This window comes from Equus caballus, chromosome 15, assembly GCF_041296265.1.
Source record: "Equus caballus isolate H_3958 breed thoroughbred chromosome 15, TB-T2T, whole genome shotgun sequence".
In the NCBI taxonomy this organism is placed as follows: Eukaryota; Metazoa; Chordata; class Mammalia; order Perissodactyla; family Equidae; genus Equus; species Equus caballus.
The window spans coordinates 28,930,726-29,002,247 of record NC_091698.1 but is presented as its reverse complement, the minus strand read 5'-3'; the positions used below and the strand labels follow the sequence as shown (position 1 = coordinate 29,002,247).

At 47.6% G+C, this 71,522-nt stretch overlaps 1 protein-coding gene across 3 annotated transcripts; it reads left to right on the top strand.

Annotated features, from left to right (window-relative positions):
• The first annotated feature begins 14,154 nt into the window (after positions 1–14,154).
• On the top strand, positions 14,155–38,719 carry LOC111768038 (myelin and lymphocyte protein). 3 transcript variants are annotated; one of them, XM_023618696.2, is made up of 4 exons: positions 14,155–14,443; positions 32,252–32,419; positions 33,592–33,723; positions 38,156–38,719. In XM_023618696.2, exons 1-4 carry the CDS (start codon positions 14,369–14,371, stop codon positions 38,225–38,227), a joined length of 447 nt encoding a protein of 148 aa, XP_023474464.2. In that variant the 5' UTR covers positions 14,155–14,368; the 3' UTR covers positions 38,228–38,719. The 3 variants fall into 3 exon arrangements, with proteins under 3 accessions (XP_023474464.2, XP_023474465.2, XP_070092257.1); XM_023618697.2 differs by having other exon boundaries at positions 14,248–14,443; positions 38,215–38,719; XM_070236156.1 differs by lacking the exon at positions 14,155–14,443 and adding an exon at positions 26,668–26,933.
• The last annotated feature ends 32,803 nt before the right edge of the window (positions 38,720–71,522 follow it).

Sequence of the window (71,522 nt, the reverse complement as noted above, 5' to 3'; positions counted from 1 at the left end):
ATGGTGAAAAATCATTTTTCTTTCCATTTGTCCCCTCCAACCACCCACTTTACCTCCCAGGAGGCAGCTCCTACCACTAAGTTCTCGTGCGTGTGTCCAAAATGTCCCAGGCACCTAAAAGCAGGTTCCAGAGCAGTGAGGGAGTCTGGACAGTTCAGGGAATGCTGCTGGGAAAATGACCCATCATATGAAAACATGGAATTGGATCTCTACTTTCACCACACACATGTCAATCCTATGTTGAGTGAAGTCCTAAATGAGGAAAGAAAAACCCTGATCTCGGGATAAGGAAGAATTTTTTAAGACGCAGAAAACACAAACCATAAGAGAGAAGCCCGATAAAACCTACTTCATTAAAAGAAAGAAACTTCTGTCCCAGAAGTCACAGACGGGAAAAAACATTTGGAAGGAGTAGAACTGTTGTAGGACTAATACTGGAAAATATAAAGAACACCCCAAACCATCTGAGACCCCTCCAACCAGCAAAATTTAAAGAACTTGGCAATGCTAGGTGTTGGAGATGTGGAGTGACAGGAGCCCTACCCTGGGGGAGGGAGAGCCAATTCTGCCTACTCCACAGGGAGCTGCAGATGAGGCTGTACCCTGAGGGACAGGAGGTGTCATCCTTCTCATGCTGTCATGGGGGCCACATCACCACACTTTTTCAGGCTCCAATGGAGGCCCTGGTTTGGCCACAGAATCTTCTGTAATATAATCCTGCTGTTTTGTTTTCATGCCATCTATTTTCAGAACTTGTTTCTATATATGGTAAATGATGCTGTTTTCCATTTACAAAGGTGACAAGTTTCGACTTAAAAGGTACAACTGGTGGTCAGAGGATTCTGGGAAAATGGAGGAGTAGGAAGCACTTGGAATCTGTCTCCTCACCTGCACAACAAGCGCACTGGCAGAATCTGTCTGGTGTAACTATTCTAGAACTCTGGAATCATGGAGGCCTGCAACTTGCAAAAGAAGACTTGGGGAGGACTTCAATACTCCACTCACAATAATGGGTAAGACAACCAGACAGAAGATAAGCAAAGAAATAGAGAACTTAAATGACACAAGAAACCAACCAGATCTAACAGACCTATACAGAACATTCTACCCAACAACAACAGAATACACATTCTTCTCACCTGCACATGGGACGTTGTCCAGGACAGACCATATGCTAGGCCACAAACTCAGTCTCAATAGATTTAAAGAGATTCATGTTATAGGATGTGTCTTCTCTGATCACAATAGGATGAAGTTAGAAATCAGTAATAAAAGGAAAACTGGAAAATTTATAAAATAGTAGAATTTAAACAATATGGTTTTAAAGAATCAGATCAAAGAGGAAATCACAAAGGAAATTAGAAAATACTTAGCGATGAATGAAAACTAAAACACAACCTATGGAATATTATGGGGTCTGGCAAAAGCAGTGTGAAGGGGGGAAATAGCTATAAACACTTACATTGTGAAACAAGAAAGATCTCAAATCAACAATCTAACTTTAAAACCAAAGGAACTAGAAAAAGAAGACCAAAGAAAACTGAAAGTTAGCAGAAAGTAAGAAGTAATAAAGATTAAAGCAGAAATAAATGAAATAAAAAAATAGAGAAAATCAACGAAACCAAAAGTAGTTCTTCAAAAAAAGAATCAACAAAATTGACAAAGCTTTTGCTAGATGGACTAAGGAAGACAGAGAGAAGAGTCAAATTCTTAAAATCAGAAATGAAAGTGGGGACATTACTACCAACTCTACAGAAATAAAAAGGATTATAAGAGAGTATCATGAATAATTATACACCAGCAAATTGGATAACCTAGATGAAATGGAAAAATTTCTAGAAGCACAGAACCTACCAAGGCAGAATTATGAAGAAATAGAAAATCTGAACAGAGCTATGACTAGTAAGGAGGTTGAATTAGTGATCAAAAATATCCCAACAAAGAAAAGCCCTGGACCTGATGGCTTCACTGGTGAATTCTATCAAACATTTAAAGAACTAATACCAATCCTTCTCAAATTTTCCAAAAAATCGAAGAGGAGGGAACACAATCTATGAGGTCAGCATTACCCTGATTATCAAAACCAGACAAAGACACCACAAGAAAACTGTAGAGGGATATCCCTTATGAACATGAATGCAAAAATCCTCAACAAAACACTAGCAAACAGAATTCAACAGCATGTTAAAAGGATTATACACCATGACCAAGTGTGATTTATTCCTGGAATGCAAGCATGGTTCAATATCTGAAAATCAATCCATGTAATACACTACATTAACAGAAGGAAGGGAAAAAAGCACATGATGATCTCAATTGGTGTAGAAAAAGCATTTGACAAAATTCTGCACCCTTTCAATGTAAAAACTCTCAACAATCTAGGAACAGAAGGAAACTACCTCAACATAATAAAAGCTATATATGAAAATCACCCAGTGAACGTCATACTCAATGGTGAAACACTGAAATCATTTCCTCTAAGATCAGGAACAAGGTAAGCATGCCCGTGTTCACTTCTGTTCAGTCTTGTACTGGAAGATCTTGTCAGAGTGTCTAGGCAAGAAATAGAAATAAAAGGCATTCAAATTGGAAAGGAAGAAGTAAAATTACTTCTGTTCCTCGATAACATGATCTTATATATAAACAACCCTAAAGATTCCACCAAAAAACTGTTAGAACTGATAAGTGAATTCAGTAAAATAGCAGAATACAAAGTCAACAGACAAAAATCAGTTGCATTTCTGTACACTAACAATGAACAATCTGAAAAGAAAATTACAAATATAGTTTAATTTACAATAGCATCAAAAAGAATAAGATACTTATGAATTAACTTAACGAAGGAAGTGAAAGACTTGTACAAGAAAACTACAAAACATTGCTGAAAGAAATTAAAGAAGATAAGCATAAATGGAAACATATCCCATGTTCATGGATTGGAAGCCTTGACATTAAAATGTCAGTACTACCCAAAGTGATCTATGGATTCCATGCAATTTCTATCAACATCTCAATGATGCTTTTTACGGATATAGAAAAACCCATCCTAAAATTCATATGGACTGTCAGGGGACCCTGAACAGCCAAAACAGTTTTGAAAAGGAAGACCCAAACTGCAGGACTCACACTTCCTGATTTCAAAACTCACTACAAACCTACAGTAATCAAAGTAGTGTGGCATTGGCACAAAGACAGATATATAGACCCTTAAATAATATGATATACAAAGATTAACTCAAATGGATTGAAGATCTAAACGTAAGACATAAAACTCTTTGAAGAAAACAAAGAGGATAAAACCTTCAGGACACTTGCATTTGGCAATGATTTCTTGGACAGGACACCAAAGGTACAGGCAATAAAAGAAAAAAAATGGGCAAATTTGACTTCATGAGAATTTAAAATTTTTGTACATCAAGAGACAGTATCTGCAGAGCAGAAAGACAGCCCACAGACTGGGAGAAGATGTTTGCAAATCATTTATCTGATGAGGGATCAATATGCAGACTATAGAGAGGATTCCTAAAACTCAACAACAAAAAAGCAAACAACCCAATTCAAAAATGAGCAAAGGATTTGAATAGACATCTCTCCAAAGAAGATGCCCAACTGACAATAAGCACATGAAAAGATGCTCAACATCACTAATCATTAGGGAGATGCAAATCAAAACCACAATGAGAAACCACCTCACATCACTATAGAACAAAACAAAACAGAAAATAAGTGTGGGGAGGGATGTGGAGAAATTGGAACCCTTGTGCACTGTAAGTGGGAATGTAAAATGGTGCAGCAGTCACTGAATGGAACTCAAGGTGAGTTTGGAAGCATTTAACTGTTTTTCCAAATTGTTTTCTTCCTTTTGTTATGTTAAGGAGATGCAATCACCAACCACCCTGAACCAGGCCAAACCTCACCACAAGAGCTATGCCTATGAACTTTATTTTTAATGCTGAGATCTCTCCAGGAGGAGCTTAGGCCTTATGACCCTAACCTGCAGTGTATGTGGATGCATGTTTTCCATCTGAGCCTGTGCAAGCGAATACACAACTCTCCCTTTTGAATATTATTCTCTATCTGAAATAAATGTCCCTGTGTCCCTTTGTTCAGGGGCACCATGACTCTGGAAATGCTTCCATATGGTCTCTTATTTGCTGCAAATATACTTTACTTTGTGAGACAATTACTTCTGGTGTAGAGCCTGAGTTAACTCACTAGGAGGGAACCCACCTTGGTTTTGTTAATGGGAGCAATGGGGGTGACCCATGGAAGAAGCAAGTCCACGAGGGCGGTTCCTACTGGGGCTGAGATTCTATTTTCTGGTGAAAATTCCGGAAGCTTTTGGAATTGGTTTTCCTTCCCCAGCACTGCGAGGCCATGAGGACCCCATGTAAGAGCTCCGAGTTAGGCAGGGGCCTCTCACACAGGTCATTCTCTGGTTCAGCTCTCAGCTGCTGATTGAGGGATTGGCTCCAAGGCCTTCCCATCTTCTGAGTTACAGGAACTCACTGTTGGTGGCCCTGCAGGGACCAGAACAGAAACTGCCACTTGCTGAAAGAGGAAGGGACAGCAACAGCCTCAGGCCCAGGAGGTGACCACCAGGGAATGAGGTGGGATGCAGGTGTGTGAGTGAGAGCCAGAATGTTCTCTAATGGAATCTGTGTCCAATGGGGGAGAACACTTTTCTTCTGAGAGTGGAGGGGCACACACATCTGATGGTGAGGAGTGGCAGGAGATTGTGAGCATCTGTTGACACCAGCTTCCACTTCTGGAAGTTGCCTCCGGGCAGGCACTGCGCAGAACACTCAACACACGTTGTCTCCTTCAATCCACAAACAGCCTTGTGAGGAGGGAACACTGTTGCCATTTATGGACGAGAAAACCAAGGCACAGATACCAAGGGATCTGTCTGAATCTGCACAGCGAGTGAACAGCAGAAGGGAGATTCTTAACCCAGGTCCCGAGTTCACTCTCTGTAGTCTGAGGGCTCCCCAAGGTCTCTGTTTATATTCAACATGGGGCCAGAGGGAGGGTGACGACTGTGACAACATTAGAGGCACAGCCCTGATCCATGTGTAGCTGTCTCCGTGGAAGGTGATACGCAGAAGAGAAAGTCGGGAGCGAGCGTTCAGAATGACCAGACGCCCAAATGCTCAGCTCCTTCCTTCAGGAAGGAACCCAAGGCCAGAGGGTGGTCACAGCCCATGACTGAGGGAGCCCAAGCAAGCAAAGGACTTGGGGTGTTCACCAGCCAGGCCCCCAGGGGCTGGGAGGCAGGCCTCCTTGTCCCTGGCCTCAGATATGCAACCAGCTCTGACAGTCACACCTCTAGCCTGGATTTTAGAGGTTGGGGTCGTTGGGGGGAGGGAGAAGAAGAATGACATTTCCAGAAGTGGAGCGCTCTGAGATCCAAGGTCTGCTACCCCAACCAGCTGGCTCTGCCGCATGCAGGAGTCCCAGCGTGGCAGAACGGGGGGATGTCCACAGCTCAGCAGGTGGAGCCCAACGTGCTCGACTTCAATGGGTTTTCCAGTTCCAAGTTCTATCTTCTATGTCCACTACTTAAGGGAAAGTGACATGTCTCTCCTACCCTCAGCCCTACCTCTCCCTCACCCACTGATGTCCATCCCTAGAGCGCAACTCTGTGAAAAGTGTGGCTTCTGTCCTTCCAGCTACTTATTTATTTATGCATCTACAAGCATATTTCTTGAAAGAGAAACATGGATTATGCGTAATGTATTGGTCTGCAACTTCCTCTTGTCACCTCAAAAAGATGCTCTCCTGGCCACCTTCCTGTGTCAGTACTCAGATGTCCACTGTCCCTTTTCCAGCACTGGCGTGGTATCCCACAGTGTGGACACAGACCTCATGTGTCTGGGTGACTTGTCCTGTGCTGAGTGGACATGGTCACAAGGCCTTCTTGAGAATCGGCTGTCCTTTCCTAGACCCGCTTGCTCTGAGTGACTGATCAGAGGTGGGGGAGGTGGGAGAGAAGATCGTGTCTCAGAGAACCGGCAGTGCTGGGATTCTGGTCTCTCTGAGGATTAAGGTCTTGAAGGGAGATGTTGGATCTGAGAGGTGATGAGGTCTGGGAAGTGATGGTCTGAGACAATGGTGGAGTCTGGAAGGTCTTGTGTTTGTGAGGTGATGGGTTTGTGAGTAGATGAGTCTGGGAGGTGATGGGGTCTGAACCATCTCCCATGATGCAACAGGCATCTCTGCACAGTTCAGGACTGCTTCCACACCACCTGAGTTGGTCAGATGAGGATCCAACCCTCCTGCCCACAGGCTGTGGTTGTCATTCACCCTCTTTGGCCAGGCTGTTTCCTGCCTGCCTCTTGGGTACAGCTCTCTGGAGTTTCCTCCTCTGTCATCCAGGTGAGGCAGCCATGGGTCCCCTCTGTTCCTTCCAAGGGCTTGGCTGCTCTGAGTCATAGACCAAGGTCCGGGTCAGCCAAGAGCTTTTCCTTCCTCTTCCTTTGGGACACACATTGTGTCACAGTTGGCAAGTTTAGGAAACCAATGGACACAGCCCGTTTGGAGTCCGAGGGTTCCTCAGCTTTCCAGAACCTGCCGGCATGCTCCACTTCCCCTTCCCTCTTTCCTTCTCTCCCTTCCTCCACTCTCTCTCCGTGTCCTTCAACAAACACTCATGCCCCTCCCATGGACCAGGCGCTGTGCTAAGCACTGGGCACCAAAAGATGAATCCACAAGTCCCTCCTACTCTCCATAAGAACATGCCATTCTTCTCTGCACCAAGTTTCATCCTCTACTTGGTTGAGGTTCTGTGATTTTACCGTATTTTGAGACCTCAGGCTGTTCCAGATCTCCAGGCTCGCTAGCCAATTCAGACACCTCTGGGCTGGTCCTTGGTGCTGTTTAAAGCTCTTGGCACTGACCAAGCATTCCGAGGACTGAAGACACATGGGCACCTGCTGGACTCCCCTCTCCTCCCCCAGAGAGGGCCTCACAATGGCCTTGGCAAGGCCCTCGATGGTCCCTATGCTGGATGCTTGGAGGAACAGTGGCCTCACCTCCAGCACAGAGGCTCCCACATGCACCTCCCTTTCTGGCCTGGTCACCTGTGCTCAGACAGCTTGGGCGCTGAATGAATGGACAAATCTTGAGAGGCTGAATGAATGGACAAGTCACTATGTGGAAACAAGCTCAGAGAGGTAACAAGTCTCCTCCCCGTGAGTTCTAGTAGGTAATAGGCAGAAATGAAAATAGAAGTCCTGATTTGGAAGAACCAGGGGGCAGTAGTACAATTTCCCTTTCTATGTTTTCTAAGTGTAAGTATACTTTTTCCAACAGAAAACAGAAATGCTAAGAAGAAGAATAGAGAGCCGACAGGGCCCACTGGCGTGGTAGGTGGGAGGTTAGAGGTTCCCTCACTCTCTCAGTGACTGCAAGGCAGGTGGCTTCTCTAGAAGGTGGGCTCCTGGTGATCATGAGGGGTCAGTCCCCATGGGGAGGCCTTTGGGGGAAGCCCAGGTAGCAGGATGAGTGTGAGAGTGAAAGGTGGGGGCCAGGGCTGTCCCAGGAGGCATCTGCTAGATTCTGATCTTCCCTCAGCAACTGCTTCCCCCTCTAAGAAGCTTGCTGTGTGGCAAAGGTGCTCTGCAGGGGCTGTAGGTGAAACCTGGGAGGAAAGTGCTGAACTGGGGAGCAGGCCACCCAGCCCCAACCTGCTGAGGCTGCATTCCAAGGACCCACTGGCCCAGCCCAGCTCTGTCTGATGTTTTGGGCAACTTGGGCCAGATTCCCAGTGCAACTCACTGGGCAGGTCATGAGCTCTCATGCAGAGGTGCAGGGTCTGGCCCCTCTCTGGGCAGAGAGAATGAGCCCTGTCACTCTCAGGACCAATCAGCAGACATGACTGAGCTTGATGGATGCTTTATACTCTGAATTTTGCCTCTATCTCCTGAGCCCTGCCTGCCCTTGGCCTTTCCAGCTCTGCCCCAGGAGCCACCCTGCTCCCCATGGAGATCAAAGGCTCTCTGGCCTCTGGGACTCACCCATGCTGTTCCCTGGCCTGGCACATCCCTCCTCCCTCTGCTCTGCACAGGCCCTCCTCACACTGCCCTGTGGGCATCAGCCCTGTCATCTTCTTCCAGAACTCGCTGTCTGTGCCTGTTTCCTTCTGCCCTGGACTCCCATGGCTGTCCACTGTCTACCTCCTGTGCCTCCCCGAGCGCCCCCGACTCTCCTGATGGATTTCCTTATTTATACTTGTCACCCTGCAGTGTGGGGAGCAGTGCCTGATGCTCCTCCAGGAGATGGCCTGGGGCCTGGTGCAGGCTGTTCCTCTGTAGGGAAGCTCTCTCCTCCTCCCCCCAGTTAACAACTGCTCACTCACTCAAGGGCCCCTTCCTCCCACAAGCTCCCCGACCCCCAGGCCAAGCCTGGCTGTGCTGGTGGATGCTCTTGGGGCTCCCTTCCAGCAGCAACCTCGTTACACATTTATGACGCAGGTGTGATGCCCCCATGAGAAGCTTCACAAAGGCAGGGAGCACGTCCGCCCTGCTCCCAGTGCCTGGCACTCACTGACCTGGTGCTGATGCGGCACTGAGGGCAGGGCCTCTATTACTGCTGCATCTTCAGAGCACCCAAGATGTGCTCAGAAATGGGGGCCTGTTCCCACCCCAAACTGATTGTAGAATGAATGGTCCGTGTGCCTCCTCTCAGTGTCTGGCCTGCAGAGATCGGGAAACCGCCCAGTGCAGGCCCAGCCCTGGGGTCTAATGACTCTGAATGTGCTGTCCTTTTGGGAGGGAACTCGCCTAGGGAGCAGGGACTCTGTCCTCCCTACTCGCAGACCCTCCACCCTCTGTTCCTGTCCCTGAGACACCAGACAATGCCAGCCCCTGCTGTGTGCTTGGAATCTGGAGCTTGGTGATGACTCTCAGGCGGTGGGACAGTGCCAATCTCCCTGGAACTAGGAAGCATGAACCTAGAAGCCGTTAGGGACAAGCGAAAAAAGTCACGTGGTGGCTCATTGTCACTGGAGGTCGCAGGGCACAGATGCCCCATTAGCCCATCACAGCACAACTTTCTGGTGCACAACCACTCACCAACCTGGTTTTCAAGTGTGTGGACTTTATGTAGCAGGCACGGAGGCAGTGGGGACAGTCCACCTTCTGGAGTCAAAACATCCGAGTGTCCTCCATGTGGCCTGGGTATGTTCCCTCCCCATCTGAGCCTGCAGGGTGGGGTGACAGCTACCAGAAAGGCTCCACCAGATTAATGAGGTCATGTGGGCAAAGTGCCTATGGTGGGGCCGGGCACTTAGTAGGCCCTCAGCAGTGCTGTCTCCCCTCTGCCCTCCTGGGGTCAAGGCAACTGGGACTCCATTAGTCCATCGGCCCAACAGGTGCCCTTGTTGCTCTGCCAGGAGTGGGAATCCAGGGCTGCGGGTGACTGTGAAACAGACACAGTCCCTTGGGGTCAGTGCTGGCCCAGGGTAGCTCTCTGAACTCCTTTATCCAGCTTCCCCGTCCATAATGAGGGTGATGACCTCCAACCTTGTGTTCCCAGTCAGGGAGGAAAGGTCCAGAGCCCTGTGAGCCGGGCAGAGATGCCTCAGGGAGCCAGTGCCCAGCGCCATGTTTGAGATGAACATGAAGACTGGATTTGGTGGCTGCGGATGGTCTGCATGGAACACGGCATTTGACTGGCAATTGTCCATCTTCAGCATGGTTCTCTTTTTAAAATTTCTGTATTGTTTGAAATTTTTTCTGGTTTTATTGAGGAATAACTGACAGATATCACAATGTGAATTTCAGGTGGTCAGCATGATGATGTCTTTCCTGTATGTCACACAGCTGTGTTCACTGCAGTCACCATGCTGGACGTTACATCCCTAGTACTTCTTTATCTTATAACTGGAAGTTTGTACCTTTTGAGCACCTTCCTCCAATCTCCCCCTCCCCCAGCCCCCATCTCTGGTAATCACAAGTCTGATCTCTTTTTCTATGAGTTTGCTGGGGTTTTTGTTTCTTTAGGTTCCACATATAAGTGAGATCATATAGTATTCTTCTTTCTCTGTCTGGCTGATTTCACTTAGCATAATGCTTTCAGGGTCCATCCATGTTGTCACAATGTTAGGACTTCCTCATTTTCTATGGCTGAATGATATTCCATTGTATGTATATACCACTGACTTCCTCATCCATCCATCCACCCATTAAGTATGGTCTTGATCAAGGGCTTGCAGCTTTGGAGGCACAGCATCACTCAGGTTCAAGGCTGAGCTCTACCATTCACCTGCTGTGTGGCCTTGGGCAGCTACTTAACCTTTCTGAGCCTCCATCACCTCATCAGTAAAATGGGAGTCATTCTACAGACCCCAAAAGTAAATCCCACCTACTATGATTTCCTGGCAAGTCCTGCCCCATGAATCTTTCGCTGACATGTCCCTGTCCCCAGTCCCTTCTCCCACCCCCAATTCCCTCCCCGACACACACCACCTGGAGGTGACCTCTTCCACCCTTGGACTGGCACAGCAATCATCACTTTCTAGTTTCTACTTTGTAGAAACCCACCCTAGGCCATGTTTTGTTTTGACAGAAGCCCCAGATCCTCCAGACTGACCCCACATTCACACCCACTGTGCTGCTAGGAGGACCGAGGATCCTGCAGTGAGTCATTATGGGCTGAAGTTGTTTTCTCATGTCCTGCTGGAAACCAAAGTATGGTCCTGTTGATGCGGGGTCGGTGAGCCGAGGAGTCAAAAGAAAGATTTCTTAGACTCTTAAGATCTGCCAGTAGTGCTCTTTTATTTAGAGAATAGTGTAGCATGGGGACAGGACCCATGGGCAGTCAGAGCTTCTGCTGCCGCCGCTTCTGCTGCCGCCGCTTCTGCTGCCCCCGCTGGCATTGGGACAGGGCCCATGGGCAGGCAGAGCTCCTGCTGCTGCCCCAAGTTGAGGGTTAGAGCTAAATTTAAGGCATAGGTATGTGAGTTATCTCGTTACAAGACAAAGAATATGTAAAAAAGTTAAAGGGGTATCAGTGCCCATAGGGTCCGGCCATTTGGCGGTCCCACAACTTTTAGATAGGAATCAAACCGGATTGAGTAAATGGCAGAAGTCACCGCTTGAATTTTATCCTCAGCTAAAGACAAAGGAGGATTTGTGTGTGTGTGGGGGGTCAGTTACATGAGGTTGCCAGACAGTAACCAACTTAAGTTCTTGCCTCTGGCATTGATTAAGAGCTTCTAGAGACAAGACCATCCCTTCTTCTTCCAGGCACAGAGAGGGAGGCATCTTCACAGATAGAGGTTTCCCTTAGAAATGTAAATGTTTCCCAACAAAGGGGCAAACAAATTCCACTCCTTGGAGCCTGAATCTCATCTGTAGTTTTAAAAGTAACCAGCCTAAAAATCCTCATCATAAACCATTTTAAAATTAAGCAGCCTAAAAATCCTCATCACTGTCTTCTTATGAACATGAACCCCCTACATCATCGGCTCGTGGCCCAGAGCACCCTGGGGCAGCTCTGTGACATGCAGACAGACTGTCTCTATTGACCACACTCTACGTTCAAACAGTGTCATTTGCTTCCTCCTCGGGCGGTCAAGCACCAACAAGGCCGGGTCCATCCCGGCAGAGGATGGGTACCTACTGAGCACTGTGCATGGGCTGGGGTCTTGGTTGGGCACTGAGGACGTGATGTGGCAGGAAGGAGACAGGAGGATGGGGACGGGGTGGGGGCTGCCCTGCAGAGGGTAGAGTGTGGTCAGGAAGAGGACCATCAAGCAAAGATGGCAGGTGAGATGAGGGTCACAGAGAAAGGGCCCCTCCTAAATCCTTGTGGCTCTTGGGCCTCATCAAAGGAGGCTGGAGCCCATCAGCCTCACTGGGCTGCACCAGGGAGCTGCGCCTTCTCCCCAGAGTCAGGAGCCCAAGCCTGAGGAATTTAGCAACAAAGGTTTGAAACAGCCAGCAGAAAACCCAACCAAAAAACGAACACTCAGAAAACTTCCAGGCCAAGAGAAGAGATTATTAAGTGTTGAGAAGATCTTTGTGTGTGTGTTTCTGAAGAAGATTCATCCTGGCCTAATATCTGTGCCAGTCTTCCCGTATTGTGTATGATGAGGATTTTTAGGCTGCTTAATTTTAAATGAGGATTTTTAGGCTGGTTACTTTTAAAACTACAGATGAGAAGCAGGCTCCAAGGAGTGGAATTTGCTTGTCCCTTTGTTGAGAAACAGTTACATTTCTAAGGGAAACCTCTATCTGTGAAGATGCCTCCCTCTCTGTGCCAGGAAGTAGGGGGATGGCCTTATCTCTAGAAACTCTTAATCAATGCCAGAGGCAGGAATTTAAGTTGTTTAATGTCTGGCAACCTCATGTAACTGACCCCCCCACCCCCCCAAATCCTCCTTTGTCTTTAGCTGAGGATAAAATTCAAGCGGTGACTTCTGCCATTTACTCAATCTGGTTTGATTCTTATCTAAAATTTGTGGGACAGCCAAATGCCTGGACCAAATGGCCAGACCATAAGGGCACAGACATCATTTTAACTTTTTTACATATTCTTTGTCTTGTAAAGAAATAACTCACATACCTATGCCTTAAATTTAACCTTACTCTCCACCCAACTTTGCAGCAGAAGTGGCAGCAGAAGCTCTGACTGCTCATGGGTCCTGTCCCCATGCTATTCTATACTATTCTCTAAGTAAAAGAGCACTACTGTCAGATCTTAAGAGTCTAAGAAATCTTTCTTTTGACTCCTTGGCTCACCGACCCCGCATCAGTGTATGTGAGTTGTTGCCACATCGTGAGTGGTGTAGGTCAGCACCTGGGAACTGAACCCAGGCCACAGAAGCTGAGTGCGCTGAACTTAACCACTAGGCCATGGGCCTGCCCCAAGATCTTTGTGTGTTTAGTTGGTGAGTACTGACAGAGAAATTGCCAAACGTCTTTGGATGGATTTGCTTGAGGGTTATCTCACCTCCTGCCAGTTGTGGCTTGTCCGTACCAGAGTCTCCTTAGGAGGAAGGAGATGGACACCTTGGGTCTCAGGCCACCAAGACCTGCAGCCCCAAGGAAGCTCACAGAGATGCAGTGGGATGTTCTCATTCCAAATGTTTAGTCGCTCCATGTAAGTGGGCAGAATGGAAAGCTCATGGGCATGGGTTTTGTCATTGTTGTTGTTTTGAAAATGTGTCCAGGAATTGACTTCTCTCCACAGGGACTGGGAAGGAAACAGAGCTGTCTAGAGGGAAAGGGTGAGGGTCCCACAGGAGAGAGGGGTCTGTGCCTGCTGGGGCTGTGGGTGCAGCCACAGAAGCACTGGGGAGTCTGAGCTGGGGCTGCCCTGACTTCCAACAGATTTTCGCTGCAGCACTGTAGGAGAAAACTCAGTACTCGTGTCTACATCACTATAAAGAGGCAGACTCCTGGAGTGTGATGATACTTTTAGAAAATACAGTCAAAAAAGAATAAAGAAATTTCGGTCCAGAAAACAAAAAGCCATCAGCAACAGGTAGTGAAGGACGTGGGGAGGGGAGTCCTCCCACCGCGGAGGCGCAGGGCCGCCCCTCTGAGAGAAGGGCAGGGATCTGCTCTAGGAGGCCCTTCCTGTCCCTTGGATTCAATGCAGATCGGGCCCAGCGCCGCCTCCACCGCCCTCCTCCGGGGCTGGCAGGGCTGAGAGCAGCCTCCTCCCCTCACACGGACAGACGGAAGCTCCAGCACCCAGTGGAGCGGACTGTGGGTGCAGAGTTCCAGGCGCTGTGAAGGCGCGGGGAGAAGGGGTGGTGACCAGAGCCGGTCCCAACAACGCCCCTGCAGACCCCCAGCCTGCAGCTGCGGGCAGGACCAGGAGCTCGTCCCACCGCGAGCCCGGACGGTGAGGTCGCGCGCACGTTAACACACCCTGTGAAAGATGAAGGACACCCAACTTAAGAACAGTTAAAACAATGGTCACCTGAGCAGTGCTGAGGTGGGCAACTTTGGGAGTCTAGTTAGTGAGGGTTCTCATTCTTAAGGGATGGTGATCCCCTCCGAAGAGGGCAAAGTGTCCGAAGCTCTTAGTCAAAGTGACTTTTCCTGCTCCTCACGGGAGATGGCGCCCGGAGGTGGGACGCAGGAGTCAGATCCCCGCCCCTAGCTCGGCTAGCCCACTGTTCGCCCTCGGGTGGTTCAGGGCGGCGCCCAAGGTACTCCGGCCAGCTCTCTTGGGGCCGCAGGGCTGGCTGGGAGGGGGCGGGGCGGGCGGCGGCGAGGGCTCCTCCCTCCTGGGTCCTAGGCGCCTCTCCTCTTAACCCGCCTGCGGGAGCGCCCGGGCCACTGGGCTCCGCTGAGCAAAAGCGGTTAGAGGGGAGCCGGAGTCGCGCGTCCTTTCCCGAGGCCACGCCAGCATGCCTGGATGGCGCTTGCCCAGAGGTAGCGAAGTTTTCCGCACCTGCCCCGACGTGCTCTTCATCTTTGAGCTTGTGAGTGGCTGGCGCCCGAGCCGGGGAGGGGGCCAGATGGGCTGTGCCGCTCGCTGTCGCGGGGACTCCGCACAGCCATCGGGATCAGATTCACAAGTTGCCTGGTCCGGGAGCGTCGGGATGGCGGGGCCAGGGTGAGAAAAGTCTCCCTCAGCCCAGTCGTTTGGCTCCTTCTAGACCAATGACAATGAGGGAAACGGTCTCCAGGAATTCAGTGGAAAAACCAAATTCACAGCATGGGTCAGTTGTTGGAAGTGGGCCAGGGTCCGTCCTTCCGTTTCGCGCTGGTTCCATAGCTGTGCCCCGACCCTCTTCCCAGGGGCCGCACAGAGGAAGCCCTTATAGGAGAGCCACGTCCTTGTAAAGGTGCGCAACTTTGTCCAGGGTTAGGATTTCTTTTACAAAAATCAGCACAAGAAGCCTAAGCATCACTAACCCAGGTTTGGGGACTGGGTTTGTGTCCTAGGAGGAGCTGAATCCAGATGATTCTCTTCTGGCCTTTGAACATTTCTGACAAAAAATGTTTTTGTGACAACTTTGATCTGGAAATAATAAAACAGGCCTTGGTTTGCTCTACCACAGTCATTCTGCCCTGTGTGTGGAGTAGGGGGAGAGGAGGGACTGCTGAGAGAGGTCCCCTGCCTTGGCTGACCCTCAGCTGTCCTAAGGGCCCCTGTACCTTCGGTTGGTCCCTCCTGAGGCTGGAGCCCCACAGCTCCACTGGTAACTGGAGGAAAGCACTTCCTACCCTGGGCTCCTGGTAAAGGGCTCCCTATGTCCTTAGGCTGCAGACCTCCCTCAGCCTACACTCCCCAGGGGCCACTGTCCCTTACCTGGGAGGGGCTGCTGTGTGTGTTCTGTGGGCGCCCAGTGATGCAGCCACCAAGACTCCCTTCCCAGCACCACTGCTGCAGAAGAGTTAATTGGAAAAGAGTTTGTCCAAACCTGACTATTTAAAAACAGGACCCAGCTTCTTGTTGCCTCATTGGAGGCGGGAGGGTGTGACCAGCAAAGGGAGCAGGTTCTGTCATCCATGGAGGGTTTGGGGAAAGGGTGAAGGGGACCAAGGTTGCTTGGTGGCACCATATCACTTCTTTTATGAGGGTTGAGTTGAGCTCACACCTGCGTGTATCCAGAGTGATGTCAAGTCCTGGGGCCAGCCAGGGTCAAGGAAGTGACATGTAGAAGAAACCCTGGACACCACTGCGCCCAGCCCCACCATTTAAAGATAGGAACACCCAGGCCCAGAGTGGGGAGGGGCTTGCACTCACTGGGACATTCTTTCCCCAAGTGGCTCCTCTGGGTGCGTCTCTTCAGCACTTGGCCTGTGCTTGCCTGAGGCTGGACGTCTGAAGGTGAGCGCACAGCGCCCAGGACCCGGGATGAGTGGTGGTGGTTCCTTTAGAGGCCACTGTGTTTACGAAAGCAGATTCATGACCAAAAGAGATGGTGACTGATGGTGAGCCGTGATGGGCAGAGAGATTTTAAGCAGCAAAAGGTCCTCTTAGCATCTCTTCCATTGTCCTAATGAGGGGCTTCCTCTGCCTTTGCAGCTGTTTGGGGAGCACTGTGACAAGAATCATGAGAAGGTGTTAGCTGGGCTTCATGCAGAGGACTCTGGGGCACCTCCTTCTCTTGCCTTCACAAGAGCTGGCTCAGGTGGCAGCATGAGATGAGGTGTGGGGGACCTGGGTTCACAGAAAGGAGGGCCTCCCAGTGCCCACTGCCTCCTCTTGGTGTCCCAGCCCAGAGGAAGGAGTGGTCCTGGGGGAGGGACAGCCCAGCCAGGCAGATGTTCTGTTGGGGAGAGGACAGGAGGGTCCCCCCCCATCCACCAAGTGAAAGGAGAGAGCAGGGCGTGGGAAACCTCAAAGCCCTGGATTAGTGGAGACTTTCTCCTCCAGGGCGGCTTTGTGACCTGCCATAGTAGCGGCTTCTAGATAATAATAAATAATTCTTTAATTATTATAATTAAAAATAAATAATTGCCCTTGCCCAGAGCACTTCCCTCTCAGCTGTCCTAGAAGTTGTTTTTACTCCTCCACTTCAGCCCCTGTTCCTCCTGTGACTTCCTGAGAGGCTCTGGATGCCTCTGTTTTCACCTCCAATCTCTTTCTTCCTCTCTAGATTGCGAATGGGGCCCAGGGAGCAGGGAGAATGGAAAAGAAAGCAGACACCCGTCCTTTAAGTTTCCTCTGCACACTTTGTACATACGAAGCTGAATGTGCCTTGGTGTGTAAGAGCAGAGAATGAAAGGGCTCAAGGCAGCCCTGGTCACCCTGGGAGTTTTTTTTAAGTTATGGACTAGTACAAGGTAACAACAAAAAGGTAAACAAGCCAGTTAGAAAATGGGCAAAAGACTGGAATAGACATTTCTCCAAAGAGGATAAATGAATGGCCAATAAGCACATGAAAAGATGTTCAATATCATCGGTCGTTAGGGAAATGAAATGAAAACCACATTGAGGTATCATTTCACATGACCTTAGGGTGGCTATTATCAAAAAACCGGAAGAGAGCAAGTGCGGGCCAGGATGTGGAGCAATTGGAGCCCTCACACATTGCTGGTGGGAATGTGAAATGGTTCATCTGCTGTTGAAATCAGTTTGGTGGCTCCTCAAAAAAATGACCATATGACCCAGCAATTCCATGTCTAGGTTTATAATGAAAAGGATTGAAGCAGGGACCTGAATAGGTACGTGTACATGCGTGTTCATAGCAGCTCTATTCACAGTAACCAGCAGGTGGAAAGAGCAGAAATGTCCCCTGAATGGATGAATGGACAAACTGTGACATATTCACACAGTGGAATATTATGCAGCCCTAGAAAGGGAGGAAGCACCGAGACATTCCACACAGGTGGAAACACTGTGCTGAGTAAAAGGAGCCAGACAACGAGGGTCACATACTGTGTGATTATATTCATATAAAATACCCAGAATGGGCAAATCCACAGAGACAGAGCACAAACTGGTGGTTTGCCAGGGGCTGGGAGGAGGGGAATGGGGAGCAGCTGCGTAATGGGTGCGGGGTTTCCTTTTAGGGGATGGAAATGTTTGGGATTAGATAGAGGTGGCAGCCGCACAACATTGTGAATGTGTTAAATTCCATTGAACTGGGCAATTTAAAACGGTTAGTTTGATGTTATGTGAACTTCTCTTCAATTTTTAAGAAAACAAAAAAAAATATTTCAAATATTACAGAAAAGCATATATAGTACTTTAAGGGGTACCCACGTAATTATCACTCAGCTTTGTCAAATCTTAATATTTTGCCTTACTGACTTTTAGTACGAGGGAAATAAGCTTTTCAGGAGGCTTCTAAGCCCTGGATGTGCCGCTGTCTTACTCCCCTCCCTCCATCCTCAGGAGCCTCGGGCTGGATGTGGTGGTCCTGATGCCCAGGCAGGGTCAGCCCTTCCCTGCACCCTGACTGCCTGTGAGCTCCACGGGGCGCTGTTTGCTGTGTTTTCACACTTCATGGAAATAGTGTCGTCCTGTCATGTCCTTCTGCAGTGTGCTTTCCATGCAACGGTGTTGAGGTTTATACACGTTGACACTGTTTATCCATTCTTCTGATGATGGACATTTCGCTATTTCCAGTTGTGGCTTTTTGCTGTTGCAGACGGCCTGGCCAAAGAACATTCTTGTATTTGCCTCTGTGGTGACATGTTGGGAATTTCTTGGGGGACACACAGAGGATTGGACTCGCTGGGTCATAGGAAAGGCACATCTTCATCTTCCCAGAGTTACCACATTGCTGTCCAAAAGGGTTATTCCAATTTCCACAACCCGGGAGCGGAGTCACTAGGAAGCTTATGAAGCTTAATTAAGCTCAGGATACCCACTTGCTCAGGCCCCTTCCAAGACTCAGACTCATTTTTTATTCTTTTATAAAAAAAGTCCCCGAATTGTACAAGCTTCGGGCTAACCCTGGACCTTCCCGACTCCCACCAGCAGCAGATGAAAGTCCCCGTTGTCCCTCATCCTGGCCACACTTGGTAGCATCAGACTTTGTAATTTTCTGCTGGTCCAATGGGTGTGACATGCATGATTATTTTTTAAATCTGTCAGCAAGTTGATTACTCACAGTTCCTATTTCCATGCCTGAGCTCGCAATAGCCTGGGAGGGGCAGGTATGAAACCCTTGGCCTCCAGGACCAACAGTGTGGGTCTCCCCTCCCCTCCCAAGGCAGGGACACTGCCCACCAGAGCAGGAAGGGCGATGGCTCAGGGTGGGGCCTGGCAACCTTGCCCTGCCCAGCACCCCACCGCAGAGCCCCTGCTCTCTGAAATCTCAGGGTCCTCACGGGAGGTGGAAGGCAGAACAGCCAGGGGGTGTGACCCTGCCTCTCTGAGCCCCCAGAGCCCCCAGGCCACACTGCTGTTGCAGGCAGTGGGGTCCCAGTGCACCCCACACAGGCCCCGGTGGAACATCCAGGGTCTCCCCTCCCCAACAGCTGCACCCAGGGCCCTGCTTCTGGCCTGTTCTCCCATCCCCACCTATGGAGGACATTCCTTTAGGAACCACAGCTGTTTCTTCCTCCTCCTCCCTTCTAAGCCAGGGGGGCCCTGACCCTGGGCCTCCATTCTAGGACGCTGTTTGTCTCAGCTCCGGCCAGGGCCCCAAGAGGAAACTTCTCTCAAAGTACCAGGAGGTACTCTCCACTTTCCGAATTTGGGGAGGAAATGCCTGGAAAGGGCTTGTGGAGTCATTAGCCCAGCTCCCTCCCCCCAGCCTGTGTGCTGTGCAGTCCCTGAAAGAAAGGCCAGAATGAAGAGAGAACATTTCTTTGGACAGAGCCTGCTGGAGTGCCCCCCCCTCTCCAGGGCGGGTGCCCGCTCCTTGCATGCCCCTCAGGAGCTTGGGGACTCAGGAGTAGGGTCACCTGGTGGGAGGCAGTGCTTGTAGGGTACACTTTTTGGGTGGGGTGGGGTGGGAGAGCCAATGGGAGTCAGTTTGCAGTTTCCATTCTTAGAGTGAACTGGACACAGTAGTTACTAACATGAGCCTGTTTCTGTGACCCAAAGTGACTGGGGACTTTCTGTCATTTGAGAGTGACCCAGGACCTGCCCTAGATTTTCAACTGTCTGGGAACAGCGGCCCCCAGAACCAGGATGGGGCAGTGGGGTGGCGGGCAGGATGACAGAGCAGCTTTCTGGTGGGTGGCCACATGCCGGCTCCACTGAGAAGGCCCCATGAGGACTCCTGGGATGAGAGATGTAGAAGCAGAAACCTGACTTTCCAGAGCTGGGAGGAAACTGAGGCTCCGAGAGGGGCGGCAGCTGCCCAGGTGCCCCAGTTTCCAGGGTGGGACTTCTTGCAGTGACAGCAGGTCACATCCAGGTTCCTGTGCTCACCCCAACACCTGAGATGAACTACCCACAGCAGGAGGGATCATGAACAGGGGATCCTGGCCCCATGGGAGCCCTGGTCAAGGCCTGGCTTCCTGTTCTCCCCCCAGGGAGTGAAGGGACAACTCAGAGCCACCGGGGAGCTCACAACCCCTGGGCTTGCTTGTCAAATACACACCCTGGGGGCCGGCCCCATGGCATAGTGGTTAAGTCTGGGGCACTCTGCTTCAGAGTCTGGGTTTGCTTTTTCTGATCTCTGGCGTGGACCTATACCACTCATCAAGCCATGTTGTAGCAGCAACCCACACACAAAATAGAGGAAGATTTGCACAGATATTAGCTCGGGGCTAATCTTCCTCAAGCAAAAAAAAGAGTAAGTTTGGCAATAGATGTTAGCTCAGAGCAAATACTCCTAACCAAAAAAAAAAAAGAAACAAAAGACCAAACTCTGGAGGTTCTGAGTCACTAGGTCCAGCGTGGGCCCAGGAATCTGCATTTGATAAGCACTGCACAGCCCCCATGGATTCAGCAAGCTTTAGAGGAGTCATCGAGGTCTGGAGTGGTCATCGGTAGGCCAGCCCGCTCCCTCGACATTGTTATGGGGGAGAGGACTGTGGGGACAGTTCTCACTGAGGGGCTGGGGCAGGGAGCCAGGGATAGGCACCCTCTCTGTGCTGCCCCAGCCAGGGACCCTCATACAGTCCCCAGGGAGTGGGGGCGGCCCTGCTGCCCAGTGCAGACAGTGAGCGAGGCTGGCCTTCCCTGGCTGTGCCCAGTGACCCCTGGCCCTGTGTCATCTTCCTGTGCTGTGGGCCCCTCTCTGTCACTGTTTAGAAGGGGTGAGGACACTGCCCGGGTTTTTTCCTCCCCCCTCTCTAAAGGGGGGAATTACAGGCAGAGGTCTCCCAGGGGTTGGTTCTGGGAGTTGAGAAGTGACTTTTCCGGTTTTTCCAGAACCAGAGGCCTGTTTTAATCAGCAGTCAGTGAGTCTGAGGTGTTCTCTGGACACTGCTAAGTGTGGTGGTGGGCTCAGCTATGGGAGGCTCATGCATGTGTCATCACAACCAAGCTCCATTGAGAAAGATTGCTCCTAAGCTTTCCACAAGTCCCTCCTTGACTTCACCTGACACAGGTGGGGTAATCTCTCTGTCCCAGCGCTTTCAGGAGAGCAGGAGGGTCCCAGATGCCACGACAGGGAGAGCTCAGGCTCAGGTCAGGCAGGGGCAAAGGCTGACTGTTGCACCCACAGGCCCACAGAGAGTGTGAGAGCGCATGGTCCTGCTGGCCAAGGCCAAGTCTGCAGCCTTACGTATGGATGGCTTTGCTCTGGGCTCAGGCACGTCCTCTGAGGGAGGGGTTGGGGCTGGGAGACTGGGCCCCCTGGGGCCTGCCTTGGTGGGGGGCCAGCCAGTCTAGATTGGATTGGGGGCTAGGGGCTGACTCCCGATGGATTCAGAGCTGAGCCCTGGCTCCACCTGTGACACAAGCCCGGCTGGGCTCCCTCCTGGCCGGTCAAGGCTCAGTCCCTGGAAATAGTGTTTTGGAACAAAGGCCACCAAGGGCAGGCCCTGGTGAGATGGCCCAGCAGGTGTCCTCCTCGGGTGCTGATGGATGAGGACAGTGGGTGGGCTCCTCGTCCCTGGAGCACTGCTACCATGGGGAAGTGTGGCTGACTCCTCACAGGTTGCAGACTGTCCCAGGAGCAGGAGCAGCTCCCTGGGTTCTCTGGGTCCTGGGCCCTGACTTGCCCTCTGCATTCTGGTGGAAGGTTTGGTTCCTGGTTGGCTCCTGCTGGGCCCCAGCAGCATAATGACTTCCCAGGGTGATGGCCTGGCCTTGACTCTCTGCTGCAGGCTCTCTAGCACTCCCAGCTCATTAATAGCTGCTGTTCTGTCCACAGTGGGGCAGAACCACCCCTGTGGTGAATCACTTTGATGCACCAAGGCCCTCCTGCCTGAGAAAAATATGCAGGAACCAGAAGAAAAGCCTTGTCACCTGCCATCACACCTTGATCTGCACAGGCAGTGGAGAGAAAGGCCCAGGGCCACCCAGCCCCTCTCAGCTGACCTGACATTGCACCCCAGAGTACCCCCTCTCCTGTTAGAAGGCAGTTGGGCTGGAGGGGAGGGGGCAGGAAGAGGAGGAGGAGGGGGAGGACCTTGAAACTCCTGGATCCGCCTTTGAAGGAGGCCCTTAGAGGGCCCAGGGCACAGGCTTTGGGGGCAGACACTCCAGAAAACGAGCAAAGGAGGAAGGACAGGAGATGAAGGGCACATCTCGACCCTGGTTGTAGGGTGGGGATGGGGTGACAAAGGTCGTGTTGATGGACCTGGGGATGAGAACACAGGCCTGTGCCTGCCAAAGAAGGAGCGATATCCTTCAGGGTTCAGATACTTTGCTTGTTTTTGATCTCAAACACATGCCTTGGTGTACCTGGTGAGCCAGTGGAGGGTGGGGGAGGGGAGGCTGCCTCCCATTGCCTCCTCCTTTGGGTTCTCTGCTTCTCTACACCCAGGGAGGAGGGAGCAGGACGAAGGCTACCGGGCGGTCTCCTCTCCCTCCGTGTTACTGTTCTCATGGCCATTTCCAAAGCTGGCCCTAGATATGGGAGGTTTCATGGTGAACTGCCGGTGGGTGGCCTTGAGTGACTGCCACACACAGGGCTGTCCTGACCTGGCTCCACAACCAGCCTGTCAGAGCCAGCCCTCAGCAGCTGTGGGAGTGTGAGCGGGCCACTGCGCCTCAATTTCTGCATCAGTGAAATGGGGCTATAATAGCACCCACCTCAAGGACTGCTGTGAGGACTAAGTGAGTGTCATGTCCACAAAGCTCTTCAAACCACCTGGTGCCCTCAGCTCCTGCTCAATAGCTATTAGGTGCAATTATCACTAATTTACTAACAAGTCAAACACCTACTCCCATCAACTGGCCGATCCGCGCTCAAACGGGGCAATTGCAGGTGGGGCCGTGAGGTCGATCCCTACCACCTTAGGCAGGGTGCGGGAGGCAGGGGGAGAGTGAGATTAGGGGGTGGGCGGGGCTGTGGAGGGCACACATGACTTGTCCTTGGGTCCCCAAGTACTGCAGAGACACCACCCTCTGTAGGGCTTTCCAGTGGCTTCTGTGCTTGGAGCTGCCCCTGGTCAGCCTGATGGGGTGGCCAAAGGGCAGAGGGGGGCGTGGCAGTCCTGTCCTGCCTTCTGCTGTGGCAGTGGGGACTTCCTGAGCCTCCCTCTGCACCATCCTGCCAGCCTGGTGCCAGGTCAGGTTGGGGGAAAGCTCTGTGAATTCTGAGAGCTGAGTAAATTGCTGCACCTGCCCGAAGGCGAAGGAACCAGTTACCAGTGGGCCGGGAGCAAACCTTTAAAACTGATTTGTTATTGGGGTCAGTGCATCACCATCTGGAGGGTGTTGGTTCAGGGAGGGGGCAGCCTCTGGCACATAATCGTGCCCACCTCCCCAGCCTCCATCCCGCCTTGTGGCTGTTTGGTGATAAGCCAGCGATGGTTGGACTGAGGGGCCTGGCAGGAAGGAACCACAAGCTTTTACATCTTAGGACTCTTTCCAGAGCCAGCCCCACAGTCCTCGCTGCTCTCCATTTGTGGTGCTCCTTTGGTGCAGGTGGCATGGAGGGGCTATGTTCTATGTCCTTCGGGCCTATCTTACCCAACACTTCCGCCAGGAAGCCCAACTGGGGCACCCATTTCCTGTCCTGCAGGCCTGTGCTTGTGGTCAGTCTCCCACCTGGACCCTGAGTCTGCCCATGTCCCCTCCCAGACCGTGGCCTCTGAGACATTTGTTCTCAGCGGCATTGGTGGGAAAGGGGTAGGGGTCCAGCTCCAACCTGGCTAATGTTTATGAATCACAAAAGAGTCGTTGACCCCCAAGGGCAGACAGAGGGTGAAACTGATAGTCACCACCAATTCTCCAGGGAGACCCCCTGGACCCTCAGAGGAGCGCCGGGCCAAAGATGGGGGTTTCTTCTCACTGTTGGCAGGTGCACACCTGTTTTGCTGGCTGACCACATCGCTCACCTATTTGGTGACTCCCATCAATAACTTTTGTTTTTCTTGCACTGAAGCCTCTCCCGTCTGGTCTACATTTCCATGGATTTTGTCTCTTAGAGGTGGCTTACCGATATTTTTCAGAGTCTCCTTGTCTCTGTTTATCCTGAGGTAAATCCAGGGCGTACAGGCATGGTGGGAAACATTTCCTTCCAGACGAGGACTGACCTGTATGAGAGCCCCAGCTTTGTGGTCCGGAGGAGTGTCCTTCCCTCAGAAGCTGGTGACTGTCCTCTACCTCATATGGGAGGCCAACACTGGTCAGCGATCATCCGTCATGCTCACGGCCGGTGCTGGGGAGCAGAGGGCTAGCGGGTGCTGCGGAGAGCAGACTGCCTGGGGACTTCGGGAAATGGGGGGAGGGCTGAGCAGGGCCTCTCCCAGGTCACCCTCCCCCTGGTAACATCAGCTACAGACCTGGACGCCCTCCTCTCTCTGTGAATCCCAAATCTCTGTCCCTCACTACGAACAGACTCAAGGCCCCTGAGTCCTGGGTTTGCCTTCAGTGTAGATGAAAGGACACAAGCTAAGCTGCCTTGGGAGGGATGGTGCACCATAGGTCCCCTGGAAGAAGGGAGCCAGCTGATGAGGGGCTGGGGAGGGCAGAGCAACTGGAGTAGGTAAACTGAGTCAGAGGGCCTTACTGCTACTCCCCATGTTCAAGTTGGGAGTAGCCTCAGAGCTCAGCCTCTCAATTATTGGCGGAGGGGGAGGGGGTCCCACACAGGAATCTTCTGACTCCTCCCAGACCTGCCCTTGGGGTCACAGTGGGGAATCCTCTGCAGATTTTTGGCCCCCCTGTGCTGGGCAGAGGTGCTGAGCTGTGTTCACCCTCTCTGGTGCCCTGACACTGTCACCAGGACCTGACTCAGCCCGTGCTGGATGCAGAGCTGCTCCAGTGGGCCTCGTGTGGTGGCAGGACTGGAAGAGAGAGGACAGGAAGGGAGAGGTGGGCTCCATATATCCGTGTGTGTCTTTGAATAAAGTTTGTCTCCCTAGATGGACCTGCCCTCAGTGCTGACCATGGTCATGGTCACTCTCGGCAATGGTTAAATGCATGAAGGAATGAATGAATGAATGAATGAGTGAATGAGTGGGTGAGTGAGTAGCAAGTGAAGGAAACCCCTCTGTGGACTTGCTGAGCTGAGCTCCTCCATACAAGGGGTGGGGCTCACACAGAACTAGGGGGCTGGCAGAAGCCCCTCCATGTTTGCCTCCTGCTCTCCCTGCCTCTCAGCCCCCGGCCGCCCTCAGCCCTGTTCTCTGGGGTCTGGGAGGCTCCAGTGTGTCGGGGGCTTGGTCTTTCTCCTCTGACCTCGTCTCCATGCTTCTCCTGCCCCCTGGGCTCATGTCCTCTTGACTTCACCTTGATGCCACTGCCCTTCCCTGCAGGAGCTCATCCTTAACCAGCCTCCACACACACTCACACACACACATGCACGTACTCTCTCTCACACACACACACACACACACACACGGGACATGGCCTCTATTCTAACTCACAGAATGATTCACTTTTGAGTCAGCAAACCTTGGAGATGGGACTGTGGGCCTCTCCTTGGGCGCACGGTCACTGCGCTGGTCGGTCCCCTCCACAGCACCCCTCCTGGCATTGCGTGGTCCCTGACTGCTGACAGAGCTCAGTGGGAACAAACACTTCCAGCAGCAGACTCGGGGCTGCTGATCCTGTGGCCTTGGGAGAGCACCCAGGGCCCAGAGCGCACAGCAGCTGGGACTAGTCTCATCCGGTGTGGCCAGCTTTTCTGTACCTTCCTGGAGGATGACTTTGCCCACCTGACCCAAGTGAGAAGACAGCTGAGTGCTGGGAGCACAGCCTGTGTTCTGTGCCCAGAGTGCTTTACTTCTCGAGTTCAAGGCACAAACTCCTGTCACACGCACCTTCAGGGTGCACCCCGTGCCCTTGGAGCTGGTGGGAGTTCTGACGCTGGGCTCCGAGGGGCCGCACGAGCAGACGTGTGTGTGGGAAGCGCTCTGTGGTTCACGTCTTGACTGGTTATTGGAATAGGGTCGCTTGTGGAGACCCTGACACAGTAAGATGGAGCCCCCGAGAACATCCAGAGAATTTGAGCAATTCCTCTGCACTGACCTCAGGTGTCCACGTCCTGCAGCAAGAACACTGGACGGTTGTGCACGCGGAGCTCCTCCAGCCCCGCACAAGCAGGGGGACGCCACACGGATCTCAAGAACGTGTGGGAGGATCCCTTTCCCTTTGTGACCGAGGCTCACTGTTTGCAGGAGGACTTGCTCATATTTTTATGTTCTTTCTGTGTTTCCGCTGAGGCACACACATTTTCCTCCACTTCTGGTTTCCTGGAGATCATAGGTTTTTCTCTTTGATGCTGTTCAACTTACCTTTAAACCCTGGGTCGCACCCGGGTGAGGAGGGGGTCCCTGTGCACGGTGAGATCCTAGCCCTCCTGAGATGTCACATGGTTACAGGGGAGGCTCTGCCTCGTCACATGACAGCTGTGACAGTGAGCACTTCGAGTGCTCCCCACGTGCCAGGCACTTGGGCCCAACCCCATGAGGCGGGCACTGCTGTTATCACTGTTTTTCAGCAAGGGAACCGAGAGGTTAAGCAACTTTCCCAGGGACAACAGGCCACCCAGCTAGTAAGTGACAGAGCTGATTCAAATTCGGTAACTCTGGCTGTAAAGTCTACACCCTTAACCACTCTTGCCTGCCTCCTGTGGATTAATTGAGGAAGAAAAAGAGAGAACCCTCTCTGAGATTACACAAGAGCTCCCCCCATGACTATATCCTGAGGAAGTTTTTTTCACAAAAATCATTTGATCAGGTAGCCCACGGATGTAAACTCTATTAAGCCTTGGGGAATTTTTTGTCTCATTTTATATATTATCCTTGGTTCTTAGAGAACCTCAGCTCTGCTCAGCATCCTAAACTGGACTGAATTAAAGATGGGCGGTTTCCAGTCCTGAAACACCAGGGTGGGTGGGGCCTCAGATCACCAGGTCAACCCTATTCGCACACGCTGTGGCTGGGTCCCAGCATCTAGAGGACACCCAGGGACGAGCTAGTCTCATGTTCAAGGTAAGACAGGGACTGAAGCTTAAGGAGAGGTGAGGAGAGGAGAGGAGGGGATAAGGGAGGGGACGGGAGGGGAGGAGGGGAGAGGGAAGTTTGCCCGTGTCCAGGCGGGAACTGCAGAGCGTCTGGGCAGGCGTTGCTGAGCCAGGTAGGGCGTGCAAACAGCAGGTGCTTCTTCTGTCTGACGGGGTCACCAGAGCATCATCCACAGGCTCTTGTTGTGGAGACACATCCCTGTCTGTGTCTGTTACCTGTCCTGTAACTCTGCTTCTCTGCAGTCTAGTCAGACCCTGGGCCCCAGACCTGGGCATCGGTGTTTTTCCAGGCGTGTCAGTGATTTCTAGTGTAGACTGAGGGCTGAGAACCAGAGTGTTAGCCCAGGCCCCGCCCCCATTTTCCAGCTTGGCGACCCGGGGCCCAGAGAGCGAGCTCCACACAGGTCACTGTCGGCCACACGACTTAGAGACCTTTGTCTGAGACCACACCAGCCAGCTGCACCGTCTGTGGTGTGGAGGATGGTGACCCAGGGACTTGCAGGGGTGGTGGGAAGTCCTGTACTGTAGACAGAGATGAAGGGAAACCGAGGCCCTCCCTCCACTTGTGTTGCTAATGTTTCAAGGTGATCGCCTCTGAGCATTTGCCACCTGGAAGCTGGGAGCCGCTTAGAGTTTTCTTTATGAAGGGAAATGCTTGAGCCCTCACCTACCCCTTTGCTCTTGACAAGTGTTTGTCCTGAGGCCAGGATGGGGTGCGATGCTCCCTGCCCAGGAGGCCTGGTCTCCCTGGGTGTGGGTGCAGCGCCCGCTCTCCCTGATGCTCTCTGCACACTGAGTAGGGGGAGGGTGGCAGGCGCTGGCTGTGTCCATGATTCCTGCCGAATCCCAGCTTTGCACTGAGCGGGGCCTGGAGGCCTCCACACTGGCCCAGCGATCAGTTCTGTCTCAGGCTCACATCTCCTGCCACTCCTTGTCCCTCACCTCGTGCATGGCTCCCCAGCCTTCTGAAACCCTCACTGGTGCTCCAGCATCCTCTGGACTCAGCGTGTACTCTTCCCCTTCCGGAGAGCTGCTTGGTGACCTTGTGGCCAGGTCACCAGTGACATCCACCTCTCCCTTCAGGACTCCGTGCCCCAGTCCCGGCTGCTTGGCCCACTTGGGCGGGGCATCATCCTGCATTGTAACGGGCTGCCTCTGCATCTGTCTCCACTAGGCTGTGGGCCTCCTGGGTGAACAGTGTCCTACCAGTTGTTGGGTGGTGCTGGCCGTGGTGCCAGAGCTTCACACTCACCTCCATGGTTTCAGCCAGTTTGCACTAGCCCGCAGTGTGGGGAGACAGCTGCAAAATGCCATTTACAGACAAGGAAGCTGAGGCCCAAGAGGCCGGGTCACGTGCTCCAGCCCCTCCAGCACATGTTGGGAGAGCCCCTCTCCAGGGCTCACGTGCGCCCCTACCCGTGCAGACGCTGCGTAGTGTAGGTGCTGCGGAAGCTGGCATGTGCCCGGGAGGAGCGGGGCCTTAACACCTGCACAGCTGTTCCAGCTGTGACCCCTTCCAGCACGCATCTGCACTGGAGCTCTCACAGCAGCTGTGTCTGTGTCCAGGGCGCTGCTCACAGACGTCCAGCGGGAATAGACCCTCTGTTCTCAGCTTTGTCTCTTTTCCTTGTTCCACCCATCCTCTCTCAGTGGTGTTCTGCACCCACCTCAGCCCCCTCCCAAATGGTCCCCTGTGCAGGTCGCCCTGCATTTCCCCCCAGGCACCTGTTGGGCAGGGCTGTGAGGGGTACAGGGCAGGCCCACTGCCCATCTCCTGGGAGCAAAAGCCCCAGGGTTTAATCATTTCCTCTGTGTGAGGACATTCCCTTCACATGATGTGTCATTTAGAATATCTTTCTGGGACAGACGGGGCCTGGTGGCATGTGTCCTATGAGAATGTCCTTGGGAACCAGAGGCTCCTCTGCTTTTCCCAGTTGGGGGCTCCAGAGAGATGAGCCACATTCACTCTGTCCCCACATGGTGGGTCAGAATGGCCGGTGGGCTGTGCTGTGATGGTGGAGATATTTCGTAAAGGTCCCCTCGAGGGAGAATGTCTCACCTTGAAAGACGTTGTGCCAAATGAAAGAAGCCAGTCACAAAAGCCCACCTTTTATATATGATTCAGCTCATGTGAAAGTTGAGAATAGGGGAATCCATAGAGATGGGAAGTGGGTCAGTGGTCCCTTAGGGAAGGGAGGGGTCGAGGGGCCATAGCTAAATGGCACAGGGTTTCTTCGAGGTGATGAAAATGTGCTAAATTGGCTGTGGAGCTGATGGCTGCACATGTCTGTGATCATCCTAAACCATGAGTTGTCACTTTACATGGGTGAGCTGTGTACTGTGTGAGTTCTCTCTCGTTAAAGCTGTCTAAGAGAGAGAACTTCTCCCCGCCATCTTACCATGAAACTCAGTGCTACAGAGAAGCCACACAAAGAAAAAGCATGATTTTTAAAGGCGCTTTGCAAGGTGGTGCACCCAGAGGTGGGACAGGGCCCTGAGGTCCCAGGGGGCAGGGCTGGGATGGAGCACAGGGTGGGCTTTGCTCCTGTGGATGGAATTCTTACCATAGACCCCAGGGATCTGCATAAGGGTGTGTGTGTGTGTCTGTGGGGGGGGGGGGGGTGTTGTGTGAGTGTGTGTGTGTGAGTGTGTGTGTGAGAGAGAGCATTCCTAGGGAGCTGGAACATACTCTTCCTCACACTGGTGGATGTGCACACCCAAAGCAGGGGTAGAGTCGGGGTAACCTCGAAGCTTCCCTCTGCACTTGGGGCCGGGAGCTCAGCCCAGAGCTGTGGCCCCATCTCACTGGCGCTCACTCAGGACTCTGTGATGAGCACTCAGTGTGGGGGCAGCTCTCTGACTTCCCCTCACTCTTCCTGCCTTTGATTCCTGACCGAGCCACATGGGGAGGAATCGAGCTGAACAAGGTGCAGGGCACTGAGCCTGAGACCAGGGTCTGAGAGCCGCCTTCTCAGATTGTACCACTTCCAGGTACCCCTGTGCCTTAATTTACCTCCTATGTATTTTACAGTTAATTTTTCCAGAACAACTATATCACTACCTCAAAACAAAAACCGTGCCCTTCTCCAGGTCACCTCTGCCTGCCCGTCCTTGGAGTTCATGCTCTGGGGGAGCTCCAGAACCCTGGCTGTCCTCTGAGCCATTCTCATTGCCTTAGTCAGACAAACCAAAGATAGTGACAAAGAGAACTGTTTTTCCAATGTGGCATTCAGTGTCCCTCAGTGCCATGTCCATTGGCCACATACAAGCACCTTGAGTCCTCTGGGTCCCACGTAGGGTTCCCTAATGGAGGGCTCTCCTGTCCACATGCAGCGCCAGCTGTTCCTCTGGGATTTGGTCCATCAGTCACTTGTTTGGGCACACCCATCTCCCAGGAGGCCCTGAAGGCCAGGGAACTAACCCGGACACTGACACAGGGCTGGACAGGTCTTCCCTGTGTCCCACACCCAAGAGTCAGCCCTGAGCAAGGGAGACCTCACCCCGCTCCCTCACCTGGTAGGATAGAGTGACATTTTGTGACTAACCGGATACACCTGTGTTGTGAATGCTGCAAAGGGGTAGTGCAGGGCTCCCTGAGAGCATATGGGTGGATTCTCATTGGATGGTTACCAGTTGACCAGGAAAAGGATGTTTAGAAGTGTGTCCTAGGCCCTTGCCTCTGCCCATGGGATGGACATGCCCCATCCTCCCTCCTCTCCATGCCATACTCTTGTGCCTCCTAGTCCATCTCAGCCGTCGGCTCTTGTCCCTGTGTCAGTGGCCCTGATGGAAAAGGCCAAGTGACCGGTTTGATCTTAAAGGCAACTGTGGATGAGATCGACACACACGTCTCATCTATGGCAGTCTGAGGATCTGGATTTAACTGATTTTGCTCCAGTGACTATAAGATGTAAAGTGTGTCTCACTGCCTCTGTCACGTGCTTTCCTTCAGGCCATCTCAGGTTCATCAGTAGAGGAAGTCTTCTGGGCAGAGATGCTAAGATCTGATTCATGAGGCCCAACTTGGATTTCATCACTCCAGATTCTTCATTGCACTGATTTTTCTATCAAAGTTGATTCTCTCCTGATGCTTCTCAGCTGAGAGACTCGGAGAACCCCTGTGAGGACAGTGGTGTCTCTTACCCAGCAGGTGGGCAGTGGGTCAGGGAGACAAGGTCAAGGGACCACTTGAGTTCACACCACAGGGGACGTAGGACTGGGAAGCAGCCCGTCCTCAGCCCCAAGATGCTCAGCAAGTATCACGGTACCTTGGAACCTCTGATGGCAAAGCCATCTCCCCAGTGTCCCAGCCCACGCCCAGCACAGTCCTTATCCAGGTGGTCACGGTGGATGAGGCTGAGATTATCTCATTGGGATGAAGAGGGACAAGGAGAAGGGAAGAGAAGCACAGAGAGTCCCAGCTTGGGGTGAGCTTGTCCACAGAGGAGCGGGACTGTGGCACTGAGGAGTGTCATGACACCCACGTCTGACCTTACGCTCCACTTTGATTGGAGCTTTTTGCCCTGTGAATATAACTGGGGTGTCTTCTGGGTACCGACAGGGGAGTGCTGCTGTCATGCCCATCCTTGGCCACCCGAGGAGCCTGGCTGACCTGGGCCCTCTCTCCAGTGCCAACACCAGCACTCAGAGTACTTCCTAGACTTGGGGACCTAAGGGCTCAATTCTTTTAAACAAATGCTAGTGACATACATAGTGTGCCTAATTTATTTTGCCATTGAAGACCAAAAGAATCTTCTGGTCACTCCCATTTCATAACAGAAAGGATATTTTTGTATTAAAAATACTAGGAAGGATATAATCTCAGGATTAGCCCTTCTAATGATCATACTGGATGGCATAAGTCCTTTCTTGAGATGATGAATTACTTACCTTCCATGTGCCTCAGTTTCCCCATCTGACAAATGAGCCAGCACCTTGCTCATAGTTTTGTGAGAGGAATAACTGAGTTAATATTTGTAAAGTGCTTAGGATAGTGCCTGGCATATAAATGTGACAGAAGTGCTTGTTAAATTAAAAATTAAAATTATATTTAAAAGGTGAATAAAGGTAAGCAAGCAGAGGATTGGGAAAGACTGAGATTGGTGATCCAGTCTCTAATCTTTTGGGTATGAAAGAGCTGTTTTTGGTGAGGAAATGTCCCCAGCTGTTCTCTGCCTCTTTCCTGTTTTTCTGCCCCTCGTGCCCCAGCGTGACCTCTGGGTGTGGCCCTTCCTGGGCGTGGGCTGTCCCGGTCCGATGCTCACCCTGCCCCCCTTCCCTCTGCAGGTCTTTGGGGGCCTCGTGTGGATCCTGATTGCCTCGTCCCTGGTGCCCCTCCCCCTGGCCCAGGGCTGGGTGATGTTCGTGTCCGTCTTCTGCTTCGTGGGCACCACTGTCCTGCTCTTCCTGTATATAATTAACATCCATGACAGGAAGATTTCCTGGTACATCCTCGTGAGTTCCAACCCTGGATGTTTGAGGGGGGTGGGTAGGACCATCTCCCCTGGGAGGCTGGCTTTTTCAGTGCTGGGTGAGGCTGCCCTGTAGACGTGTCCCACCATGTTCCAAGGCTGAGCTGGCCAGGGCTTCAGCTCTGAGCTGTGCACAGCAGCCCAGGGCTCCCTGCAGCCAGGAGGTTAGCAGAAGGTGATGACAGACGTTGACTGTCACCATCTGCTCTGCTTCCTCCTGCATGACTGCCTTTTTCATCAATAACCAGCAGCCCAACCCCCCTCGCATCTCACCTGCGCCTGCCAGGGGCCTGTTGGCACCTCCCATCATCTGGGAGGGCTGGTTCCCATCTCCTGGGAGCAGGGTCCTGAGGGCTGGCCTTGGCTGCCCAGTGTGAGGCCATGCTTACTGCCCAGCTCCATGTCACAGCTTCTAAAGCTGGGTCACCAGAGAGGGAGTTGGTGGGGGACAGAGATGGCCCATGGTCTCTGTTCTGCATAAATTCTGCCTTGAGGCCCATGAAGAGGGTGAAACTTACACATGGACCCCTGTCCCTTATGTCCCCTGGAAGGGGTGGGGCCATTTGGCTGGGCCTCTCACTCTCAAAAGGTCTCCTACTGTCACTTGTGAAACCACCACCAAATTACATCTTCTCAAAACCCAGTCTAGTAGTTTTTTTCTTGTAAACATACTTGGAGGCCCCTGTCCCAGCCCCCCCAAAACAAACGTCAAACAACAAGAAAACAACAATGGAAATGGCCTGGGCTTCTCTCCCCTACATTGGTCACCGAGGCCACATCAGAACCAGGACTGTGACCATGTATGACATTCTCAGTCCAGAACCAACTTCTGCCTATTCAGTCCCAAGCTGCCCCCTCACTTGATCCCCCTCAAGGGAGAGCAGCGTCCCTTCTCCACTGAAGCCCTTACTCTGCCCCCAAACCAGCGAGATGAAACTCAGCTGGACCAACGAGCTCTATGAGGAGGGGGTTGGGGGATATGCTGATGGTGGATGGGGTGGCAGGGAGTCAAGGGAAGTAGCAGAAGGTGACCAAGGGACCTGAGCCACACCAGGTGGGGACAGGAAGGTGGACAGATCTTGCTGTGACCATAGCTGTCCCACATCCTCACGTCTGGGCTCCCCGTCTCTCTGACCGCCCTTTCTGGCCCTGCAGGATGCCGTCTACCACTGTATTGCTGCCCTGTTTTACCTCAGCGCTGTCGTCCTGGAAGGTTTAGTCACCAACATCATGGACCATGATTTGAACTTCACTCAGGAACATTACCATGAAAACTTAGTTGCTACGGTGAGTCCCCCGTCTACCCGCCCGTGCTCACAGCTCCCTCCGCCCACTGACAGGGTCTGAGCGGAAGGCTGCCCGAGCCCTCCCCTCTGTTTTTAGTTCACTGACTTTTGAATGGAATAGACCTTCCCCTCATCATGAAGACACAAGTCCCGGAGAAGGGAGGGGACGTGCCCAAGACTCCCTTCTCCACCCGGTCAGGGCTGCAATGCCCAGGCCTGGGCTGGCCCAGGGTCTGGTCCTGGGTGGGCTTTGCAGAGGGCAGATGTGTGAGGACGTGACCAATGATGCCCGGCACCGTCCGAGCTCTCCGTGAACCATCGTATTGAGCCCTCACAGCAGCCCTGGGGTGTGGGCGCTGTGTCATCCCCATTTCACAGATGGAGAACCAGGGCACCACGAGCAGGATAACGTGCTTCAAGGTCCCCGGGAATGGGTGGGGCTGGTGTCAGGCCAGGTGCCCTGTCTCCACCCTCAGCACCAGCTTGGAGCAGTGAGTCTGGCCCCTGGGTGTCCTGGCCCCCTGAGCGGTCTTCCATGGAAGCACAGTCAGGGGCGGGAGACTGAGGCCTGGGGTGAAAATCGAGTGGCGGGGGTCTCCCCAGGCCCTGGCTCTGGGCTGGGCTGTGGGGAGGCCCTTCTGGGCCCAGCGAGTCCAGACCCCCAGCTGTGGGTGTTTGCTGTGCGATCAGGCCTCAGCTCCTCGTGACGGTGTCTCCTGCCCCACAGCTCTGAGCACCTGTGGGAGGAGGAGGGGCCAGAGGTCACGTCTCCTCCAGCTCCCCGTGCATGTCCCCTGTGCTCCCTGAGCCTTGGCCTGCTCCTCTGTGAAATGGGACGGCGATTCCTGTCCCTTCCCCTCGAGGACTGTGGATATTGAACAGCTTCCTTCCGAGGCCTCACAGGAGCCCTGGGGGGAACAGGGCTTGAGCCTCATTCACCCCGTCAGCAGAACAAATGCGGGGGCCAACTGTGTGTGACTGGGGGGCACGGTGTGTGCAGGTCTCTGAGCTCTAAAAGGAATGTTCTCCACTGCGGGGCCAGAACCACTGGTAGGGGAGGGCATGTGAGGCCATGACCTGGATTTGCTTTTTAATGAAATGTGTTGGAATGACAGGAGTAGGAGAATGTATTGTTTCATAAAGGTTTTTCCAGAGCTGTGCATGGTGGGCTTGCACATATGTGCTAACTCACAGTTTCAAATGTATTTCTAGCCATGGGTATTGTTTAAAATATAAGAAAAAGTTTCAGAAATAGCCCTCCTCAGATTTCTGAGGTCAACATATGAATTATGGAAATCCCGAGGTCAAGCGTAATGACAGATCACAAGATGTCAGCTCCAGGAGCCAAAGCTGTGCTGTCCCCACATTTTGGAGAGGACAGAGCAGAGGCTGAGAGAATCCCACAGGGTGGGCACTGTTGGGCTCTGGGGAAGGTTCCTCAATGACTTGCCTGCTGTCCCTGTGGGCCTGTCCCCTGCCCCGGGAAGGCCACATGCTTCTCTTAAGCTCCCAGCCCACTCCCCAGGTCCATCAAAGTGGCCACCTCATGGTCCCTGCCACCCGCTCAAATGTCCCACAGTCTGGGAATGTCTCCCATATTGGCTCATCTCCCAAGATGGCTGGTTTCTAAACAGTAGCAAAGCCAGGCAGCCCCTAGGATGCTCTTTCTCCCTTGGGAGGCTGGTCATACACCTCCTCCTCCATCCTTCAAATGACTCTGTTTCATCTCCCCTCCTCTAGAGAACCTTGTACCTCTCCCCATCCCAACCCCAGAAGCCTCTCTCCAAACAGACATCAGCAAGGCATTTGACAACAATTTCCATAAAATAAGTGTGGACAATGGTAATGACATGCAGATGGAATGTGGCTAGTGCGTCAACCAGAATGGGCTGAATTAATGCCCCTGCCTGCTGGACAGATCTCTAGCTGAGAACCACTGGGCTCTACCATGTTCCGACTTCTTTTACTTTTTATCGGATGCAACACACATCCAGAGAAGTTAGCAGGATGCAAGTGCACAGCTTGATGAATTTCTATAAAGTGAACTCCTCTGTGTAACAAGCATCCAGATTAAAAAGTATAACATCATAGAGGCTGGCCTAGTGGCATAGTGGTTAAGTTTGCATACTCTGCTTCAGCAGCCCGGAGTTCACAGGTTCAAATCCCGGGCACGGACCACCACACCACTCATCAAGCCATGCTGTGGCAATGTCCCATATATAAAGTAGAGGAGGATTAGAATGATGTTAACTCAGGGAACATCTTCCTCAAGCAAAAATAGGAAGATTGGCAACAGATGTTAGCTCAGGACCAATCTTCCTCACCAAAAAAAAAAAAAAAGAAAGAAAGAAATAGAGCATCATAAACAGCTCCCAGACGCCCCCTTCCTGTCCTGTGGCCATCTCTGTGCACCCACACCAAGGATGACCATGGGCCTGATTCCTAGCTGCCTCCCTCGATTTTTCCTGCTTTTGAACTTCATGTGAATGGAATTGCACATTTTGTGTCTTTTCTCTCTGGCTTCTTTCTCTCCGCCTTAGGTTTGTGAGGCTCATCTCACTGTTGGGTGGAGATGCAGGGTGTTTCTTCTCGTTGCTGTAGAGTATTCCATTCATGACTCTCCCAGGGGCTCTTTATCCAGTCCACAATTGATTGTGTCCCCCTATCTGTTAGCTGAGTTGGAGAAATGTGAGCCCACCCAGGCAGAGTCAGGAGTGCCAGAACCAGGAATCACGATGTTCTCAGCAGGCATGGGTGCTGGGCTGAAACCATCAAGGGGAACACGAGCCCGGTTCAATGTGAAGTCCCGCCTTTCTGTTCAGAATATCAGCTGTGTCCGTGCACAGGGAAAGGAGTCCTGGTCACTCAGGGTTCACCCCAGACACTGCCCAGCCATCACACGGCCTCCCGTGGTCTCGGGAGGCCCATCTGGGCTGTGGGAGGTATCTCAAGACCTTCTCCTCACACCCCTGGCCTTTGGGAGCATCTGGCCTGCCTCTCGCCCTCTGTGACTCCTAACTGGGACCTGCCTCAGGAGCTGAGCTTCTCCCCTGTTTGCTGACAGCAGAGTGTCAGCACTGAAGGGATCCCTGGTGTTGGTGGGAGCCGACTGAGGGAAGCTGGAAATTTCTGCAGAAATCTGCAGGTTTCTGAATCCTAACAGTCGGGGGAAATAATGGCAGCCATTCAGGGAGAAGGGTTTCAGAAAACCTCAGGATGTCCCTTCATGTCCCTGCTGTCCGTGTCCCCAAGCTGCCATTTCTTGCCCTCGCTTGGAAAATAAGCTCTGTGTCCTGTTCCTGTGGGGACTTCTGAGGCTCCTCTGCCAAGGTTTCTCGCTGGGTCTGGAGTTGCCCGGACAGTAACATGCTCCGACCTGAGAGGCTGAGGTGTTCTTGGGGGGCTGCTCACCCGTGGTGACCGCTCCTTTCAGCCGGGCTGCCTCAGAGTTCCTGGATGAGCTCTCTCAAATGTGCGATCAAATATTCGGCTTACTCATCGCCTCTGGCCAATGAGGGTGAAGGGTTCGCCCTGTGTGGGGTGGGAGAGGGCAGGCCCGGTGATGGCTGCTCTCTGTGGGCATTTTCACGGGTCACGGATGGGTAGCCGCCCTAAGTGTTGTGCCTGGTCGGCAACTCCCGACCCCACACCCCAGGTCACAGATCCAGGTGCAGATATTGAACTTGGGGGCAGCAGGCCTTTAGGAAAAGATGGTGCCGAGTGAGCACAGCACATCAGGGGCTTGACAGGCCACAGGTGACTGTTCACCACCTTTCCAGGGCCTTTGTTCCCAGCGTCAAAACAGCTGACTGCATCTTCCCAGCAGCTTTCTCAGGAAGCCCCTCCTTTGCAGCATCTCACAATCCTGTCTCCCTGTCCCTGTCCCTCAGTCCTGTGAGCCTTGCTCCTTGCCCATGTCTGTGAGATTATGATCCTAGAATAACATTCTGATGGGTGTGAGGATGTCCAGGCAGCATCGAGACCTTAACCAGAGCCAGCAAACCCTGTGCTCATGTTCTCCAACCGAGGCCGCTGGGCTCACAGCTGGTGGACCCGGCTCTTCCTGGTGGGAAGGAAGCAAGTTTCCCACGGAGAGCAGTTGGTACTCGCCCCTGAGTATCATTTGAGGAGCCTCTGAGAACCCCCATTTCCAGTTGGTGGCACCAGCATGATAATGTGAGATGGCAGATCGTTGACCTTGCACGCCACGTCCAGTGGTTCACGAGGTCACCTGGAGCTCTGTGCCAAAAGCATTCAGGGCCACATCTGGGTCAGCAAGAAAGGATGTCTGCCTGAGTGATGGGAAGCAGTGGTCCACACACTTCAGGTCTGTCATCCCAGAGCACCATGTGAGCGGCTGGCCCAGTGTGGACAGCCCATGCCTTGCCCTCTTCCCATGCCTGCCTGTTAATGGTCATTTCTCTTGATTTCAGGTGTTTTCAGCCCTAGCCACTCTGCTGTACATGTTTCATGCATGTCTTTCTTTCATCAGACTGGTGATTTAGCTGAAAACCCAGACTGTGATAACTGATCAGCCCGCCTTCCAGCATAACCTTTCAGCATGCAGAAATGCTCTCGACTGTGGAAATAAGAAACCAAAAGAAGAACAATGCTGTGTGTTTTGTGGGTGTTATGCTGACTCTCCCATGTCCCTCCTGTCAGTGTTAGGGACCTGCTGTGTTTAACCTCCAACTACTGAGCCGTCTTTCAGGATCATCTTCTATTTGTGAAAGGGGGAGGTGGGGTGGAGTGTGGGGTCTCTGATCTGAGAGACCACGAAACAAAGATCCCCTGCTGAGCCCTGGACCGGATCTTGAGAACTCTCTGCTGGAATCTTCCACAGGCTCTTTTGAGCCCCCATCTGGTGGCGTGTTTCTAAGTCTTCATGAAGATTCTACCTGTCATAAGGATAAAATTCACCCAATAAGTACTTGCAGATGTCCATGGGGGAAGATGGTAAAGCTTTGAAACACTTCATAAAGTGCCTTTATGTTTAATACTTTTGTGGGGTGTTTTCTTGTTTTTCTTTTAATTCCCCAGTATCAGGACCAACTTTCCAGCTTTCTTTCTGAGGAATCCTTGGCTTAGACTGAATCTCTAGAGGCGGCATCAAGTGGCAGTTCAGATGACAGCTGTGTGTGCTTGGCCACTGCACTCAGGGAGCCCGGCACTCGGTCTCCCACCCTCCCCAGCTACCAGGGGCCTCAGATGGCTCCACCTCTCTGGCAATTCACCAAGTACCAGCCTTGGGGGGGGGGGTACCTTCTTTTTCCTATAAGACAAAGGGATCTGTGCTCAATTAGAAAGTCCTCAAGCCACAAGAAAACAAGGTGCAGAAGTTTCCTCTCACTCTGAAGCTGATCAGAGATGTTCTGGGCAGTGGGCTGTGTGTTCTGTTCCAATTAGTGATGTGGATAAAAACTATTTTTAGAATTTCCTTGGGCCACTCCTTAGGGGAGAAAGAGGACCAGACTGCAGAGTGACAGGAAGTGAGGTGACAAGTACCACGTTTCAGGGATGAGATGCCCGGGTTGAGAGAGAGGAGATAATAGGAAGGGGACACTCAGTGAGGAATCCTGAGAGTCAGCTCCTGGCATGAAGTGCTCCTTCATCCCTTCACTCGAAGAATCCGTGATGTTCCAGAGCTGGGGCCCTAGACCAGGAGCCTCAGAAACTGGTCAGCCCCCAGCCGTGGAGGCGGATGGGCAGGGCTGGCTGACCTCTGGCTCGGGGCCACGAGGGCAAAGCTTCCAGCCTCAGGCGGAGGTTTAACTAGATGAAATTTTCCTTCCCTTCTACCTTGGGGACCCCATGACTAAATTGGGTCTCAGTGGCATCTCCAGGATAATTATACCAGAAAAGGGCCACTTTTAGTGAGTTCCCTTAAAACAAAATTTAACTAAAAAACTTCATTGTAAATTAGAAGCAAAATGTTTGATTGGGGCTTTATCCTCAAAAATTAAAGTTCAAATTAAGAAATGATAGGAAGTTTCTCACATGTTTAACAAAATTTGCAATCAAGTGTTGATCGAGGGAAGTCTCAGTTTCTCAATAAAAATGCCTGATTGCATTCCAGAGAGCCAGCTCCATGATGCTGACAGAGGCGCATTGTTGAGCCTCATCCAGAATAATAGAAGCCAAAGGGTTAGTTGAATTTCCCAAGGGTTTCTCAATGTTTCAAAATTTTACACATTCTCTTTAAGGAAACTCTGATATGGTCTTTATTTCCTCTTTTTCAGTTGCAAATTGGTCTCAGGATAAACTCCTTATACAGCCAAGGCTTTGCAGATGATGCTCTGACAGGACTCTCTCCTTATTCCTATCCCGAGTCATGAAATTTGTAGTTGCAGTCGGTGTTTGATTTGCATCCTATTCTCCTTGGATATTATGGGATGGTCAGCCTCAAACATGCCCTCTCCTGGTCTTGCTTTTCCTTCTCCCAGACCACCCTTCTCCCCTAACGCACTCTGGTCCAGATCCCTTGCTCACGCATCTCGTTGCTCAGCTCTGTCTGCATCCAGCTCCTTGGGGAGTGTTGGCAAGTTCAAGTGCGGGCTGATGGGCAGGCCTCCTGCTGGGGGCCCTGCTCTCCTGGAAGCCCACATGCCTGGGGAAGGGGCATTTAAGAAGCCTGCTGGCCAATAGCTGAAAGGTCTCAGACTGTGGAGAATGGGTGACTGAGCACCTACTGTGTGCTGGGACCATTGGTCCCTGGAGATGCAGGATGGTGTCTGGCCCCCAAAGCTTCTTGCGGCCAGCGTGCCTCACCTCTTTGCCTCTGGGGCTTGGGTAAGAAGAAACTTCTGGGGCAGAGCTTGATGCCACTCCGAGGGCAGGTGGGATATTCCGTACATGTTGCCTGCTTGGTGGCCCAGACTTGGACCAAAGGTGTGGTAGCATCAACACCCAAACACGACAGCCCCAAGGACCCATGTCCTCACTTGTGTAACCACGTTGCCTCCCGTTCTTGGGGCTCTTGCCTGGCCCAGGCACTGGGCATGCACCTTACATCTCTGTAGCCTCCTGTCATCCTCCCCGTGACCACAGGGGATGCCATGACTGTCCTTTACAGGTGAGGAAACAGACTCACTCAGCTGAAGAGAACTAGAGCTGGATTTCTAGCCTGCTCCTTCTGTCCCTGGGGCCCTGTGCTCACATACAGCCCTAGGGAGCCCAGACCTGTCCTCACATGGGTCTGTCCTCCAGCCTCCCAGGAAGTGACAGTGACAGGAGAACTTGTAGTGGCCCTGATGCCAGTGGGCAGGGGCCTTCAGTGGCAGACAGCTCTAGACCACTAGCAGGGTCAGCAGCAGGCCACGCGGCCGAGTCGAGGTCCTTATTGAAAGGGGCTGGCAGCTCTGAGCTGCAAAGCCACGAAAACGCCAGATCAGGTGGCTGCCAAGTTCCACTTCGCAACCCCACAAAGCCAAAGGCCCACCCAGACCAGCTGCTGCTTTGTAAAGATGGTGAGGAACTGGGGTTTTTTAAGCTCCTGGAACAAAGAGCTGAATGCCTCCATGGGTCTGAGAAAGGATCAAGAAGAAGCTGATGTCTCCGATGTGACCAGGAGCCAAAGCTTGTGGGACAGAACAAACCACAGTCCCTACAAATATGTGTTGAGGGTGTGCGTCAGGGGAGGGCCCACAACGAGAGGCAGCTGTGGGTCTCGTCCACCCGGGACGTGTTGGAGGCTGTCGTCTGTGACTGCAGTGGCTGGGGCCCCCTTGTTCATGGGGCTCTGGGGCACCTCCTGGGGGCATTCTCCTGGTGGCCTTCCCAGGGCAGGGCAGGGTGGCCTGGGAGGGGCTTCATCCAAATGCAGTCCTCCTCTGGGACCAGCCCCCTGGCCCCTGTTCTGCTCACAGTTGGTCCCACTGGACCTGCCCTTCTCCTGGGGAGGACGCAGTTTACAGGAGCTGAGCTTCATCGACATCCTAGAACCAAACTCTAAGAAGCATCTCTGATCAGAACCCGGCAGCAGCCCGAATGGGGGTTTAAGGCTCCTGTGCTGACCTTACAGAGGAGCAGAGGGTTCTCACGCCAGCCGGGGGCGGAGTGAGCAGGCCTGCGGGGCCCACACAAGGGCCTGCTGTTTTGGGAATCACTGGGGGCCGGCTCGACATCACAATGGGGCCTCTCAAGGGACAAAGCCCCCCTGGCTCAGCCAAGTGTCCCTGCTCACGTGGGCATCCACCCAAAGCATTTAAAATAATGTGATTTGGAAAAACAGATTTACAGTGACTTCCCCACTCTCTGTGACTCAGAGGCCTGTGTTCTGTCCCCATCGTCCCCAGTCATGGCAGCCTCCAAAAGCAGGGGCGCTGCAGGCAGACCTGGGGCTCCTGGTTGGGACCACTTTCGTCCCTCACAGCAACGTGGGGACAGTCCCAGTGCAGGCTCTACAGATGGGCCCTGAGAGGTGAGGTCCACTCAGAGCACTCAGCTTCCAGGACTTCCCTCAGCCCACACACTTTCTGTGAGAGCCTGCAAGGAGGCCGACACTTGGGAGGGGACCCCCAACAGCACTGGGTGCCCGGGGCTGCTGGGGTGCTGTACTTCTTCACTCAACCCCTGTGACAGCCATGCAGGGTGGGTAGCATTCAGATGAGGAATCAGAGGCCCAGAGAGGTTCAATGATTCACCCTAGGTCACACAGCAAGTAAGGGTGATTTCCAGGGGTCTGGTTACAGTGCACTGAAGTTACCTGTCATGTGCCACCTCTCACTGTGACGGGGTCTCTGTGCCTCTGAGAGCAGGGGGCACAGACATGCCAAGCAAGCCCTTCATGTCCACAACACTGACAACACTGAGAGACAATATTGAAGTTTCCAAATGACACAGAAAGGGTGTCGGGAAAACCCAGCCAGGAGCCCACCCTCCTGGGATGAGTGTCTGGCATGAGGGACTTTGCCAGGCAGAGAAGGCAGGAGGGCTTTCCTAGGCAGAGCGGGGAGTGACCCAGACAGGCAGTTGGGGAGGGGAGGGCTCAGGAGGTTAAGAGGCCCAGGAGCCCTGAAGGTGAGGCCGCAGCCTGGCATGTACCCAGGGGCACCTGTGGGGACTACCTGTGGGACGGTGGCAGCTGGCCAGGTGAGCGACGCTGTGGGTCTGGGCAGCAGCAGCAACGGGACAGGCAGACAGGCTGGGCTGGGGAGGGGACAGACTTGACCAGATGCTGGGGAACTGAGAGCCAGTGGAGGGGACTCTGCGGACCCCTGAGCCGCCCGAGTGTGCGCCTCTCTCAGTTCAGCTCCCTCGCCTGCAGAGCGGGAACAGCCATCCTGCCTCGTGGGCTGCTGGAGGATTCAAGGACTTGGGTCAGGTCAACCCAGACCGAGGAAGGCTGAGGACATGCCAGCTGCAGTCACCATTATGGGACTGAAGCAGGGAAAGGTCTAGAATGATCCTGAAGTTTCTACCCTGGGCAGACGATGGTGATTCACTCTGTGTTCAGGATTCATTAACCCCGTCGCTGACATTGTCATAAACTTGGATCGATAGTTTTGCTTTTCCTCAAAGAACTGAGAGTTTAACCGGCCATGTCAGAGGTTAAAGTGGCCCCATCTAGTAAACCAACTTCAGTCCCTTGGGAAGGAGGCCATTTCTGCCAGAGCCCTCTGACCGCTCAGTGAAGTGCACCATGAGGCCCGAGAGGGTCAGGGTCGTCTGACCAGACCCTTCGTACCCTCCATCACCTTGGCCTGAGCAGCCTCACCCCTCGGGGACAGCAGTGCTGGGAGGGAGCGGGGACGTTACCGATGAAGAACAGGGGGCCCCAGAGGCCCAGAGCCTCCTGCAGAGCACCCGGCAGGTTAGTGCTGGAGACGGGCCTCGGCCTCGGGCACCCTCCTCTGCCACCGCCCCCTCGGCTTCCTGCCCCTGCTGTCCTGCTCTTTCCCCAGGTTTACTGAGATACAATTGTCAGATAACATTGTATAAGGTTGAGGTGGACAACATTACTGATTTGGTGTCTGTATGTACTGTGAAATGATCACCACAATAGGTCTAGTTAACATCCATCCCCTCACATATTTACAGGTTTTTTTTTGCTTTGAACTTTTAAGAACTTTTAAGATCTACTCTCTTAGGAACTTTCGAATAAGTTTGTACCTTTTCAGCTCCTTTACCTAGTTCCCCCACCCCCTACTCCAACTCTGGCAACTACAGATCTGATCTCTGTGTCATGAGTTTGTTTTTTGGATTCTACACATAGTGAGATCACACAGTATTTTTCTCTCTCTCTGACTCATCTCACTTCGCATGAGGAAATCACTATCCCAAAGAGACTTCTGCACCCCATGCTCATTGCCGCATTTTTCACAATAGCCGAGACCTGGAAATGACCTACGTATCCTTGGACACATGAATGGATCATATGGTAGATCTATTCTTAATTTTTTGAGGACTCTGCATACTGTTTTCCATGGTGGCTGCACCAGTTTGCACTCCCCCCAGCAGTGTACGAGAGTTCTCTTCTCTCCACATCCTCTCCAACACTTGTTGTCTCCTGTCTTTCAATTATAGCCATTCTGACGAGTGTGAGGTGATATGTCATCGTAGTTTTGATTTGCATTTCCCTACTGAGTAGTGATGTTGAACACCTTTTCATGTACTTGTTGGCCATCTGTGTATCTTCTTCAGAGAAATGTCTTTTCAGATCTTTTGCCCATTTTTTGATTGGGTTGTGAGGTTTTTTCTGTTGAGATGTATGATGTATTGTATATTTTGGATATTAATCCCTTATCAGTTATTTGGTTTGCAAATATCTTCTCCCAATTGTGAGGTTGTATTTTTGTTTCGTTGATGGTTTCCTTTGCTGTACAGAAGCTTTTTAGTTTGATGTAGTCCCATTTGTTCATTCTTTCTATTGTTTCCCTTGCCTGGTCAGACATGACATGTGAAAATATGCTGTCAAGACTGATATCAAAGAGCGTACTGCCTATGTTTTCTTCTAGAAGTTTCATGGTTTCTGGCCTTACATTCGTCTTTAATCCATTTTGAGTTAATTTTGTGCATTGTGTAAGATGATGGTCTGCTTTCATTTTTTTGCTTGTGGCTGTCCAGTTTTCCCACACCATTTATGGAAGAGATTTTCCTTTCTCCATCGTATGTTCTTGGCTCCCTTGTCGAAAATTAGCTGTCCCTAGATGTGTGAGTTTAAATCTTGGCTCTCAGTTCTGTTCCATTGATCTCTGTGTCTTTTTTGGTGCCAGTACCATGCTATTTTGGTTACTATAGCTTTGTAGTCTGTTTTGAAATCAGAGAGTGTGATACCTCCAGCTTTGTTCTTTTTTATCAGGATTCCTTTGGCTATTCAAAGTCTTTTTTTTCCCATATAAATTTTAGGGTTATTTGTTCCATTTCTGTGAAAAATGTTGTTGGAACTTTGATAGGTGTTGCATTGAATCTGTAGATTGCTTTAGGAAGCGTGGACATTTTCACTATGTTTACTCTTCCAATACAAGAGCATGGAATATCTTTCCATTTCTTTGTGTCTTCTTCAATTTCCTTCAACAATGTTTTATCGTTTTCAGTGTACAGCTCTTTCACACCTTCGGTTAGTTTATTCCTAGGTATTTTATTCTTTTTGTTGCAATTGTAAATGGATTTGTTTTCTTAACTTTTCTTTCTGCTACTTTCTTGTTGGTATATAGAAACACAACTGAGTTTTGTATGTTGATTTTGTATCCTGCAACTTTACTGTGTCCATTTATTATTTCTAAAAGTTTTTAGTGGATTCTTTAGGGTTTTCTATATAGAAAATCATGTCATCTTCAAATAGTGACAGTTTCACTTCTTCGTTTCCAATTTGGATCACTTTTCTTTCTTTTTCTTGCGTGATTGCTCTGGAGAAGACTTCCAATACTATGTTAGATAAGAGTGTTGAAAGTGGGCATCCTTGTCTGGTTCCTGTTCTTAAAGGGATAGCTTTCAGTTCTTGTCCACTGACAATGATATTAGCTGTGGGTTTGTCACAGCTAATATGGGCTTTATTATTTTGAGGTACTTTCCTTCTATAGCTATTTTCTTCAGAGTCTCTATCTTAAACGGATGCTGTATCTTGTCAAATGCTTTCTCTGCATGTATTGAGATGATCATGTGATTTTTAGTCTTCATTTTGTTAATGTGGTGTATCATGTTGATTGATTTGTGCATGTTGAACCATCCCTTGCATCCCTGGAACAAATCCCACTTGATCATGGTGTATGATCCCTTTAACGTATTGTTGTATTTGATTTGCTAGCATTTTGTTGAGGATTTTTTCTTCAATGTTCATCAGTGATATTGGCCTGTAATTTTCTTGTCTGGTTTTGGTATCAGGGTAATGTTGGCTTCATAGAATGGGGCAGGAAGCTTCCCTTCTCTTCAATTTTTGGAAGAGTTTGAGAAGGATAGGGATTAAGTGTTCTTTGAACATTTGGTAGAATTCACCAGGGAAGCTGTCTGGTCCTGCACTTTTATTTTTGGAGGAGGTTTTGATTACTGTTTCCGTCTCCTTACTGGTTATTGGTCTATTCAAATTCTCTATTACTTCTTGATTCTATTTTGGAAGGTTGTATGATTCTAAGAATTTATCCATTTCTTCTAGATGATGCAATTTGTTAGTGTATAGCTTTTCATAATATTCTCTTATAATCTTTTGTATTTCTGAGATGTCTGTTGTTATTTCTCCTTTTTCATTTCTGAATTTCTTTCTTTTTTTCTTCTCCCCAAAGCCCGCCAGTACATAGTTGTATATTCTAGTTGTAGGTCCCTCTGGTTCTGCTATGTGGGATGCCACTTCAGCATGGCTTGATGAGGAATGTTAGGTCCATGCCCGGGATCTGAACCAGTGAAACCCTGGGCCACCAAAGCAGAGTGCACAAACTTAATCACTCAACCACGGGGCCAGCCCCCTCATATTATTCATTTGAGCCTTCTTTCATATTTCTTGCTGAGTCTAGCTAAAGGTTTGTCAATTTTGTTTATCTTTTCAAAGAACCAGCTCATGGTTTCATTGATTTTTTTCTAATTCTTTTTAGTCTCTATATCATTTATTTCTGCTCTGATTTTTATTATTTCCTTCCTTCTCCAGATTTTGGGTTTTGGTTGATCTTCTTTTCCAGTTCCTTTAGGTGCACTGTTAGAGACTTTTCTCGTTTGTTGAGGTGGGTCTGTACTGCTATAAACTTACCTCTTAGAACCACTTTTGCTGTATCCCATAGGTTTGGTCTTGTTGTATTTTCATTTTCAATTGTTCCCAGGTATTTTTGGATTTCTCCTTTGATTTCTTCATTGGCTCAATCAATGTTCAGTAGCATTTTGTTTATTTCCCATATTTTGGTGGCTTTTCTGATTTTCTTCCTGTAGTTGATTTCTATTTTCATACTCTGGTTGTCAGAAAAGATGCTCAGTATTATTTTAATCTTCTTACACTTACTGAGACTTGTTTTGTGGCCTAATATGTGATCAATCCTGGAAGATGTTCCATGTGTATTTGAAGAGAATGTGTATTCTGTGGGTTTTGGATGGAATGTTCTATATATCTCTCTACTAAGAGCATCTGGTCTAGTGTGTCATTTAAGGTCAATGTTTCCTTATGGATCTTTGTTTGGATGGTCTATCCACTGGTGTAAGTGGCATGTTAAAATCCCCTCCTATTATTGTGTTACTGTCTATTTCTTCTTTTATGTCTGTTAATAATTGCTTTATATATTTAGGTGCTCCTATGTTGGGTGCATAGATATTTACAAGTGTTAGATCCTCTTGCTGAATTGTTCCCTTTCTCATTATGTAGTGCCCTTCTTTGTCTCTTTTTACTGTTTTTGTTTTAAAGTCTATTTTGTCTGATATACATATTACCCCAGCTTTCTTTTCACTGCCATTTGCATGGAGTATCTTTCTCTATCCCTTCACTTTCAGTTTGTGAGTGTCTTTTGGTGTGAAGCATGCGTCTCATATGCAGCGTATATATATGGGCTTTGTTTTTATCCAGTCAGCCAGCTTTCTGCTTTTAGTTGGAGCATTTAGTCATTGACATTTAAAGTAGCTATTGACAAATATGTACTTATTGCAAACTTGTTACTTTTTTCTGGGTATTTTAGTAGTTCTTCTCTGTTCCTTTCTTCTTCTCTTGCTCTCTTCATTTGTGGTTTGATAACTTTCTTTAGAATTCTGTTTGGGTTCCTTTCTCTTATTTATTTGTGTATTTATTATAGTTTCCTGGTTTGTGATTACCATGAGGTTCATATATAATAATCTAAGAATATATCAATCTATATTGACTTGATGGTCTCTTTAGTTTGACCTCTTTCTAAAAGCTCTACTCTCTTACTTCTCTCTTCTCACATTTTATGTTTTTGATACCATATCTAACCTCTTATTTTCTGTGTGTGTGCCTTTTACCATCTTATCATTGAAATAGGTAACATTAGCACTTTGGTCTTTTGACCTTCATTTTATCTTCATAGGTGGTCGATCTGCTACCATTACTATATTTTTGCCTTTACCAGTGAGTTTATTGCCTTTTTTTTTTTTTTTTTGTAATTTTACTATTTCTGTTTGTGGTCTACTCTTTCCCACTTAAATAAGTCCCTTTAGCATTTCTTGTAAAACTGGTTTCCTGGTGGTAAACTCCTTTAGTTTTTGCTTTTCTGGGAAACTGTTTATCTCTCCTTCCATTCTGAACCTTCCATTCATAACCTTGCCAGGTGGAGTATTCTTGGCTGTAGGTTTTTTCCTTTCAGCACTTTAAATACATCATGCCACTCCCTTGTAGCCTGTAATATTTTTGCTGAGAAGTCAGCTGATAGACTTATGGGGTTTCCTTTGTATGTCACTTGTTGCCTTTTTGTTGCCACATTTAGGATTCTCTCTTTACCTTTAATTTTGGACATTTTAATTATAGTGTGCCTTGGTGTGGGCCTCTTCGGATTTATCTTGTTTGGTGCTCTCTCTTATTCCTGTACCTGGATGTCTGTTTCCTTACTTAGGTTAGGAAAGTTTTCAGCTATTATTTGCTCAAACAGACTCTCTGCCCCGTGGTCTCTCTCTTCTCCTTCTGGGACACCTAAATTCGAATGTTAGTGCACTTGATGTTTCCCAAAGTTCCCTCAGACTATTTTTGTTCTTTTTCATTGTTTTTTCTTTTATCTGTTCAGCTTGGGACATTTCCTCTAATCTTTTGTCCAGCTCGTTGCTATGTTCTTCTGTATCATCTACTCTGCTATTGAGTCCCTGTAGTGAATTTTTCATTTTCAGTATTGTATTCTTCATTTCTGATTGGTTCTTTTTTATATTTTCCAGTTCTTTGTTGATGTTCTCACTGAGTTCATCCATTCTTCTCCCAAGATCTGTGAGCACCCTCATGACTTCTTGTTTGAACTTTTTGTCAAGGAGATTGTTTATTTCTGTTTTGTTTAGTTCTTTTTCTGGTGTTTTGTCCTGTTCCCTTGCTTGGAATGTACTCCTTTGCCTCCTCATTTTGCCTCTTTCTCTGTGCTTATATCTATGCATTAGGTTAGTCAGCTACATCTCCTGCTTTTGGAGAAGTAGCCTTATGTAAGAAATGCCTTATGAGGCCTAGCAGTGTACTTCCCTCTTGTCACCAGTTCCTAATGTTCCAGGAGTGACCCCTGTGTGAGCTACATATTTTCTTCTGTTGTGGCAGGGTTGCTCTTCCTGCAGGTGCCCAGGGAGTCTAGGCTCTCTCGCATGGCACAGCCGGATGTAGCTTCTATGGACCCTTCAGTCACTTTATTAGGTTTGCTGGGAGCCCCAGCCCAGGTGGCTGCAAGGTCTAATAGGACATCCCTGTTGCAGTTTTTCTGTTAAGTGAGTAGGCCCCCAGTGTGTCTGGTTACTAGGCTCATGGGCTTACAGTTGCTGTAGGTCTCTGGCCTGCAAGGCTGTTGTCAGCTCTCTTAGGATTTCAGCTGAGTGGGGCCAGCCCCAGGCACTGGAGCACCCAACTTGTTCTCGTTTTGGAAGGTGGGGTCAATCCTCTATGGAAGTGTTTGAGAAGAACAGTTCTTCTGTCACTGATATGCCCCACTGCCCACAGGTGCACACATATTGTCAACACAGTCCTGGCTGTGCTCACGTCCTGAACCCCTGAAGCAGGCCCAGTCTCCCCACTGCAGAGGCCCCCAGACACTCCACATGCTCTTGACACACACCTTGCCCTTCAGAGGAAGACCCACTCACCAACCTGCAGAGGATCCAGGCACCCAGGCTATGTAGGCCAACAAGTTGCCAGAGGGCTTGCTGTTGGATGGGGCCAGTCTCGAGTGTGGGCTGCCTGTCCTACCTGAACTGGATTAAATTGGGACTCCAGTGGGTGGGACAGACCTTGGGCTAACATGCCAGAGGAAGAACACCAATGGCATCTGCCAGCATATGAGTCAGCACAACTAAAGTAGGTCACAATAATGGCTCTTGCTAATGTCTCAGTCCCTGGAGAGGTCTCACCTCCCACTGAGATGTGCCCAGAGCCTATCAGGCGAGTCTCTCTTCAAAAAAGGACTGTGCAGCTTTATTCCTGTTGATTTTAGATTACTTTCCAAAATGGGTGAATTTGTGTATGGGCCCTTTGGGGGCTAGCTTTTTTCCACTTATGTCCCGTAGCTTTTCTGGGGGTATTCCCTGTTGTAGTTAATAGCCAGCAAATTCAGATATTATGAGACTTATCTCAGTTGTGCTGAGTCCAAAGGATGTTCATAGCAGTAATGCTCCCTGATTCAGGTCCCCCACTCCTTCAAGGAATGCTGTGTACCTTAGGGTTGCTCCCAGCTGGCCATGCAGCTCTGTGGCTTGTGAAGGTAGCTTTTTTCTCTCCAGAAAGGACTTTCTGCCTCTTCCACCTCAGTCAGGACAGTCCCTTGTTGCAGAGGTTCTTTTTATCCAGTTTTCAGTTCTCACTCAGGGGTAATTGTTCCACGAATAGTTGTAACTTGGTTGTGTTCATGGGAGAATGTGAGTTCAGAGTCTCCTATTTGGCCATCTTGACATCAACCTGGCCAGACTGTTTTCTAAGCATTTTCCTACATATTACCTTAGATTGAGTTTTGAGCTCTTAAGGGAAGAATTTGAGGTGCAGAAGTTTAGCCTGGAGAAAATGACTGAGTATCAAGATGTGTGATGAGTGATAACTGAGTTCAGCACAGGATGGTCTTGTTCAAGATTTCCCTCCCACCCAGCCATCCAGCACACTCAACGTAAGTCTATTTGAATTCCTCAGAATAGATTTCTGGTGTCCTCTGCACATTGAGTCAGAGGATTTCAGTGTATGCTCAGAGGGGTAAGAGGATGTATGGAAATGGTTCAGGGTTTCTAGAAACAGTGACATATCTCCCCCATCTGGTGAACTTGAAGAAATTACTAAGCCACCTGTGCTTCAATATTGTCATCTGTTGGAAATCTCTGGCCATCCTCAAAAGGGGCTCTTTTAAGACTGGACAGCCGGCAAGTATTTCTAACTGCAAACTATTTCTTTTGGAGGAGAGCTGGGTTTCTGTCAGAATCATCAACTTCTCCCTCACAGCAGATACTCCCTCATTCACTAAACTGAACAGGGACTATTTGAGGAGTGCTCCTGCCCCCTGGTGGTTGTAACTGTAACTTTTTAACAGATTTAATGAGGTTAAATAACAAACTGCACACATTTAAGTCATATACTTTGGTAAGATTTGTCATATGTGTACACTGTTGGACCGTCACCACAACCAAGACACTGAATTTATCTATTACCCCAAAAGTTCCCTTGTGCCTCTTTGTAATCCTCCTCTTACCCCGCCTCACCCTCTCCTATGCCCAGGTAACCAATGATTTACTTCTGTTACTATAGATTAGCTTGTACTTTCTAGAATTTTATATACATGGAATCATACAATATGTGTTCATTTTGTGTGGCTTCTTTCAGTCAACATCATTATTTGGAGATGCATCTGTGTTGTGTGTGTATCAACAGTTGATTCCTTTTTATTGCTGAGTAATATCTTTATCTGTCTAGACCACAATCTGTGTCTACATTCACCTGTTGAGATACATTTGCGTTATTCCCAGTTGTTGTCTATTACACATAAAGCTGTTTTGAATATTTCTATGAAAGTCTTGATAAAGGCAAGGGCTTTCGTGTCTCTTGGATACAAACCTAAGAAGGGAATGGCCAGGGTATATGGGTAAGTGTATCTTTAACATTTTAAAAACCTACCAAATTCTTTTCCAAAGTGGCTGTGACATTTTACATTCCCCCAGCAACATCTGAGAGTTTCACTTGTCCCATATCTTCACCAACATTTGGTATAAGAATTTGTAATGTTAATTTTGGTATAACATTTGGTATAAGAATTTTAATTTTTAGATTCTAATAGGGGTGTAGTGGTTTTCATTTGCCTTTCCCTAATGATTGAGAAGCATCTTTTCATTTTTAACAGGGCACAAGCATTCCAATTTCTCCACATCCTTTCCAACTCTTATTTATTGTATTTTGACACTAGTCATCCTAGTGGGTGTGAGATGGTATCTCATTGTGGTTTTGATTTACATTTCCCTAATGATTAGCGATGTTGAGCATCTTTTCGTGTGCTCAAAAGACATTTGTATGTCTTCTTTGGAGAAATGTCTGTTCAAGTCTTTTGCCCACTTTTCAGTTGGGTTGTTTGGCTTTTCATTGTTGAGTTTTAGGAATCCTGTCTATATTCTGGATATTAACCCATTATCAGATATATGGTTGGCAAATATTTTCTCTCATCTTGGTGGTTGCCTTTTCACTGTATTGATTGTGCCTTTGGATGCACAAAATTTTAAAAGTTTTATGAAGTCCTGTTTGTCTAGTTTTTCTTCTGTTGCCTGTGCATTTGGCTTTCTATCCAAGACATTATGCTAAATCCCATGTTGTGAAGATTTTGTCCTGTGTTTTCTTTTAAGAATTTTATGGATTTAGGACCCTGACTCATTTTGAATTAATTTTTATATATGGTGTTAGGTAAGAGATTAACTTAATTGTTTTGCATGTGGATATCCAGTTTTCCCAGCACCATGTGTTGAAAAGACTGTCTTTTCCTCATTGAATGGTCTTAGCACTTGTCAAAAATCATTTGACCATATAAAACAGGGTTTATTTCCAGGCACTGTTTTCTATTCCGTTGGTCTACGTGTCTGCCTTTATGACAGTGCCACAGTGTTTGATGAATAGCTTAGTAGTAAGTTTTGAAATCAGGAAATATGAGTCTTCCAGCTTTATTATTCTTTTTGAAGATTGTTTTGGCTATTTGGGTTCCCTTGAGATTCCTTATGAGTTTTTTGATGGATTTTTCTATTTCTACAAAAAAAGGCATTGGTATTTTGACAGGGATTGCATGGAATCTGTAGATCTCTTTGGGCAGTATTGACATATTAATAATATTAAGTCTCCCAACCCGTGACCATGGGACGTATTTCCATAATTTATGTCTTTAATTTCTTTCACTATGTTCTGTAGTTTTCAGAATACTAGTCTTTAACTTCCTTTGTTAAATTAACTTCTAAGTGTTTTATTCTTTTTAATCCTATTTTAAGTGGAATTGTTTTCATAATTTATTTTTGATTGTTTGTTTTTCATGTATAAAAATAAATGGTAGCTAAGTTGGAACAGAAGAAAGAAAATTATCTCTCTTTGCAGACCAAATGATCTTATATGTAGAAAATTCTAAAGATTTCACAACAAACTCTTCAAGTAATGAATTCAGCAAAATAGCAGGATACAAAGTCAACAGATAGTCAGTTGCACTGTTGGTGGGAATGTAAAATAGTACAACCACTGTGGAAGATAGTATGGGATTTCTTCAAAAATTTAAAAGTAGAATTACCACATGCTTCAGCAATTCCAATTCTGGGCACATACCCAAAATAATTGAAAGCAGGGTCTTTAAGAGTTGTTTGTACACCTATGTTCAAAGCAGCATTATTCACAGTAGCTATAATGTGGAAGCAACCCAAATGTCCATCAACAGATGAGTAAATAAGCAAAATTTGGTCTATACATATAATAGAATATTATTCAGCCTTAAAAAGGAAGGAAATTCTGACAAGTGCTGTAACATAGATGATTCTGAGGACATTATGCTTAGTGAAAACCAGTCAGAAAAACCAAGCACTGTATGATTCAACTTATGTAAGGTCCTTAGAGTAGTCAGAATCATAGCAACAATTGTAGCATGGTGGTTTCCAGGGTCTAGGGGAGGAGGGAATGGGGAGCTGTTGTTTAATTGGTATGGAGTTTCAGTTTTCCAAGATGAAAAGAGTTCTATAGATGGACACTGGTGATGATTGCATAGCATTATGAATGCATTTAATACCACTGAACTGTGTTCTTAAAAACGGTTAAGATGGTGAATTTTATGGTATACATGTTTTATCACAAGTTTAAATTTTGTAAAGATGAAGAACAAGGGCAATGAATAGAAAATGGAATATGGTAGATATTAATCCACTTATATCAATAATCACTTTAAACGTCAAGGCCCAAATACACCCATTAAAAGACAGAAATTGTCCATAGATTGCTGGGAAGATGGCAGCACAGGAAGACTCTGAACTCACCTCCTCCCCGAGACACAACAGATTCATAACCACCTGTGGAACAATAACCCCTGAGAGAGAACCAGAAACTGGATAAAAAGAACCCCCACAAAGGGCAACACTGACTGAAGTGGAAGAGGCAGAAACAACCCTCTGCTGAGGAGAAAACTATATTCTACCCACGGCACTCCATTGCAGGGAAGAATCCTAAGTTATGAAGCTTTTCCTGGAGGAGGAGGAGATCTCAGTGGGGGAGCTAGGCCAAAATACGCAGCTTTTGAATTCAGCACAACTCAGATGATGTCATAATACCTGGCATTGCTGGCTTTTAAAACTAGTGGAGAACACTCCCAGAAAAGCTACAACCATAAGAGAAAGAAAATTCTGTTCTTAAATGGCCCATGGACAAATTCACCCATTCTGGAAGTCAACACAAAGTCATCAGAAAGAAAGGTGCACAGTCTTTGGTAAAAGAGACTCACTTGATAAGCTCTGAGTGCATCTCAGCAAGGCAGGAGGCAGCTGGGCCCACCTCCCCAGGGACTGAGACACAAGTGGCAGCCATCACTGTGCACTAGAACAGGTGTGCTGACACAGACAATGGCAGACGCCATTGGATTTCTTCCTCTGGCCTGTTAGCACAGGGGGTTGCCTCATCCACTAGAGCACTGATTTAATCTAGCTTCGTCAGGGTAGGCAGCCCACCCTAGGGACTGGTAAGCCCATGTAGAATGTGTGGGCCCAAGTAGGAAATGTGTGGTGACCTCTGCAGCCAGGTGAGAGAGTCCACTTTGTGGGGCAGGGTATGCATGTGGGGCATGACTGCATTGGCAGTGTGTGTTGGTCATGGTTGGTGCACGTGGGCTACAGCAGATTTGTACTGCTGCCCTTCCCAAATAGCCACATAGGGGATCTGCCCCACCTTCCAAAGCCTTTAACAATGGGGTGCTGCCAAGCCTGGGGCCAGCCCCACCCAGTCATACTACTGAGAGAGCTGAGAACAGCCTTAAGGCCAGAAGCCCACAGCAGTTGTCAGCCCCTGAAAGTAGCAACCAGCCATGCTGGGGGCCTGATTCACTTAACAGCAAAAGAACAGCAGGTGTGTGCAATCAGCTGTGCTAGGGCTCCCCCTCCCCCACCCAATAAAGTGACTAAAGTGACTGTAGCAGCTGCACACAGCTGAGACTTACAACGAGCCAGTTCAGGGACCAACCAGCCTATTGGTGCACCTGCAGCAAGAACAGCCCTGACACAACAGGAGGGCACATGTAGCCCACAGAGAGGACACTCCTGGAATATTGGGAACTGGTGATGAGAGGGAAGCACACTGCTGGGCCTCATAGGTCGTCTCTTATATAAGGCCACATCTCCAAGATTGGGAGACATAGCTGATCTACCTAATACATAGACGTGAACACAGAGAAATAGACAACATGAGGAGACAAAGGAATATGTTCCAAATCAGGGAACAGGACAAATTCTCTGAAAAAGAACTAAAGGAAACAGAGGCAAACAATCTACCTGATAATGGGTAAAAAGTAATAGTAATAAGGAGCTCATTGATCTTGGGAGAAGAATAGATGAACACAGTGAGAACTTCAACAAACAATTGGAAAATACAAAAAGGAGCCAATTGGAATCGAAGGATACATTATGGGAAATGAAAAAATCACTGGAGGGAATCAACAGCAGAATGTCTGACACAGAGAATGGGTCAGTAAACTGGACAAAAGAGTAGAGGAAATCACCCAAGCTGAACAGAAAAAGGAAAAGAATGGAAAAAAATGAGGACAGTCTGGGGCTGGCCCGGTGGTGTAGTGGTTCAGTTTGGCACACTCTGCTTTGGTGACCCTGGGTTGTGGGTTCAGATCCCAGGAGTGGACCTACACCACTCATCAAGCTATGCTGTGGCTGTGACCCACATATAAAATACAGGAAGTTGGGTGTGGATGTTACCTCAGGGCCACTTTTCCACAAGCAAAAAGAGGAAGATTGGCAACAGGTGTTAGCTCAGGGCCAATCTCCTAGCACCAGCTTTGAGTACAAATAGAAAGTCTAGCTCCTTCAAAATATTCCTCACTAAAAAAAATAAAATAAAATGAAGACAGTTTAAGGGACCTCTGGGACAACATCAAGAGTACTAACCCCTGTATTATAGGTGTCCCAGGAGAAGAGAGAGACATAGGGGCAGAGGATCTATTTGAAGAAATAATAGCTGAAAACTTTCCTAACCTAAGGAAACAGACAGACAACCAGGTGTGGGAAGCACAGAGAGCACCAAACAGGATGAAGTCAAAGAGGCCCACACCGAGACACATAATTGAAGTGTCAAGACTTACAGATAAAGAGAGAATCCTAAAAGCTGCAAAGGAAACACAACAAGTGACATACAAAGGAAACCATAAGGCTATCAGCTGACTTCTCATCAGAAACACTTTACAGCCTAGTTTTTGTGTATGGAGAAAGATAATGGTCTACTTTCATTCTTTTGCATGTGGCTGTTCAGTTTTCCCAACACTATTATCAAAGAGAATTTCCTTTCTCCATAGTATGTTTTTAGCTCCTTTGTCAAAGATTAGCTGTCCATAGATGTGTGGTTTTATTTCTGGGCTTTCAATTTGTTCCATTGATCTGTGTGTCTGTTTTTTGTGCCAGTACCATGCTGTTTTGATTGCTATAGCTTTGTAATATATTTTGAAGTCAAGGCTTGTAATGCCTGCAGCTTTGTTATTTTTTCAAATTTTTCTCAGGATTGCTTTAGCTATTCAGGGTCTTTTGTTGCCTCATATAAATTTTAGAATTTTTTGTTCTATTTCCATGAAAAATGTCATTGGGATTCTGATTGAGGTTGCATTGAATCTGTAGATTGCTTTAGGTAGTATAAACATTTTAACTATATTTATTCTTCCAATCCATGTGCATGGACTATCTTTACGTTTATGTCATCATCGATTTGTTTCATAATGTCTTATAGTTTTGATTGTAGAGGTGTTTCACCTCCTTGGTTAAATTTATTCCTAGATATTTTATTCTTTTTGTTGCGATTGAAATTAGGATTGTATTCTTGAGTTCTCTTTCTGTTAGTTCGTTATTAGAATATAGAAATGAAACAGATTTTTGTAAGTTGATTTTGTACCCTGCAACTTTGCTGCAGTTGTTGATTATTTCTAATAGTTTTCTGATGCATTCCTGAGTGTTTTCTTTATATAAAATCATGTCATCTGCAAACAGCGAGAGTTTCACTTCTTCATTGCCTATTTGGATTCCTTTTATTTCTTTTTCTTGCCTAAATACTCTGGCCAGTAGCTCCAGTACTATGTTGAATAAGAGTGGTGAGAGTGGGCACCCTTGTCTTGTTCCTGTTCTCAGAAGGCTGGTTTTCAGTTTTTCCCCATTGAGTATGATATCGGCTGTGGGGTTGTCATATATGGCCTTTATCAGGTTGAGGTACTTTCCTTCCATGCCCATTTTATTGACAGTTTTTATCATAAATGGCTGTTGAATCTTGTCAAATGCTTACTCTGCATCTGTTGAGATGATCATGTGATTTTTATTCCTCATTTTTTTAATGTAGTGTATCACATTGATTGATTTGCAGTTGTTGAACCATCCCTGTGTCCCTGGTATAAATGCCATTTGATCATGGTGTATGATCATTTTAATATATTGCTACATTCTTTTTGCCAATATTTGTTCAGGATTTTTGCATCTATGTTCATCAGTGATATTAGCCTGTAATTCTCCTTCTTTGTGTTGTCTTTGTCTGGCTTTGGGAACAGGGTGATGTTAGCCTTGTAAAATGAGTTAGGAATTGTTTGAGAAGGATAGCTATTAAGTATTCTTTGAATGTTTGGTATCATTCACCAGAGAAGCCATATTGTCCCAGACTATTATTTATTTTTTTAGGAGGTTTTTGATTACTGTTTCAATCTGTTTACTTGTGCTTGGTCCATTCAGATTATTTCTTCTTGATTCAGTTTTGGGAGGTTGTATGAGTCTAAGAATTTATCCATTTCTTCTAGGTTGTCCAGTTTGTTGGCTTATGGTTTTTCACAGTATTCTCTTATAATCCTTTGTGTTTCTGTGGTATCTATTGTAACTTCTCTTCTTTCATTTCTAATTTTATGTATTTGAGCCTTCTCTCTTTTTTTCTTAGTGAGTCTGGCTAATGGTTTGTCAATTTTGTTTATCTTCTCAAAGAACCAGCGCTTAGTTTCATTGATCCTTTCTACTCTTTTGTTGGGTTCTATTTAATTTATTCCTGCTCTAATTTTTATTATTTCCCTCCTTCTGCTGACTTTGGGCTGTGTTTATTCTTCTTTTTCTAGTTCTGTTGGTTGTAGCTTGAGATTGCTTATTTGAGATTTTTGGCTAAAACTCTGCACTGAGTTTCTCTTGCAGGATTCACACTGCACTAACGCATGTTGCCAATCTCCCTCTCTTTAAGGCCAGATGGGCTCATTCAGTGCTCCACTGGTATGGCCACTGAACAGTTAGTTATATTTGTTCTTTCTTTGGGTCTAGAGGAAGTCACATCACATACAGATGCCCTGACTAAATTTAGTCAACAAGCCCTTAATGATAGCCAAGCAGGAATAGGCTTATTAAATCCTAAATGTTGCAAATGAAGAAGGCTATCCTTCAAAATAGAATGACCTTAGATATTCTTACAGCATTCCAAGGTGGCACATGTACAATCATTCAAACTGAGTGCTGTGTTTTTATACCTGACAACTCTTCCCATGTGTGATCTCTGCTAAAGCACATAAAAGCAGGTGAATGTCTTGAATGAACCCTTTACAATTGTAAACAATGTGAGCATGATGAGTCACATAAAGTACATGTACAATATTTGTGCAATGATCTAAAATTAATTCAAAATTATATAACCTATGAGATGCTTCCTCTGTTAATATTCTTACCCCTAGGCTTGCCCACTATATCCAATTATTTGCCCCAAATGTGGACACCTGGGCAAATAAATGTGATAAAAGCTTAGCACCAAGGGACATGATGGATGTAGGGCAGGCAGCAACCACCCTGGCAATGAGGGACAATATTTTGATCAGCAATGCTTTCTGCTGAAAGATTATAGATAAAAAGGGGGAAAACGATAAATAAATGACAAGCAATAGGATATATTGGAGTATCTGTGGAAGCCATTTCGTGGGAAATTAATTTAGCCTGAACTTGTTTTTCCAAAAGGGCCTGATGTGGCCGTTGATCATGCATTGTATATCCGCTTTAAGTATTTACTATGTACCAAAGACAAGAATAATGCCTTTAAAGATAAGGATCTAACTTTCCCTCATTGGCATTTTCTTAAGGATAAGCATCTCTCCCTAGCCTGGGGAATGATTGCTGGTCTGCTATGCTCACCTTGTGACCACCCACCTTGACACCACTGACCTGCTGTACACATGGAATTGCTGTGCTGCCAAAGCAATCTCATGACTATTGTAAAAGGGACATTCTAATCCTGTGTGATACATGCTCTCTGATGGTATATGACCACTCTGTACACCCCTACTTCTTTGGAGTGCTCCATTCTTTTGTGGAAGGACTCTCATGGGCTACATGGTCCTCAGAATTGGCTCATAATAAACTCACCCCATTTTGTACTTATAGATTGGTTATGGATTATTTGCATCAACAGTATCATAATGTTTATTCATTATACAGAACATAAATATATTGATTCATTCAACAAATATTTCAAGAAAGCCCACTATGGCTAAGGCCCTGTGCCAGGCTCTGGAACATTTCTCTAGGAGTGGAACAGTCACAGAATCTGGACTTTGGTGTTAGGAGGAACCTGTAGTCTGAATTCTGCATTTCCTGATGAGCAGATGGCTCAGAGAAGTGCAGCGACCTGGCTGGCCATGGAGCTCGGCAGTGGCCGGGCCAGGGCTGTCACTGCAGGTCAGCTCTGGGTGCATCCAGATATGCCACAGGCTCTTCTAGGAAAGGCTTGTGGGTAAAGTTGTTCACAGATATTATGATGTGAAAAAAATACTTGAAGTAAGTATATTTAAACATATATATTTATATTTATATGTCTGACTGTGGAAAGGTCTGGAAGAACAAACCAGAGGAAGGTAGCAACGATTACCTCTGGATCACGGGTTATTTTGTTGATCTGTATTTTGTTAATTTTTCCACCATGGATTATTTGTATAATAAGTGACAGAAATAAAAAGAGTGGTTTGCTCCTGCATCCTTGAGCCTTCTCCTCATTGCATCCTGTGTCACTTAGGATAAGGCAGGCTGTGTGGTGGTAGCTGCACAGGTGTATTTCTCACTCATGGTACCTTCCAGATGGATCGATGGGAGACCCTGTTCCATAGTCACTGGAGGGTGCACACTGGTGGAGGCTCCACTTTCTTGTGGCATCATCTGGAAGGAGTGACTTCCTCTGTTGCCAGTTGCCCTCCAGGAAAAGAGAGAATGGAGACTCGTCCTTGCACTCTCCACTGCCCTTGCCTCAAGGCAGCATGGGCGCTTCTACTCAAACTTCATTGGCCAGAACCAGTCACGTGGCCCCACTTAACTTCAGGGGAGCTGGGAGGTCTAGTCTTCTGTTTGCTCCAGAAGGAAGGGAGAAGGGGATCTTGGTGCGTAGTGGTGACTCCCCCACGTTTGCTGTTCCCCACTGAGTTACCATAAGTGAAACACCCTACAGCTGGCTGGGGCTCAGTGCAAATGAGGTGGGACCTTGATGCCTGACAAACAGTAGGCAGATTTCACCAGACAATACATCTAAAGTAGCCTAGAGATATTCATGTTTAGACAGATACCTTTTAAAGTTCACACTGTGACATGTGTAAGTCTCTGGCTAACTGTCAATTTAGCTAAGTTCAGTTTGTTGGTGGTGTTTTAATAATAATAATGTCACCTGGCCTGTCTAGCAAAACACTCCGGATCTCTCAGGGTCCTTTTCACACTCTCCAGGACCCACAGGCACAGCGGTCAATAGGGTGGAGAACCACAGTCCCATAAGATAGTTCTTTCACGGTAATAACTACGACCATTCCAAGACGTGGTACGTGAGTGCACAGCCTGTGGTCTCTTGCTGGAAACTTCTCTATTTCATGGAGCATCTTTTTCTTGGTGCCATATGTCATGTTGACCCCAGGGCCTCCCTACTGAAAGGGCTACTGCTTTTGTGTAACCTATGAAATCAGGCACCAACAGGAGGGAACCTGCAGACAGACATGAAACCGAGGCCCTGGAAGGAGCAGCCGGGAGACTGCGCACAGTGCCCCACGCTCACAGTTTGCCCAGAACTGGCACTGAGTGCCTTCAGTTCACACTTCTGTGGGATTAACGGAACTCTGGGTTTTTTATTTCTTCAAAGAAGCTTTGTGAAGCCTTGTGGATAGATTGAGAGTATTTACTTGCAAAGCTGTCCTTCAATTTATTAACCTGACTGTTGTCATCATCATGGCAGACAGAATTATAGAGAAGTATGGTATTTGTCAGTTTTCTCTTTTCATTAGTGTCTTACCTGAAAAGCTCGTGAGTATTGTATTGTTCAGGTGCTGTGTTTACGAATGTGTTAGTGTGTCACTGATTCTGTTCTTAAATTAGTTTTGACTTATAAGAATCATAGATTTGTGAGGTATCTTTCATGGCCTAGTCAGTCTGGTTCTGGGTCATTAGAATAAATGCTACAGATCCATTTCTTACATGTGTAGTTTCTATACAGCGTTTTAAACCCTGTCCTTAATTACAATTACAGTGAAATTGCAGAAATGTGACAAAGTCTTGTGAATACTCGGATTAATATAATATACCTATTTTCTTTTTAGATTTCATGGGCTGAGAAAGAAAGCACATTAATCTGATTTTCTATGATGAAATTAATGTTTGCTGTGCTCACTGTTTCCTTGCACCTTCTAATAATGCCTCTGTTTTAGCTAAAGTAGCCATAGTCCCAATACTTCTTAATCAGTTCAACTGTGTCATTGTAGTTACAAAGACACTTTCCAAGAAGGGCATGGGTGATCAATTTCTAATGTGAAAAAAAACACTTCATCAAGATAGTCATTTCAGATCACTTTGTTTATTGAAAGACGGAATGTTTCCAAACCAATGTCTTCCACTTGGTTATCAAATTTCTCCTGTTTTCAAAAAGTTCCTCTATCTCTCAATGCCATATCAGGTAAGGAGAAGGAAAAAGAATTGGCCTAATCTGTATCAGACATCCAAAAAGTTCACAGCTAGTGCTTACATTGTTGTAGAGGTATGGTCGTTACCAAAGGGAACTTGCATTAGTCAGTGAGTGAGGGCTTGACTACTCCAACTCAGGATTCAACAAACACCTTCTGTAAACTTCCAGGCCCAATTTCAGCTGTCATCTCTATGCTCTGTTTTTCCATCTCATCCTCGTGCCCTCTTACATCCGCTACACTCCACTCAGAATTTTTTTCCCGAAACACAAACTGGGACATGTCTCTCTCTCCTCCTGAAGATCTTCGATGGCTCCCACTGCTTGTGGATGGAGCCCCAATTCCTCAGCATGGCTGAACTGGGTGTCCTGCAAGGACAGAAGTCCACAGGAGGCAAATGGTGGCTGATGGCCCCAAGGCAAGGTTGTCCTGTGGAATCCAGGGATGAGCAGGACCCCTAGACCTCAGGCCCACTGGGACCAGAGACTCAGGGCAGCCCTGCCTCCCCTATCCAGGCTCTGCACAGGAGCCACTTTCTCTGTTGATGGAATGGCACCCTCACATGGCAGGGAGCTCACAGCCAGAAGAGTCACCCTCTGGAGCAGCCTGACCTTCCTCCTTAATCCCCCTTTAAAACTCTGCAGGAAGGACTCTCCTGCCCAGGCAGGGTCCAAGCCCACCCCTGACCAGTCACTGTGACCAGAAAGGTCGAGTCCTGTTCAGGCTGGAGGCTCCTGAGGGATCAGGTGGCAGGAGGAAGAGGTCCAGCATGGGGTGCTGTCCCCAGCATGAGAATGGGGTGTGGGCAAGCCCTGTGACCCACTAGGGGGCCACAAGGTAGCTGAGCTGTCTTCTCAGTCTATATTTGAAATTAAAAGGCTCAAAATGACTTTCTTGTCTGACCATTGAAGTACTCAATAGCGAAAACATGGCTATTAATAAACATGGATATTATAAAGGCAGTTTAAAATATTGGAATTTATTTCTCTTTTCTAAGTTTTCAATTGAAAGAAAATGTTAATGAAAGACCCATTGAAAGTGATTTCTGGCTGTACATTATCAATTAATAATGAAAAATATAATTAAAAAACAATTCCATATGCAATAACATCAAGAAGAATAAATACTTATGAAGAAATTTAATTTAAATAGTCCATGACTTGTACACTGAAAACTATAAAACATTATTGAAAGAATTTTTAAAAGACCTAAATAAATAGAAAGACATCCTGTGTTTATGGATGAGAAGACTCAACGTTGTTAAGATGGCAACATTCCTCCAAACTAAGCAACGGGTCCACTGCAATCTCTATCAAAATCCCACTGGCAGTTTTTGCAGAAATTGAGAAACTGACCCCAAAATTCATAAGGAAATGTAAGGACTCAGAATAGCCAAAACTATTTTGAAAAACAAAAACAAAGTTGGAGGACTCAGGGCCTGAGGTCTACTTAATACAGAGTACAGTAATCAACACAGCATGGGACCTGCAGAAGGTTAGACACAGAGATCAAAGGAGTGGAATTGAAAATCCAGAATTAAACCCTCACTATTATGGTCAATTGATTTTCAACGAGGGTGTGGAAACAATTTAATGGGGGAAAGAATCATCTTTTTGACCAAAGGTGCTAGGACAACTGGGTATCCACGTGCAAAAGAATGAAGGTGGAGGAGTGATGTCAGCATCATGGTGGAGTGAGCTTGCCTGGGACTCTCCCCTCCAAAATACAACAAAAAGGAGTGACCATATTCCAACAAAAAATATCTTAATAGCACAGGAATCCTTGGAGACCCACAGCAGCCAAACAATGGAGGGCAGAGAGGCCGGAGGCCCCCTCAGAGGAGCTGGAACAGGGTAAGAGAGATCTTCGCTCCCTCCCCTAAAGACTGGGATTGCTGCTGCCAGAGGCTCAGTGAGGGAAGGAGCAGAGGTGGGGCCACACATGCACAGTATCACGCAGGACTCCCTAGCCCCTTGCAGCCAAGACTGAAGCCCTCTACTGGGGTAAAAGCTTTCACATCAGGTGACATCTTCAAGCCAAGACCCCAGGACAGCAGATAGCGAGAGCTGGTTTGGAAACCTGGGTCTGCACGCAAGAGAAAATGCACCCATCTCCCCCAACCCACGCTGTGCACCTCCATCTCAGCTTAAGGCTGAGGGCTCAGAATACTCGGCTCTCGACTCCCTTCTAGTGGCGACAGGCTGTAATTGCAACCAAAGAATAGCACTATGAGGAAAAACCGTTCTAGTATCAAACAATTCATAGAAACTCCAGACCAGAAGGAAAAAAATAAAAACACAGAAGTATGTCTTGAGGACTTCCAATAAGTAAACTAAACGACAATTAACTCAGAACAGCTATCATCAGAAAGCTCAATGAGGTAAAGGAAAATATACAGAAACAAGTCAACAAGTTCTAGAGTTACTTCACAAAAGAGATTGAAACTATAATGAAGAATCGATCAGAAATACTAGAGATGAAAAATACAATGGAAGACATAAAACATAATACATAAAACATAATTCCCTGAAGGCCCATGTGGATGCCATAGAGGAGCAAATGAGCATAATCGAAGACAGGTTGAATGGCTCCAGACAGAGGAAGAGAGAGAACTAAGACTAAAAATAAGTGAAGAAAATCTCTGAGAAATAACTGACTCAATGAGGAAATGCAATATAAGAATAATTGGTATCGCAGAGGGCAAAGAAAAGGTGAATGGAGCAGAAAGCATGCTCCAAGAAATAATAGCAGAGAACTTCCCAAATCTAGGGAATGAGAGAGAAATGCGTGTGGAGGAAGCTTTCAGGTATCCTAGATATGTCAATGTAAAAAGACCTACCGCAAGGCGTATAGTAGTAGAACTGGCAAAAGTGAATGACAAAGAAAGAATACTCAGGGCAGCAAGGCAGAAGAAAATCAAAACCTACAAAGGAACCCCTATCAGACTTTCAGCGGATTTCTCTGCAGAAACCTTACAAGCTAGGAGAGATTGGAATGACATATTCAAAACTTTAAAAGATAACAATCTTCAGCCAAGAATACTCTATCCAGCAACAATATCCTTCAGATATGAGGGAGAAATTAAATCTTTCCCAGACAAACAAAAGCTAAGGGACTTTGTAACCATGAGACCCGCCCTACAAGAAATCCTCAAGAAGGCCCTCATACCTGAAAAAAGAAAAAAAGGCAGAAAGGGGTCACAAGACACAGAGTAAGGAGACAAATAGAATCGGAATAGGATAGCAAATATACAACTATAGCATTAGCATAAAGGGAAGGAAAACACCAAAAACAAAGACAATCTTATCACTTTAACCACAAACCCACAACACAAGTTGGAATAAGAGATGACAATAATAACTTAGGAGGGAAGGAGGAAAGGGACTGAATCAGTTTAGGCTAAGGAAATAAGAGGCCACCAGAAAATGGACTATGTTATACACGAGATTCTGAATACAAACTTCAGGGTAGCCACTAAACTTAAAAACAGTGTAGAGACACAAAAAGTAAATAATAATTTCTTATTTAGAAACTGCAGAAGTCAATGGGTAGGCCAAAACACACAGGATGAGAAACAAAGGAAATCCAGGAAAACTGGGAAACGAGTGACAGAATGACAGCATTAAGTCCTCATGCTTCAATAATCACCCTCAATGTAAATGGATTGAACTCTCCAATAAAAAGACACAGAGTGGCAAAATGGATTAAAGAACAAGATCCAACAATGTGTTGCCTCCAGGAAACACACCTCAGCTCCAATGACAAATACAGGCTCAGAGTGAAGGAGTGGAAGATGATAATCCTAGCTAATGGCAAACATAAGAAAGCAGGTGTCACAATACTTATATCAGACGAAGTAGATTTCAAGATAAGGCAGGTAAAGAGAGACATAGAAGGTCAGTATATAATGATCAAAGGGACAATCCATCAAGAAGAAATAATGCTTATAAATATCTATGCACCCAACACAGGATCACCAAAGTTCATAAAGCAACTATTAACAAACCTAAAAAGAAGACATCAAAAATAACACAATAATAGTAGGGGACCTCAACACCCCACTCACATCATTGGACAGATCATCCAGACAGAAAATCAACAAGGAAACAGTGGAATTAAATGAAAAGCTAAAACACTTGGACTTAGACATATATAGAACACTCCATCCAAAAACAGCAGAATACACATTCTTCTCAAGTGCAGACAGAACATTCTCTAAGATAGACCATATGTTGGGAAACAAGGCAAGCCTCTATAAATTTAAAAAAATTGAAATAATAACAAGCATCTTCTCTGATCATAATGCTATAAAGCTAGAAATTAATTACAAGAAAAAAACTGAGAATGGGACAAAGATGTGGCGACTAAACAATATGCTATTGAACAAGCAATGGATAATTGAAGAAATCAAAAAATATCTAGAGACAAATGGAAATGATAACATGCCATACCAACTCATATGGGATACAGCGAAAGCTGTATTAAGAGGGAAATTCATTGCAATACAAGCACACCTTAACAAACAAGAAAAATCCCAAATAAGCAACCTCAAATTACACCTAACTGAATTAGAGAAAGAAGGAAAACAAAACCCAAAGTCAGCAGAAGGAGAGAAATAATAAAAATCAGAGCAGAAATAAATGCTATTGAAACAAAAAGGCAGTAGAAAGGATCAATGAAACAAAGAGCTGGTTCTTTGAGAAGATAAATAAAATTGACAAACCCCTAGCCAGCCTTACAAAGAAAAAAAGAGAGAAAGCTCAAATAAACAAAATCAGAAATGAAAGAGAAGAAATAACAACCGACTGCACAGAAACACAACGGATTATAAGAGAATACTATGAAAAACTACATGCCAACAAAATGGATAACCTAGAGGACATGGATAAATTCTTAGACTCTTACAATCTCTCAAAGCTAAGTCAAGAAGAAGCAGACGTCTGAAGAGACCAACCACAAGGAAGGAGATTGAAACAGCAATCAAAAGCATCCCAAAGAATAAAACCCCAGGACCAGACGGCTTTCCTGGGGAATTCTACCAAACTTTCAAGGAGGATTTAATATCTATACTTTTCAAGCTATTCCAAAAAATTAGGGAGGTTGGAACACTTCCTAACACATTCTACGAGGCCAACATCATGCTGATACCAAAGCCTGACAAGGACAGAACAAAAAAGGAGAACTACAGGCCAATATCGTTGATGAACATAGATGCAAAAATTCCCAACAAGATTTTAACAACTTGAATTCAGCAATACATCAAAAGGATCATACATCATGATCAAGTGGGATTCATACCAGGGACACAGGGATGGCTCAACATCACAAATCAATCAATGTGATACATTACATCAACAAATTGAGGAATAAAAATCACATGATCATCATGATAGACACAGAGAATGCGTTTGACAAGATTCAACAGTCATTTATGATAAAAACTCTGAACAAAATGGGCATAGAAGGGAACTACCTCAACATAATAAACACCGTATATGACAAACCCACAGCTGACATCATCCTCAATGGGCAAAAACTGAGCGCCAACCCCCTGAAAACAGGACGAAACAAGGATGCCCTCTATCACCACTCTTATTTAACATAGTACTGGAGGTTTTGGCAAGAGCAATTAGGCAAGAGAAAGGAATAAAAGGAATCCAAATAGGGAGGGAAGAAGTGAAACTCTCGCTGTTTGCAGACGACATGATCTTATATGTAGAAAACCCCAAAGAGGGGCTGGCCCCATGGCCGAGTGGTTAAGTTCGCGCGCTCCACTGCAGGCGGCCCAGTGTTTCGTCAGTTCGAATCCTGGGCGCGGACATGGCACTGCTGGTCAGACCACGCTGAGGCAGCGTCCCACATGCCACAACTAGAGGAACCCACAACGAAGAATATACAACTATGTACCGGGGGGCTTTGGGGAGAAAAAGGAAAAAATAAAATCTTTAAAAAAAAAAAAAAAAGAAAACCCCAAAGAATCATTGGAAAACTTCTAGAAATAATCAACAACTACAGCAAAGTTGCAGGATTTAAAATCAACTTACATAAATCAGTAGCATTTCTATACTCTAATAACAAACTAACAGAAAAAGAACTCAAGAACCCAATACCATTCACAATTGTAACAAAAAAGAATAAAATACCTCAGGGTGAATTTAACTAAGGAAGTGAAAGACCTATACAATGAAAACTACAAGGCTTTCTGGAAAGAAATGGATGATGACATGAAAATATGGAAAGACATTCCATGTACATGGATTGGAAGAATAAGCATAGTTAAAATGTCCGTTGTACCTAAAGCAATCTACAGATTCAATGCCATCCCAATCAGAATCCCAATGACATTCTTTGCAGAAATATAACAAAGAATCCTAAAATTCATATGGGGCAACAAAAGACCCAGAATTGCTAAAGCAATCCTGAGAAAAAAGAACGAAGCTGCGGGCATCACAATCCCTGTCTTTAAAACATACTACAAAGCTACAGTAATCAAAACAGCATGGTACTGGTACAAAAACAGGTGCACAGATCAATGGAACAGAATTGAAAGCCCAGAAGTAAAACAACACATCCGTGGACAGCTAATCTGCGACAAAGGAGCTGAGGGCATACAATGGAGAAAAGAAAGTCTTTTCAACCGATGGTGCTGGGAAAACTGGAAAGCCACATGTAAAAGAATGAAAATTGACCATTCTTTTTCACCATTGACAAAAATAAACTCTAAATGGATCAAAGACCTAAAGATTAGACCTTAAACCATAAGGCTTCTAAAAGAAAATGTAGGCAGTACACTCTTTGACATCAGTATTAAAAGGATCCTTTTGGACACCTTGTCCTCTCAGACAAGGGAAACAATAGAAAGAATAAACAAATGGGACTTCATCAGACTAAAGAGCTTCTTCAAGGCAAGGGAAAACAGGATTGAAACAAAAAAACCCCCACTAATTGTGAAAAAATATTTGCAAGTCATATATCCAACAAAGGGTTAATCTCCATAATATATAAAGAACTCAAACAACTCAACAACAAAAAAATCAAACAGCCCAATCAAAAAATGGGCAGGAGACATGAACAGACGTTTCTCCAATGAAGATATATGGATGGCCAGTAGGCACATGAAAAGATGTTCATCATCACTGATCATCAACGAAATGCAAATCAAAACTACATTAAGATATCACCTTACACCCATTAGAATGACAAAAATAACCAAAACAAAAAGTAACACGTGTTGGAGAGGTTGTGGAGAGAAAGGAAGCCTCATATACTGCTGGTGGGAATGCAAACTGGTGCAGCCACTATGGAAAACAGTGTGGAGATTTCTCAAAAAATTAAAAATAGAAATACCATATGACTCAGCCATCCTACTACTGGGTATCTATCCAAAGAGCATGAAGTCAGGAATTCCAAAAGTCCCATGCACCCCTATGTTCATTGCAGCAGTATTTACAATAGCCCCAATGTGGAAACAACCTAAGTGCCCATCAACTGATGACTGGATAAAGAAGATATGGTATATGTACACAATGGAATACTACTTAGCCATAAAAAAGAATAACATCGTCCCATTCACAACAACATGGATGGACCTTGAGGGAATTATGTTAAGTGAAATAAGCCAGATGGAGAAGGACAATCTCTGTATGACTCCACTCATATGAGGAATTTAAACACGGGGACAAAGAGAACAGATTAGTGGCTACCAGGGGAAAGAGGGGGTGGGGGGTGGGCACAAAGGGTGAAGGGGTGCACCTACAACACGACTGACAAACAATAATGTACAACTGAAATTTCACAAGATTGTAAACTATCCTAAACTCAATAAAAATTAACTTTGAAAAAAAGAATGAGGGTGGACCCCTACCTCACACCAGATACAAAAATTAACTCAAAATGGATTAAAGACTTAAATGTAAGAGCGAAAACTACTGCAGCCTTATAAGAAAACATAGGAGTAAATGTTTGTGACCCTGGATTAGGCAGTGGTTTTGTAGATATGACGCCAAAAGCAAAGGAAAACAGAAAAAATAAACTGGACTTGATAAAAATTAAGGTTTATGCTTCAAAGGACACTATTGAAAGAGTGAAATGACAATTCACAGAAAGGGAGATTTGTGAATTGTACATCTGATAAGGGATCTGTATCAGAATATATAAAGAACTCTTACAGCTCAATGAGAAAAAGACAGAATCCCGTTAAAAAGTAGCCAATATATTTGAATGAAAAAAATATACAAGTGACTACTAAGCACATAAATTGTCTGACTTCATTCACCACTAGGAAAATGGAAATGAAACCCATGCACCTATCAGAACAGCTCAAATTTCAAATAGTGACAATACTGAAAGCTGGCAAGGATGCAGAAAACCTAGATCACTTACACATTGCTGATGGGAATGTATGTAAAATCTGTGAAACTAAACATGAAACTACCACACGATCCAGTAATCGCACTCCGGGGTGCTTACCCCAGAGAAACGAAAACTTACATTCGTATGACACCTGGACACGCACGCTCGCAGCAGCTCTATCTGTAACAGCCCCACAGATGACTGGTTCAACAACCATGGTCCATCCACACCATGGAACACTACTGAGTAATTAAAAGGAACACACTACTCACATACACAACAACCCGGATAAAACTCTGGAGAATTATGCCCAGCTGAAAAAAAACCAATCCCCAAATGTCACACACTGTATGATTCCATGGAAATAATGTTCTTAAAAGGACAAAATTATAGAAATGGAGAAGAGATTAGAGGGCCAGGGGATAAAGAGGGGGTGGGGCAGGAGGGACGTGAGTGTGATTATAAAGGGCTCAGGAGGGGTCCTTATGGGGATGGAAGTGATCTGTATCTTGACTGTGGTGGTGGATACACAAATGTACACGTGATAAAATGGTAGAGAATACAATACACACACACACACACACACGCACAATAAGTACAAGTAACACTGGGACATCTGAACAGATCCGTGGACTGTGTCCATGCCCGTACCCTGGTTGTGATGGTACACTGTGGTTTGCAATATGTTATTATTGAGGGAAACAGGGCAAAGGGTACCTGAGATTTCTCTGTATTATTT

Bases quoted from the DNA above. Each gene is read 5' to 3' on its own strand.
- LOC111768038 (XM_023618696.2), top strand. From the start codon at position 14,369: ATGCCTGGATGGCGCTTGCCCAGAGGTAGCGAAGTTTTCCGCACCTGC. The intron at 14,444-32,251 runs GTGAGTGGCTGG...TTCCCTCTGCAG, and splicing joins TGCTCTTCATCTTTGAGCTT to GTCTTTGGGGGCCTCGTGTG. The intron at 32,420-33,591 runs GTGAGTTCCAAC...CTGGCCCTGCAG, and splicing joins AGATTTCCTGGTACATCCTC to GATGCCGTCTACCACTGTAT.